Genomic DNA, 71,375 nt, shown 5'->3' on the forward strand with positions numbered 1-71,375 from the left:
AGCCTGCCTGCCTTCCAAATCCCTTCTCTTGTTCCTCAGCATAGGTTGATAGACATCCATGTAGCACTTGGAACATGGTATACATCTGAAGCAGCTTAATTAAATTCATTAATTTAATTAACATCTAAATTAATGAGAGTTTAAATACCTTCAACACCCATTTAAGGTTATCGTTAGAAGGTGGTCAGTCCAGAGTCTGTCATCATAAATTTGACAATTTCAGTGGGAACCGGGATCTTCTTTTTGCCATCAGAAGTTTTAGGGCTGATCTTACTTAGCTTTGGCCACGAGACTGTAAGTTTTACAAAAGCAAGTTTAGGCAAGTCTTAGAAAGTATTTGATTTCTCAGTTTTGCTTTCATTTAGGCTAGTATTTCTGCTTACTTCCATCATACTTTTGGTAGTCTTGTTTATTTTTCCATGAATTTTCTATAATCGTGTCTTGAGGTTTTTAAAACGTTCTTCTCTGTTTTTTTTTTTTTTTTTTTGTCTTTGTTATTTCTTTAATTCTATTCGTTTTTCAAATTCTGCTGGCTATGTATTCCCAGAATCAGCAGCACATAGAATTACAGAATTTTAAGGAATCTTAGAATGAATTAAAACACGTTCTAGTATTGTCACGTCTGTTGAACATTCTGGTCAAGGGATCGTTTAGATAGAAAACTTGAGTCTCAGAAAGATTAGGATTCAAGAAGACATAGGAATTGGAAGAAATGAGATTTGTACTCATGTTAAATCCCAGTATTCTTCCTACTTTTTATATCCTATTGGCCTGAGTTTTGGTAATACAAACGGGAGTGAGTCTCGTGCACCCAGTGTCTAGAATGAGTGTGGAATTGACTAGTGAAGCCAATGAAAGCGGGTAAGAATGGAATGGGCAGGGCAAGGCCAAGTTTGAAGAGAAACAATGATCGATCGATAAATTCCAAAGATGACCGACACACAGAATGTTGGGAATTATCTACAAAGGCGCCTTAAAATAGAAGGTTCAAGGGAGCTCTAAAAACTTTGCTGCCTTTTTTTTTTTTAATTTATCAAGGACTGACAGATTTTTACTGAAAGATGTTAAAACATTTTGAGACACTGAAGGAGTGGCTACAGCAGAGAGAAATCTTCGTGGCACCATCTACTTCCATCCTGACTTACAGAAGGTGGTTTAGAGCCCCTGGAATACTAAGGGGCTGGAGATTGATGAACTCTACATAGCTCTGTGGCCCAGGACAGGTGGTCTCCTCACCTCTGCCTCTTTTCCTAATTCGCTGATGTTCCTTCCCTTGTTCATGTAGGCTGGGTCAGGGGCATGATTGGATGGCAAGTCAGTCATGGAGTTCAGCTGCGTAGCTGGTAGTGCGTCTGTGCTGGGGGAAGGTGATGGAGAGTCCAGTTAGCTTGTTTTTCAGGAGCAGGGATATAGACGGCTCGTATACTTGGTCATTTGAGGCCATCCTTTCAGGAATCGGTGCTTTCGGAGACTGAAGATTTGAAGGTTGGAGACTTCTGTAGAGTCTTGCAGAAGTGGAATCTGGAAGTTGGAGCCCATAGGAAGAAAGATATTGAGATGGTACTTAGGGAAATAGAGGCACAACTACCAGGACTCTATTTTTCCAGCATTCTCTTTCCTTGGGTATGAGTGCCTACGAACATTTTTGAGGGCTTGCTAGTTTATGTGGACCTGAATAAAGTAAGGGCTTATAGAGTGAAGATAATGGGATTTTATAATTGTTAACGTTTTAATCTTTCTGGCAGGAGTATTCTCAATAAGAACGTACACCTCTGCTCTTTGACTTTTGGACATTTAGCTTTCCTACATTTCAGCTATTGCAGGGGTTTCCCTGTACTGATTTAGGGAAAAGGAAACCAATAGGACCTTCCAGAGTGGTTTCCCTGCTGAGGAATCAAGACTGCCATTTTGAGGCGAAGCAGATTCGTCTTTTAACCATAGATAGATCATGGGCAAGGGACAGTGGATCTCTCTACCTTGTTTTAGGTCATCAGTTTTTTTCCAGATTAGGTAACACAATTGATGTCATCCGTTAAGTGAATTTTAAGCTCAGCTTCAGGTCGGATAATTTGTGAGGGTCAATTATTGTCAGGCTCTGCCAGTATATTGACCGTCACTACTGGCGATAGAGCTCAAGGTCAGTTTTCATTGAATATGTTACAGATTTAGACAGGTGGAGGCAGCGATAGGTAACCAGAATCTTTTACAGCAGGGGACATATTTTAATTATATCAAGAATCATTATTTAATACCTAGATCACTGGCCTTCCCCCAGATTGTTTTCCTTTTCTGAGGGCGAAGCTGGATAGAAACCAGCAGATAAAAACTGTAGAGAAATCAACTTGTTCATTTTCATTGTACATGTTTGCTTTCAAGCCTGTTCCACGAACTGTGTGTGGATTCATTGCCTACATCACATCGGATGAAAAAGACTTGAGTGTAGCTACGAAGTTAAAGTGATCTCTTGTAAAATTAATTTTCTCACTCTGCATCTAGTTTTGCATAGTATTTACTTTTAAAAGGGAGCAGTGGTGTACTGTTTATCATAGTTTGACGGTGGTAATGGAAAGTCAGTCAGAGAAAAACACACATATGGCTAGTTGATTCAAATAATTATTTGTTTACCATTGGTAACGAACAAAGATTGATAAGTACCGTGACAGGATGTGAGCTGAGAAAAATGAACTGGAAAGTTAAGTCGTGACAGGAAAATCCCATTAGGAAATGCTTTCTCCAATGGAGGAACATGAAATTTGGTTAAGGTTTATTTGGATAAATACTAACACTTTGACTTTTCAATCATTTGAGGGTAACTATCATATTTATGCTCGTATAAATCTTCAGGGGATCAAATTATTTGCGCTAATCATGGAATCCCCCGGTACCTTTTAGTTGCAAAAACGTTTAACACATTGCCTATGACCCTTTTTTTTTTTTTTTTCCTTCCTGGAAACTTACAATTTTGGTATCATACAGTTTTTAGGAGAGATTGTTTCTCTAGTTATGTTATTGGTTCTGTTGTGAGACGAATATTACAAGTTGTAGAACAATGGCTGAGTGTGGTGGTGTAGATCTGTGTGATCCCTGCTACTTGGGAGTTTGAGGCAAGAAGATTGCTTGGGCCCAGGAGTTTGAGAGAAGCCTGGGCAACATAACAAGACTGTACCTGACTTAAAAATATAAATCATAGAAATGTGGAAATTTAAATTTTTGCTCTCAAAATTTGTACCGCAAAGGGATTTTTTTTGGTGTGTTTTGTAAGTTGTCCATGAAGAGTTTCCATGAAACACTTCATCTGTTGCTGCAAATAAACAGTTCTCGAAGCAGAGACTCTTAATACCAATATGGTAATACTTCACTGTCATAATTTTGTCATTGTAGTTTATCTAAACTATTGACTTGGCCGGGCCCCGTGGCTCAAGCCTATAATCCCAGCGCCGTGGGAGGCAGAGGTGGGGGATGACCCGAGGTCAGGAGTTTGAGATCAGCCTGGCCAGCATGGTGAAACCTTGCCTCTAAAAGAAGAAAAGACACAAAAATTAGCCGGGCAGGCTGGTGCATGCTTGTATTCCCAGCTGCTCAGGAGGCCGAGGCCGGAGAATCGCTTCAACTCGGGACGCAGAAGCTGCAGTGAGCCAAGATCACACCGTTGCACTCCTGCCAGGGTGACAGAGCAAGACTACATCTTAAAACATAAAATGACCACTCAAAGTCCATCTATCACATTCTGCAATTTTGGGTTTCGGAAGTTTTTAGGTTTCCTTGTTTAAAAAATCATTGAAAGCGCCTGCATACCATGGGCCACTGGAGGTCAGCAAACATATTTGTGTGTATCCTGGAGTACCTAGAACACAGTCTTCCGCGTAAGCAGCATTTTAACGGCTGTTTTTTGAGAGGGGGATTCACTCTGTAACGCAGGCTGGAGTGCGGTGGCGAGACCTTGGCTCACTCCTATCTCCATTTCCTGGGCTCAGGTGATCCTCACACTTCAAGCCATCCAAGTCGTTTTGACCGTTGACCTGTGTCACCATGCTGGGCTGATTTCTGTAGTTTCTGTAGAGACGGGGTTTTGCCTTGTTGCCCAGGCTGGTCTTGAACTGTTGGGCTCAAGTGTTCTGTCGGCCTCAGCCTCTCAAAGTGCTGGGGTTTACAGGCGTGAGACATTCAGCCTTCATCGTTGCTTCATCTGAATAAATAGACAAATGAATTTTTCTCTCATGGAATGTGTCAAGTCATACACCTCATGTATCTAACGATTCAATATTTAAAATATTGCTTACATTTGTATTACATTTTAAAATTTAAGGATGTGTAAGTTTTGAGGTGTTATGTTGAGAAATTATGCCATCCATAAAAAGGAAATAAATTAGAAATAGGTCATCAGCAGCAAAGAGGATTGCAACGTATTCCCTAGTATCATTCAGCTAGAATCATGACGTTGTGATTGCAGATGAACATTTCTTATACTTTTTATTAGCTCCAACACATGACACGTTCTATGAAATATACCTTTTCAAGCCATACATTACTCTTTAGAATTCTGGTGACCAATTATTTTTCTAGGTGGAAAGTTGAAAGTTCCAGGTTTCTCTCTCTCTTATAATAGTGTTCTTTCAGGTAGTGGTAGAGTACCATGTTTAAGTAACTGAATGTCTTATAGTAATAAACTCTATCACAGCACTACTTACAACATCTAATTGTAGCATAAATATTAAGTAGCATCATTAGGGACAGGAAAGACCAAAATGCTCTGTTAGGGATCTATTTCTCCACGTCCTTGATTGTACTTCATGGGGTTTCCTTTCTTTCTTGGCTTAAGCTCGCATTTCGTTCAATGGTTCTTTTTCCACATTTCTCTAAAGGAAGGCTATTCCCTTGCTCTTCAGAGCTGTGTCTAAGGACCAGCACCACCACCATCACCTGAGTACTCATGAGAAATGCAGAATCGATCAGAGTGTGCATTTTCCAGAAGCTCCTCAACTCATTCAGGAAAATTTGAATGCCCTGTTCTACACCGATGTGCTTCCGTATTTGATTACCCTAGTTGCCCTTTTTGGTTTAGCCTCAGTTTCTTCCCTATTGTATCCCTGAATTTAATAGTACATTATAAGCCATAGTGTTCCTCATGAACTTGTCATCAGGCAGGACCTTCTCTAATTTGTTTCTTCTCCATCAGTCACCCAACACTATTCCTTTCAATTATGTTAATTTGACCTATATGATACTATCCCGTGAGGTTACAACGTTTTCTACAAAACTAAGTTCTAGCCATACGTGGCTGACCGTTTTTGGTGATACTCATCTACGGTAGATAAAACACAGGTCTGTGTGGTAAAGTACCTCAATCCTTAATGCCTCCCCAGGAGTGAGGATGACAGCAAGAGGAGGAACATGTCACTCTCGTTCTCTGACACATTTTGCTATTGGAAGCTCCCTTTATCTTCCTATTTCTGACACCCTGTTCTTCCTTCTTCTACAGAACAGTTTGACTTTACTACCCTCCATTACATACACCCACATTTTTTTTTTTTATTATTCCATGTACACTCCGCCCTCCTCATGCCTTCTTTCTGTTTTATTCATTTCCTCTCCCCTCTTTATTGACTTGCCTCAGGTCTTAGAGTATCTTAAAATGGAACTCATAACTCAGCTCCTTTAGTGGTACTCACAATAGCATCAACTGCGGACCCTTAGTTAGAGACACAACTTATTACCATTTGACTTCTCCTTTACTTATTATACAGTTAAGAGGACATTTTATTTAGCTATTAGACTATCTTGGTACTCCTATTTGAAAAGAGGTGTTCCGTCCAATGACTTTTTCAATAAAATACGGTTCTCACCTTCTCCTTTCCCGTTGACTATTCTGTTCCCTTTTTCACGGGAAGGTCGAGGTAAAGGCTCCGACACTTTCTCGGGGACATGCTGCTAAGGTAATATCAAGAATGAGTTTCCACTTTACAAATTATAATGAGTCGCATCAAGAGTGTCTTATGAATCTCTTTTTATGAAACTGGTCTCACTCTGTCAACCCAGAGCTAGAATGCAGTGGCATGGTTATGGCTCACTACCGCCTCAAGATCCTGACCTCAAGCAATATTCCCTCCTCAACTTCCTGAACAGCTGGAACTACAAGGTGCATACCATCAACATGCCGGGCTAACGTCTTGATGGTTACTTTTGTAGAGACAGAGTCTCATTCAATTGCCCGGGCTGATCTCAACCTCCTGGGCTGAAGGAAACCTTCCCCTTCTGCCTCCCAAAGTGTTGAGATAACCCGTGTGAAACACCACAGCCAGCACTCATCAATTCCTTTCAATAAACCTCAATGTTGCCCAGGCATGGTGGCTCACACCTGTAATCACAGCCCTTTGCCAGGCCAAGGTGGGTGGATTGCTTGACTTCGGGAATTTGAGACCAGCCTGGGCAGCATAATGAGAACACGTCTCTGCACAGAAATACAGGAAGGAGTCAGGCACGCTGGTGTGTGCCTGTATCCCACCTGCTCGGGAGGCTGATGGGGGAGGATCACTTGAGCTTTGGAGGTGGAGACTGTAGTGAGCCGAGATCATGCCACTGTACTCCAGCCTGGGCAACAGAGCAAGACCCTGACTCCACAAAACTTTCCATTTACAACGTGAGAACGGAGGGAAATACAAAAAACAAGCCTAATCGGTCAACGAAATGCGAGCTTAAGCCAAGAAAGAAAGGAAACCCCATGAAGTACAATCAAGGATGTGGAGAAATAGATCCCTAACAGAGCATTTTGGTCTTTCCTGTCCCTAATGATACCACTTAATATTTACACTACAATTAGATGTTGTAAGTAGTGCTGTGACAGAGTTTATTACTCTAAGACATTCCATTACTTAAACATGGTCATCTACCACTACCTGAAAGAACACTATTATAAGAGAGAGAGAAAAACCTGGAACTTTCAACTTTCCACCTAGAAAAACATTAGTTTATTTATTGGTCACCAGAATTCTAAAGAGTAATGTATGGCTTGAAAAGGTGTATTTCATAGAACCTGAGTTGGAGCTAATAAAAAGTATAAGAAACGTTCACCTGCAATCACAACGTCATGATTCCAGCTGAATGATACTAGGGAATACGTTGCAATCCTCTTTGCTGCTGATGACCTATTTCTAATTTATTTCCTTTTTATGGATGGCATAATTTCTCAACATAACACCTCAAAACTTACACATCCTTAAATATTAAAATGTAATACAAAGGTAAGCAATATTTTAAATATTGAATCGTTAAGATACATGAGGCATATGACTTGGCACATTCCATGAGATAAAACTTCATTTGTCTATTTATTCAGATGAAGCAACGATGAAGGCTGAGTGTCTCACGCCTGTAACCCCAGCACTTTGAGAGGCTGAGGCAGACAGAACACTTGCACCCAACAGTTCAAGACCAGCCTGGGCAACAAGGCAAAACCCCGTCTCTGCAGAAACTACAAAAATCAGCCCAGCATGGTGACACAGGTCTACGGTGGTCCCAACTACTTGGATGGCTGAGGTGTGAGGATCACCTGAGCCCAGGAAATGGAGATGGGAGTGAGCCAAGGTCTCGCCACCGCACTCCAGCCTGCGTTACAGAGTGAATCCCCCTCTCAAAAAACAGCCGTTAAAATGCTGCTTACGCGGAAGACTGTGTTCTAGGTACTCCAGGATACGCACAAATATGTTCGCTGACCTCCAGTGGCCCATGGTATGCAGGAGCTTCCAATGATTTTTTAAACAAGGAAACCTAAAAACTTCCAAAACCCAAAATTGCAGAATGTGATAGATGGACTTTGAGTGGTCATTTTATTTTTTAAGATGTGGTCTTGCACTGTCACCCTGGCAGGAGTGCAACGGTGTGATCTTGGCTCACTGCAACTTCCGCGTCCCGGGTTCAAGCGATTCTCCGGCCTCGGCCTCCTGAGCAGCTGGGAATACAAGCATGCGCCATCATGCCTGGCTAATTTTTCTGTTTCTTCTTCTTTTAGAGGCAAGGTTTCACCATGCTGGCCAGGCTGATCTCGAACTCCTGACCTCAGGTCATCCCCCACCTCGGCCTCCCACGGCGCTGGGATTATAGGCTTGAGCCACAGGGCCCGGCCAAGTCAATAGTTTAGATAAACTACAATGACAAAATTATGACGTTGAAGTCTTACCATATCGGTATTAAGAGTCTCTGCTTCGAGAACTGTTTATTTGCAGCAAACTATGAAGTGTTTCATGGAAACTCTTCATGGACAACTTATAAAACACACAAAAAAATCCCTTTGCGGTACAAATTTTGAGAGCAAAAATTTAAATTTCCACATTTCCACAATTTGTATTTTTAAGTCAGATACAGTCTTGTTATGTTGTCCAGGCTTCTCTCAAACGCCTGGGCCCAAGCAATCTTCTTGCCTCAAACTCCCAAGTAGCAGGGATCACAGGTCTACACCATCACACTCAGCGATTTTTCTACAACTTGTAATATTCCTCTCACGAAAGAACCAATAACATAACTAGAGAAACAATCCCTCCTAAAAACTATATGATACCAAAATTGTAAGTTTCCAGGAAAGAAAAAAAAAAAGTCATAGGCAATGTGTTCAACGTTTTTGCAACTAAAAGGTACCGGGGGATTCCATGATTACTGCAAGTAATTTGATCCCCTGAAGATTTATACGAACATAAATATGATAGTTACCCTCGAATGATTGAAAAGTCAAAGTGTTAGTATTTATCCAAATAAACCTTAACCAAATTTCATGTTTCCTCTATTGAGGAAAGCATTTCCTAATGGGATTTTCCTGTCACGACTTACTTTCCAGTTCATTTTTCTCAGCTCACATCCTGTCACGGTACTTATCAATCTTTGTTCGTTACCAATGTTAAACAAATAACAAACAGCTAGTTTCACACACTTTACCGTTTAACATATGCCTGTCAGTGTAGGCATAGTAACTATTTGCGTGGACTAGCTAGCTTGGGTCTATAAGCATCTAGGGTGCTCAAGCGTTCATCTTTGAAATGATCACCAAGGCCAAAAGGAAGGGACCACAAGGAATCCTCTTGTCCCACTGGAGTATGACATAATACAAGATGCTAAGTTAGAGTCCTTTGATGGCCCAGAAACTGTGCTGAGGTCGCTTATCTAAAGTAGACAAAGATTTAGATGAAGATTTCACCATTGCTTTTCTAGTCTGTTATACTATAATTCAAATCAGCTGGGGGTCAGATAAGAGAAATCTGCAAGCTGAGAATGACAACAACAACAACAATCATAATGACAGTATTAGTAGTCATAAACTAAAAGCCCACACTTTAAAAATTAATAAAACTGGCCAACTGCAGTGGCTTATGCCTGTAGTCCCAGCACCTTGGGAAGGCAAGGAGACCAGATCACGAGCTCAAGAAATTGAGACCTCCCTGGCCAACACGTTGAAATCCCATCTCTACTAAAAATATACAAATAAGCTCGCCGTGGTGGTACACACCTGTAGTCCCAGCTACGTGGGAGGTTGAGGCAGGAGAATCGCTCGAACCTGGGACGTGGAGGATGCAGTGAGCCGAGATCACACCAACGCACTCCAGGCTGGCAACGGAGTGAGACTCCGTCTCAAGAAAGGAAAAACAAACAATTTATAAAACTCATACAAAACCCTTTACCTAATAAAAGCTTACAGTACCAAAAACATAAGATTGTAAGTTAGAAACATTCTATATTGCAGAAAAAGATGTATCCTACTACATGCTCTTCTTTATGTTACTCAGTCCAAATATTTTCTGGTCTACCTGATCGTTCGTGGTGATATTTTTCACTATATGCCAATAATTACGTGCATCTTATAAAGACTTCTGACTTGACTGTTACAACTCGAGAATACGTAGGTTTTGACTTTAAAAAAGAAATGCTGTACCATCTCAGCCTATCAACGGCATGTGTATTGGCTTCTTCAATAAAAATTCCACCATTTTCTCTTTCTTGCAAGTCACAGCGAATAAAAGTGGGGTGGTATTGTCCATTAAAAAGTAGAAAAAAAGTAATAATTCACAAAATTACATATTGCTCAACTGAACAGAAAATCTTATGTGAGGTGCTTTGAATTCATATACATAAATGTATATTATAGATTAATTATATACTAAAAATGTTAATATTAAATATATATTAAATATAAAAAATAACATTGTATACTGTATACTATATATAACAATTCCAATTAACAGACAAGACAAAATAATGCATATTAACATATACAGTATTAATATATAAAATGATAATATATTTCATACTATAACATTTGTTATAACTGTAAGAATTATATTACATATAATTATATGTAATATTTATTGTATATTACATTATTTTCTATTATACATATACTACAGAGTAATACATTACATTAATATTTGCTAATACATAAATAATACATTAATACCTAAATATGATATATTAATATTCATATTTGTGTATATTTATATATTAAATATATAAGTATAAAATCTGATTAAAATAGATTACCAAATTGTTTCCTATCACTGAGCTCATCAATCACACCAAAGGGAGAAAACTAACAGGTATCAAAACCTGGCTTGAACAACTACAATTTCTTCTCTAACTCCTCAAACTCTGGGCCAGCAGATCCGTGCTAGGATGCTGGATCTCCATGGTCCTCTCCAACTAACAGACAAGACAAAACCCTGCTTTTCTTGTTTTTCAGTTCCATGAAGGCAAGGCAAGTTCACATTTTCACATTTCCAAGACATGGACCAACAACATGTAACATCCCCTTGTTACTCAGTTCTGCTCTCATTTCAGGGATCACCAGCTTTCTGGCTAAAAGGTAGACTAACTCTCATTGCTATTTCAAACTACCAGAACCAAACTATGAACTCTCACCTGATGTATAAGATGGAGTAGTTGCAATTATTTTCAACTTCAATTTAGTATTAACTGGTCTTTTAACATAAACACTTACTTTGTCAACCCACAAGAGGGAAGTCTTCGGCCTCTCATCCACACATGTCTTGAGTAGAGCTCTTAACATTTTGCTTAAGAAGGATGTTGACAATACCTGGCGGGTCATAGTGCACAGCAAGCATGAGGGCTGTTCTACAATAACAAAGAAATCGCCCCACTCAAGAACTGTAATAAAGACTGTTTAAACAGCTAGTTTGACACACCTTACCGTTTTCACATATGCCTGTCAGTATAGGCGTAATAACTATTTGCACGGACTAGCTAGCTTGGGTCTATAAGCATCTAGGGTGCTCAGGTGTTCATCCTTGTAAATGATCACCAAGGCTAAAAGGAAGAGACCACAAGGAATCCTCTTGTCCCACTGGGGTATGACATGATACAAGATGCTAACTGAGAGTCCTTTGATGGCCCAGAAACTGTGCTGAGGTCGCTTATCTAAAGTTGGCAAAGATTTAGATGAAGATTTCGCCATTGTTTTCCTAGTCTGATATATAATTCAAATCAGCTGGGGGTCAGATAAGAGTCATCTGCAGGCTGAAAACAACAACAACAACAATCATAATGACAATATTAGTAGTCATAAACTAAAAGCCCACACTTTAAAAATTAATAAAACTGGCCAACTGCAGTGGCTTACGCCTATATCTCAGCACCTTGGGAAGCCAAGGAGACCAGATCATGTGGTCAAGAGATTACGACCACCCTGGCCAACACGGTGAAATCCCATCACTGCTAAAAATACACAAATAAGCTGGCCGCGGTGGTACACACCTGTAGTCCCAGCTACGTGGGAGGCTGAGGCAGGAGAATCGCTTGAACCTGGCAGGTGGAGGTTGCAGTGAGCCGAGATCACACCACCGCACTCCAGGCTGGCAACGGAGTGAGACTCCGTCTCAAGAAAGGAAAAAAAAAAAAAAAAAAAAATTTATAAAACTCATACAAAACCCTTAGCTTTTAGCTAATAAAAGCTTACAGTACCAAAAACATCAGATTATAAGTAATAAACACTCTATATTACACGAAAAGATGAATCCTACCATATGTTCTTCTTTGTTAGTCCAAATACTTGCTGGTCTACCTGATTGTTCGTGGTGATATTTTTCACTATATGCCAATAATTACGTGCAGCTTATTAGTACTTCTGACTTGACTCTTACAACTCTAGAATAAACAGCTTTTCGCTTTAAAAAAGAACTGCTGTACCATCTCGGCCTATCAACGGCATGTGTATTTGCTTTTTCAATAAAAATTCCACCATTTTCTCTTTCTTGCAAATCACAGCGAATAAAAGTGGGGTGGTATTGTCCTATAAAACAGCAGAAAAAAATTAGTAATTCACAAAATTACATATTTCTCCACTGAGCCGAGGATCTTACCTAAGATGTTTTGAACTTAAAAATACAATAGAGAAAGGAAGTCAATGGAAAGCAGGCCCTTCCTTCTCACTCCTCCATGCTTTCTGACGTGCTGGTCTCTGCCTTGCAAACAACCCTCGTCTGTCTCCCCGGATTAACTGTGCTCATTGCCAAAACTCACTTTAAACATTTACCAGACCCAAGAATCCTTGCTTTGATCACAGCACTTAGCATGGTACATTGTAATCATTTCACTGTTTCCCTCTGAAACCAAGAGCTTCTTGAGGGCAAGGGCTGTATCTTTTGTCTCTATGGCCCCAAAACCCTAAGACATAGTAGCAAGTACTTTAAGTTTTTTACATAAATTAATGATCTGAATTATTCTCTCTAAAGCAGTGTTTCTTAAACTGTATTCCAAAGAATATTTGCTTTACCAGAAGTATTATACCCCAAGAGAAAGACACCATGACCATCTGCATTTGAGGAATATTACAAAACTGTATTTTATGTCCAAGAATCAGGAAATCTCTTGAATTTTACCTGATCCCCATTTTGTGCCATACTCTTTGTGGCAAACATTAACGTTTGAGGAATGAAGAGTTTCAGAGAAACAGTTGCCAGCACTTCCCAATATAGGTGGAGGTTTCCTCTGGGTAGTATATACTTGCTTGATTCGGTTCTATCAATCGTGTCAGGATCCCAGATGCCGATGTCGGGCACTGCTGCTCCAAACGGGTGATTATAGAAATGACCTCTGAAGTAAGAGAGATTGGCTTCAAATGCACTTATTTTCCTTATTATTAAAGAGTCCATGGGTTATTTTTTCCTAATACAAGAGAGTAGATTTTTATCTTTACTGCTAGAAAGCTCAGTTTGCTCTGTGTAAGAGAGCTAGGTTTAAAAAACTTAAAAACCAGCATTTTAAAAAACCAAAGCTCACTAAGAAATACTACTCTCAATATTGTAATTGAAATTACCATGATAGGTAATCCCAGGACCCTAATGCAGCTCTATCTTTTAAATCCATTTTTATTGGCTTCCAAACTTACATGGCTATTTAAAATTACTTTTTGTTTTAGGTAAAATATAAATCAGAAATAAAAACATAATGGCTTATCAATAAAAGCTCTCATGCTGATCCATGCGGATTATTTCTAGCATGATAAAAGCCAGTAAGTCACCTGCAATTTTAAGGAAGGGTGCTGAGGAGAAAGATGTAATGTCTGCAATATTCATAAATTTTCCAACTATAACCAGGAATAACCTAAAAAGGCTTCTAGGCATTTTGATGGGCAGATGATTACTTGTGGTATATGTGAAGAAAAGAGTTTTAAAAACTTCTAAATTCTAAAATTCAACTCCATAACGGAGGGATTTATAGGCCCTCTAGACTACATGTTGTAAGCAAATACATGCTGACTTTAAAAACTTGAAATCTTTATCAACATATACTACAACATAAAAGTTGTAAACTCAAATACTTATAAGGACAAAGGAAGGTTACCTGAGTAAGGGAAGTACTGAGGTGGGCACAGTAGCAAACTGGAGAATGCATGCCTTCCATAAAGGGGCGACCTCTGCACAGCAGACCAAACAGTGATAGAAACTCAGGGGACACCAGGTTTGATTTTTTTTAGGATAAGCCTGAAGTCCCGATTTCCACACGAGTCTTCTAAATTGCACATGTCGATTCAACTTATAGAGGCAAACAAATCCGTGTACCACATTAGGATATAGCCCTCGTGTTTTTATATTTGCTATAAATGTGTTACTAAATGGTTGTGTATAATCCAAGTACTGGCATGTCAAATATTTTCTTTCTCTAGTGTCATATGTTTTACCAAAAACTCAGACTCTCGTATACAGTAAAAATGGCTAAAAAGACTCATAATAATACTTGCTTCAAGCATTTTCCCAACATTTATTCATTTAAAATGTATTTGTATATAATTTTCCCAGATCGTTAACCAAATAGGTCATTGGTTCACAGGACGGCTAAAACTAAACTATTGTAAGAATCCCTATCTGTATTCTTAATAGCTTCATGGATTTCAGTGTTTAAAACTGACATTTTGGTTATGCTAAAGCTCTATAAACTTAACAAATATACTGAGATAGTTCATTATACACCTTCAACCAAAAAGAAATAGTTTAGGATTTGCTACTATTCTAATTGAGAAAGTCCAACTTGTAATGAGCATCTGTTGAGACACAATCACCTGCATGGTGACAAAAGGACACCAAATCCTGAAAGGGTCAGCCTCTACCTATTGAAAGATTACCCATAAGCAAATTTCTAAGGACTCTCTGAATGGTAGTGAATGACTAATGGTGGGAAGGAAAAGGTGTTATTCTGTAAGCTGAGAGATGTTGCCAATACTATTTCCTTTCACGTCCCAGTCGCAGATGTAGAGAAAGAGAAGTCTTGAAAAGCAGATTGAAAAGGAGAACTTTGAAGGAAGTAGCACCTATCAAATGCCAACTCTTCTAACATTTTTGAGATACAGAAATTTGTATATTGCACTTACCTATTCTGGGTTTCTTAATCAGGAGTATATCCGAAACTTGAGGGTTTTGCTATTGCTTGTTTGTTTGTTTTGGCTGTTGTTGTTAAGAGACAGGTGTCCCACTATGTTGCTCGAGCTGGACTCAAAATCATTTGTAGCATTTTAAAAATTATCTTACTGATAACATAAAATAATGGGGCATCACACAATCCATGTCTCTTACTCGTGTCGGGGTGAGTTTCTGCCTCTGGAGACCCAGCTGCAGTCGCTCCATGCACCAAGCCAATCCCTGGGCCAACTGCTTGTACCTGTGACGGATTTGGGGGCAGCGGCTGTGAGAGGGCGCCGGGACACAACACAACGCCCGGCCCCACTCCATCCCCCTCCCAGCCTTAACTCAGCGGACCCGTGGATCACACGTGCCCGTGGATTCGCACCGGGGGATTCCACCCTTCCCGACTGACACCCGCCCTTGCCTGAGCCTCAGCGCTTACGGGAACTTCCTCTGGGGCGGGCTTCTCTGAGGCCTTCTCGCCTCCATTTGCCACCGAGGCCCTGTTCCGGGTTTTCTTCCTCTTCTTTTGTGCCTTCATCGCCTAACGGGTGCGCTCTGGGGTCGGCGTTACTGCGCAGGGGTTGCCCTGGGCAGAGACAGACAGTGGAAGGATTCCCGGCGCTGGAAACCGGGCCGGGAAGCCGGCGTCTGCGGGAGGCGCAGAGTACCGGGGCCTAGGGCCCACGCTGCCTCCCCGGCATGAGGTCCTAGGGCCTGGAGGAAGGGGGGCAGCACAAGGGTGCCGGAGGGCCGCCGCAGTGCAAGGCCCCGCCACCCGCGCGTCTTCTCCACACTGCTCGCCGCCATGCGTCGCAGTCGCCTCCGGAACTACGCGGGGCTCCGAGTCCGACGCCGAATTCCGTCCTCCGGAAACGCGTCTGCGACTCTAGGTTCCGCAGGGACGCAGGCGGGGCGGGGCGCGGGGTCCGCGAGGGGAAGGGGCGAGGCTGGGGCGGGGTCAAGCTGGGGCGGGGCGGGGAGAGGCAGGGCAAAACCCAGATACACTGTATCAAAATCTAAACTTCAAAGCCTTAAAGGTGATTCACACGCACGTTAACAATTGTTAGGTGGCAGTGATTCTGTATTTGAAAGGGAAATGGATATATGGCTGTATTGATTTGTCAGAAAGGCAAAGACTGTATGTTTCAATGCATATACATCTTATCTTACAGAAAATGAACACAACAATAAAGTGGGTGTGGGGAAGGAGCTGAACCAGAAATTAAACAGAAATGAGACAGAATTAGTAGATGTTGAGGCTGAGCATCAGCCTATTACACTATTTTGGACATTGTGTGTAAGAATTTAAAACATGCTCCAATAAAACACTAGCATAAAAAAGAAAAGCCATCTAGAACACTAGCTCTTAGGCTTGTGCTTACATTTGGGGAGGAGGAAGAGGAAATAGTTGGTGGACAAAAACAAAGGTATTTCCATTCTATAGTTACACTAATGTATTAGCTTTGTTATAATTTTTTGAGCATTACATTAATACTTTATTGTGGTTGTACGTCTGTATGCATGCTATACATCAATAAAAATTTAAATCTTACATACTTAATCCTAACTTAATAGTTCAGAATACTAGCAACGTTATTATGTTTGAATAGTTTCTTGAAACAGTCTTACTCTGTCGCCAGGCTGGAGTGCAGTGGCGCGAGTTGGGCTCACTGCCACCTCCGCCTCCCGGGTTCACGCGATTCTCCTGCCTCAGGCCCCACCAGTAGCTGGGACTGCAGGTGCCCCCCACCACGCCCAGCTAGTTTTTTGTATTTTTAGTAGAGACGGGGTTTCACTATGTAAGCCAGGATGGTCTTCGTCTCCTGTCCTCGATTCACCCGCCTTGGCCTCCCAAAGTGTTGCGATTACAGGCGTGACAGTCCTCCATTTTTTACCTTAGTTGAGTAAGCAGCATGGTTTTAGTTTTGGGGAATGCAATTTCGTACAGCAAAGTCATTCCTCCATAATAATATAAGAGAGTGTGTGTGTGTGTGTGTGTATAAAATATATATTAAATCTACGTTTAATATACATTAACATATAAACATATTAAATATATATAAATTGTGTATTAAATAATAAATATTTATTAATATTAAATAATAAATATATTAATTACATATTGTATATTATATATTATATAGTATACATTATATTATATATTACTACATATTAATATATAGTATTAATATAGTAATACATAAATATATAACATATTAATATATATTTTTATATAGATATATATTTTAAATATACATATATATATATAATCTCCTTAAAATAGATTACCTAATTGTCTCCTATCACTGAGCACATCAATCACACCAAAGGGAGAAAACTAACGGGTATCAAAACCTGGCTTGAACAACTACAATTTCTTCTCTAACTTCTCAAACTCTGGGCCAGCAGATCCGTGCTAGGATGCTGGATCTCCATGGTCCTCTCCAACTAACAGACAAGACAAAACCCTGCTTTTCTTGTTTTTCAGTTCCATGAAGGCAAGGCAAGTTCACATTTTCACATTTCCAAGACATGGACCAACAACATGTAACATCCCCTTGTTACTCAGTTCTGCTCTCATTTCAGGGATCACCAGCTTTCTGGCTAAAAGGTAGACTAACTCTCATTGCTATTTCAAACTACCAGAACCAAACTATGAACTCTCACCTGATGTATAAGATGGAGTAGTTGCAATTATTTTCAACTTCAATTTAGTATTAACTGGTCTTTTAACATAAACACTTACTTTGTCAACCCACAAGAGGGAAGTCTTCGGCCTCTCATCCACACATGTCTTGAGTAGAGCTCTTAACATTTTGCTTAAGAAGGATGTTGACAATACCTGGCGGGTCATAGTGCACAGCAAGCATGAGGGCTGTTCTACAATAACAAAGAAATCGCCCCACTCAAGAACTGTAATAAAGACTGTTTAAACAGCTAGTTTGACACACCTTACCGTTTTCACATATGCCTGTCAGTGTAGGCGTAATAACTATTTGCACGGACTAGCTAGCTTGGGTCTATAAGCATCTAGGGTGCTCAGGTGTTCATCCTTGTAAATGATCACCAAGGCTAAAAGGAAGGGACCACAAGAAATCCTCTTGTCCCACTGGGGTATGACATAATACAAGATGCTAACTGAGAGTCCTTTGATGGCCCAGAAACTGTGCTGAGGTCGCTTATCTAAAGTTGGCAAAGATTTAGATGAAGATTTTGCCATTGCTTTCCTAGTCTGATATATAATTCAAATCAGCTGGGGGTCAGATAAGAGTTATCTGCAGGCTGAAAACAACAACAACAACAACAATCATAATGACAATATTAGTAGTCATAAACTAAAAGCCCACACTTTAAAAATTAATAAAACTGGCCAACTGCAGTGGCTTACACCTATAATCTCAGCACCTTGGGAAGCCAAGGAGACCAGATCATGTGGTCAAGAGATTGCGACCACCCTGGCCAACACGGTGAAATCCCATCACTGCTAAAAATACACAAATAAGCTGGCCGCAGTGGTACACACCTGTAGTCCCAGCTACGTGGGAGGCTGAGGCAGGAGAATCGCTTGAACCTGGCAGGTGGAGGTTGCAGTGAGCCGAGATCACACCACTGCACTCCAGGCTGGCAACGGAGTGAGACTCCGTCTCAAGAAAGGAAAAAAAAAAAAAAAAATTTATAAAACTCATACAAAACCCTTTAGCTAATAAAAGCTTACAGTACCAAAAACATCAGATTATGAGTAACAAACACTCTATATTACACGAAAAGATGAATCCTACCATATGCTCTTCTTTATGTTACTCAGTCCAAATACTTGCTGGTCTACCTGATTGTTCGTGGTGATATTTTTCACTATATGCCAATAATTACGTGCAGCTTATTAGTACTTCTGACTTGACTCTTACAACTCTAGAATAAACAGCTTTTCGCTTTAAAAAAGAACTGCTGTACCATCTCGGCCTATCAACGGCATGTGTATTTGCTTTTTCAATAAAAATTCCACCATTTTCTCTTTCTTGCAAATCACAGCGAATAAAAGTGGGGTGGTATTGTCCTATAAAACAGCAGAAAAAAATTAGTAATTCACAAAATTACATATTTCTCCACTGAGCCGAGGATCTTACCTAAGATGTTTTGAACTTAAAAATACAATAGAGAAAGGAAGTCAATGGAAAGCAGGCCCTTCCTTCTCACTCCTCCATGCTTTCTGACGTGCTGGTTGCTGCCTTGCAAACAACCCTCGTCTGTCTCCCCGGATTAACTGTGCTCATTGCCAAAACTCACTTTAAACATTTACCAGACCCAAGAATCCTTGCTTTGATCACAGCACTTAGCATGGTACATTGTAATCATTTCATTGTTTCCCTCTGAAACCAAGAGCTTCTTGAGGGCAAGGGCTGTATCTTTTGTCTCTATGGCCCCAAAACCCTAAGACATAGTAGCAAGTATTTTAAGTTTTTTACATAAATTAATGATCTGAATTATTCTCTCTAAAGCAGTGTTTCTTAAACTGTATTCCAAAGAATATTTGCTTTACCAGAAGTATTATACCCCAAGAGAAAGACCCCATGACCATCTGCATTTGAGGAATATTACAAAACTGTATTTTATGTCCAAGAATCAGGAAATCTCTTGAATTTTACCTGATCCCCATTTTGTGCCATACTCTTTGTGGCAAACATTAACGTTTGAGGAATGAAGAGTTTCAGAGAAACAGTTGCCAGCGCTTCCCAATATAGGTGGAGGTTTCCTCTGGGTAGTACATACTTGCTTGATTCGGTTCTATCAATCGTGTCAGGATCCCAGATGCCGATGTCGGGCACTGCTGCTCCAAACGGGTGATTATAGAAATGACCTCTGAAGTAAGAGAGACTGGCTTCAAATGCACTTATTTTCCTTATTATTAAAGAGTCCATGGGTTATTTTTTCCTAATACAAGAGAGTAGATTTTTATCTTTACTGCTAGAAAGCTCAGTTTGCTCTGTGTAAGAGAGCTAGGTTTAAAAAACTTAAAAACCAGTATTTTAAAAAACCAAAGCTCACTAAGAAATACTACTCTCAATATTGTAATTGAGATTACCATGATAGGTAATCCCAGGACCCTAATGCAGCTCTACCTTTTAAATCCATTTTTATTGGCTTCCAAACTTACATGGCTATTTAAAATTACTTTTTGTTTTAGGTAAAATATAAATCAGAAATAAAAACATAATGGCTTATCAATAAAAGCTCTCATGCTGATCCATGCGGATTATTTCTAGCATGATAAAAGCCAGTAAGTCACCTGCAATTTTAAGGAAGGGTGCTGAGGAGAAAGATGTAATGTCTGCAATATTCATAAATTTTCCAACTATAACCAGGAATAACCTAAAAAGGCTTCTAGGCATTTTGATGGGCAGATGATTACTTGTGGTATATGTGAAGAAAAGAGTTTTAAAAACTTCTAAATTCTAAAATTCAACTCCATAACGGAGGGATTTATAGGCCCTCTAGACTACATGTTATAAGCAAATACATGCTGACTTTAAAAACTTGAAATCTTTATCAACATATACTACAACATAAAAGTTGTAAACTCAAATACTTATAAGGACAAAGGAAGGTTACCTGAGTAAGGGAAGTACTGAGGTGGGCACAGTAGCAAACTGGAGAATGCATGCCTTCCATAAAGGGGCGACCTCTGCACAGCAGACCAAACAGTGATAGAAACTCAGGGGACACCAGGTTTGATTTTTTTTAGGATAAGCCTGAAGTCCCGATTTCCACACGAGTCTTCTAAATTGCACATGTCGATTCAACTTATAGAGGCAAACAAATCCGTGTACCACATTAGGATATAGCCCTCGTGTTTTTATATTTGCTATAAATGTGTTACTAAATGGTTGTGTATAATCCAAGTATTGGCATGTCAAATATTTTCTTTCTCTAGTGTCATATGTTTTACCAAAAACTCAGACTCTCGTATACAGTAAAAATGGCTAAAAAGACTCATAATAATACTTGCTTCAAGCATTTTCCCAACATTTATTCATTTAAAATGTATTTGTATATAATTTTCCCAGATCATTAACCAAATAGGTCATTGGTTCACAGGACGGCCAAAACTAAATTATTGTAAGAATCCCTTTTTTTCCTTTCTTGAGACGAAGTTTCACTCCGTTTCCAGCCTGGAGTGCGGTGGTGTGATGTCGACTCACTGCAACCACCACCCCCGAGGTTCATGTGATTCTCCTGCCTCAGCCTCCCACGTAGCTGGGACTAGAGGTGTGTACCACCGTGGCCAGCTAATTTGTCTATTTTTGGTAGTGATGGGATTTCACCGTGTTGGCCAGGGTGGCCTCAATCTCTTGACCTCATGATCTGGTCTCCTTGGCTTCCCAAGGTGCTGGGAGTACAGGCATAAGCCACTGCACTTGGCCAGTTTTGTTGATTTTTAAAGTGTGGGCTTTTAGTTTATGACTACTAATATTGTCATTATGATTGTTTTTCTGTTGTTGTTGTTTTCAGCCTGCAGGTAACTCTTATCTGACCCCCGGCTGATTTGAATTATAATATATCAGACTAGGATGGTGAAATCTTCATCTAAATCTTTGCCTACTTTAGATAAGCGACCTCAGCACAGTTTCTGGGCCATCAAAGAACTCTCAGTTAGTATTTTGTATTATGCCATAACCCCAGTGGGACAAGAGGATTCCTAGTGGTCCCTTCCTTTTAGCCTCGGTGATCATTTACAGAGATGAACACCTGAGCACCCTAGATGTTTATAGACCCAAGCCAGCTAGTCCATGCAAATGGTTATTACGCCTACACTGACAGGCATATGTGAAAACGGTCAAGTGTGTCAAACTAGCTGTTTAAACAGTCTTTATTACAGTTCTTGAGTGGGGGTGATTTCTTTGTTATTGTAGAACAGCCCTCATGCTTGCTGTGCACTATGGTCATAGTATTGTCAACATCCTTCTTAAGCGAAATGTTAGCAGCTCTACTCAAGACATGTGTGGATGAGAGGCCGAAGATTACACTCTTGTGGGTTGACAAAGTAAGTGTTTATGTTAAAAGACCAGTTAATACTAAATTGAAGTTTAAAATAATTGCAACTATTCCATCTTATACATTAGGTGGGAGTTCATAGTTTGGTTCTGGTAGTTTGAAATAGCAATGAGTCGGTCTACCTCATAGCCAGAAATCTGGTGAGCTCTGGAATGAGAGCAGAGCTGAGTAACAAGGGGAGGTTACATGTTGTTGATCCATGTCTTGGAAATGTGAAAATGTGAACTTGCCTTGCCTTCATGGAACTGAAAAACAAAAAAAGCAGGGTTTTGTCTTGTCTGTTAGTTGGAGAGGGCCATGGAGATCGGGCATCCTAGCACAGATCTGCTGGCCCAGAGTTTGAGGAGGTGGAAAAGTAGTCGTAGTTGTTCAAGCCAGGTTTTGATACCTGTTAGTGTTCTGCCCTTAGTGTGATTGATGTGCTCAGTGATAGGAAACAATTAGGTAATCTATTTTAATGAGATTTTACATATATACACAAAATATTTACATTTATATATAAAATTATGTACTTTATGTTAATATATGCATTGTAAAGTATATTAATATGTTATTTATATATTAATATATAAATGTATATTTATGTATAATATATAATATAATACATAATATATAATATATAATAATATACACTAATATATATTATTATATACTTGATATATAGTTAATATTAAACATTAATTGATATTTAATATATGTATATATTTAATATCTATTATATATACACACACACATATATATATTATTACGGAGGAAGGAGAGAAGTGGGGGAGATGCTATAGGTGATGAGGAATCCTGCGAATAGACTGCCGGTTGTGAGGCGTTTGATTGGGTTTAGTAGCATGGGAATGTTTTCGTTGACATTAGTTAGGGTTGAGAAGCGGGGTTCTCCTGCTAGGCTGAGGAGGCTGGATCCAGCTCTGTAGGCGCTTGTTAGGGAGGTGGCAAATGAGAGTGATAGGGCTCAGGCGTTGGTATACGACGTGTTTGCGGTTTCGAAAAGAAGGTCTTTGGAGTAGAAGCCTGTAAGGAAAGGCATACCTGTGAGTGCCTGACTACCGATGGTTAGGGAAGTTGAGGTAAGGGGTATTATTTTAAATAATCCTCCTATTTTTCAAATGTCTTGTTCACTATTAAGGCTGTGGATGATAGATCCAGAGCATATAAATAATATGGCTTTAAAGAAGGCGTGGGTGCAGATATGTAGGAATGCTAGGTGTGGTTGGTTAATGCCGATAGTGACTATTATCAGGCCTAATTGGCTTGAGGTAGAGAAGGCTACAATCTTTTGGATATCGTTTTGTGTTAGGGCACAGATTGCTGTGAACAGGGTGGTAATGGCCCCCAAGCATAGTGCGAAGCTTTGAATCAGTATGTTATTTTCCATCAGGGGATGGAAGCGGATAAGCAGGAATACTCCGGCTACGACTATGGTGCTGGAGTGGAGTAGGGCTGAAACTGGGGTTTGGGCCTTCTATAGCGGAGGGAAGTCAGGGGGTGGAGGCCAAGTTGAGCTGTTTTTCCTGTTGCCGCCAGAAGGAGGCCTATTAGTGGGAGAGAGTTTGAATTGGAATCTAGGATAAGTATTTGTTGGAAGCCTCGTGAGTTATAGTGTAGGAGGAACCATGTTAGGGTTAGAGTAAAGCCGATATGGCCAATACAGTTGTATGAGATTGCTTGGATTGCTGTTGTGTTAACATCTGTTCGGGCATGCTATCAACTGATTAGCAGCAATGATAGCATCCCTACGCCCTCTCATCCGATAAAAAGTTGGAAGAGGTTGTTGGCGGTGACTAAGATTAATATAGTGGTGAGAAAGATAAGTAGGCATTTGAAAAATTGGTTGATATTTGGACCTGAGCTTATATCTCATAGTGAGAATTCTATGATAGATCAAGTGATAAATAGTGCAATTGGAGTAAATATCATGGAGAAGTAGTCTAGCTTGAACCTTAGTGACAGCTCTGGTGTTTGGATTGTTGTTCAATGTCAGCTTGAGATAATTGCCTCTTGGTCTAGGAAAATAAATAGGGTTATGCAGAGGAGGCTAGTGATAAAGGTGAATAGAATTATTGTTTTTACATCATCTGGATATAGGTGTATTTTGTTAGGGTTGATAAAGGTCATGGTGATTGGGGAAATTAAAGAGGTTAGGGTTATTATGGTGATGGAGATATTACATTGTTGTTACTTTTATTTGGAATTGCACCAACGTATTCGTTTCCTAAAACTGAACGTTACCTATGTCAGTGTTAAACAAGTATTTTGGAAAAATAGATCTATACGTTGTCAGTTGCTTCAATATTTGCACAATAAGAGAGTAGTTTTTTCTGCTGTCACCTATACACAGCATGATGGAGAGCAGTGTTACCATAAATATCCTTAAGGTTTAGATTGGCACGACGTTCCAGCAGAATAACGGCAAAAGGCTTTTTCTGGCAGTGGACAGCCTGTCCGCTTTAGACGAAGAAATAGATTGTAAATTTTTTAAGAATTCAATATACATTATTCCCATTGTTCCAGTAACTAGTTATATTTAAATGAGATCAATTTATTTCAGTTCTATGTAAGTATATGAAAACCCAGTCATGCTGAAAGAGTTGGCTCTAAATAGCCCCGTATCAAAGGCATTCTGTTTTCTTTGTCACAAATATCAATCTAGCATTTTCTGTTACCCAGGAGAGTGACCTCTTTCACATGGCCACTGACACAGTGCAAAGAGGACATTTAAGGAAAAGGAAACTGTGGCGCTATATCTCAAAACTTATTCATGTAATTGTAAAAACTGAATTAGTGTTTTTTTTTCCGCTGCCTTCATGCAAATAATATTTTTAGAAGATAGTACAAAACTTACTAGTTCTTATTGCTACTGCCTTAAATGAAGACAGCAGACTATTGGAATAGAAATAGCTCAGTCTCTGGATTCAGCTCAACTAAGGCTTGAGTCATACTTCAAACCCTGTCACCAAATATTGCTTAACTTTTCTGTACCTCGACTTCCTCATTAATAAAAATGACCATAGTAGCGATCTCACAGGACAGCATTGTTGTGCCTAAATGAGAAACTAGGCAAAATATTTACAATAGTTTCTCCAACAACTCAATAATTGTAAGATTTTTTTATTTTTTGGGACGAAGTAACCATTTGGGTCAGGCTGGAGGGCAGTGGTGTAACTATACCTAAGTGTAGCCTGAACTCCTGGGCTCAAGTGATCCTCCAATCCCAGCCTCCTGAGTAGCTAGGACTACAGATATGCACCAGCATGCCCAGCTATTAGTTTAAAAATTTCTGTAGTGTAAAAGTCTCACTTTGTTGCACAGGCTGATCTCAAAGTCTTGGCGTCAAGCAATCTTTGCACCTAAGCCTCCCTAAGTTTTGGGATTACAGGTGTGAGCCACAGCACCCAGACAGAGTATAATTCTTAGTGTTACTACTAAACAAGAACATTTTATTTAAAACGGTACAATTATACCTACTTTGCAGGCTTTCTTAAAGAGTAGGCCACATTTTCACACTTCTGACGTTGGAATGACACTTATAATTCATGATTTATTGTAACTATCATTTGTAGCATTTTTAAAAATTATTTTATTGATTCATAAAATAATGGGCATCACACAATCCATGAGAGCTTACTTGAAGTAGAATATGGCAACTCAGACGGTCTAGGGCAGTTCTAGTCATAGGACTGTATTTTAAATGCATTTTAGTTCTTAAAGGTACTATGGGGAAAAAAACCACTGAGATAACAATAATGCATTTTTTTAACAATTCTTTGATTTTTTCAAACAACTTGAAACCAAACGAAACTCATGATTCACTTGAATATGTCTGACTCATTTTATTCAACACTTAGAGAATATATGCAAATAAGTAATTTCCAAAGATCAACATTAGTGTTTAAGACTGATAAAGCTTTTGAAAGGGCAGTTAAAGGTTATCTTCTACAATTTTCTAACTTCAGAAATGCTTTTTTTTAACAAGGTGGGTGGTAAAGTTTCAAGGAGATGAAGTTCCCAAATATTCCTACTTCAAATCTCTCAGCTTGTGAAGGCAGGGCAGGTAATTATGATTTTTTTTTTTTTTTTTTTTTTTTTAGAGAGAAGAGTGCTGAAAAAAAAATAGGATGTCTGCTGCATAACAGGTGATTAGGTTATGTTTGAAAAATAAAAGGAAAGAAAAAATGGCTACAGTTGGGAGTTCAATTAAAAAAAAAATACCTATAAAGGCAATGTTTTTGCAATAGTAATTGTTTGTGTAACGTTTATTTTTAAAGAATACAAGTAAAATGAAATGTTTAGTCTACCATTGTTCACATAAATGGAATAAGTATACAAGGAAAACATGTACATAACAGAATATACATTACAAAATCTGGAATCAGACGAAAAAACCTTCCTGTGTTACGTCTGAAGAGGATAAAATTTCAAAGCAGATAATAATACATAAAATAATAGAAAATAGAAATTGAGAAATTGTTTTCATCAGTGCATGTTTCATGTTCCTCTCTTCCCAAGGATTTATAATAAAACTTTTACCAGAAGTTTTCTACGTGATCACTTCAGCAATCACAGATAAGGAAAAGAAAGAAAACTTACAATCAAATGGTCAGAAATTGCAAATTTTATGTTCTGTACATATTTTTTGCTGAAACAAAAACCATTATAATTTTGTGTGTATGTATAATTGAACCGATTTTTTTCTCACTAGTTATAACAAAAACTACATCTTTTAATATGACATACTTTGCATCTATTGCCCCTTTCAGTGGTCACCTATTATTCCATCAATGCAGGAAACATAAATTTATAGTATCCATTCTATGTGTTCGTTTTAAAATAATTACTGTGAAAAAATAAAGTGAATATACTTTATTACTTTATCTATATTACTTTTCAATCTAATGTTATGTAATTTATATGACTTACATAATATAGCTGTTCTATATGGTATACCTAAGCTGTAATATATCATATGATATGTAATAAACAATATAGGCCAGGCACGGTGGTGCCCACCTGTGATCCCAGCACTTTGGGACGACAAAGAAGGCAGATCACTTGAGGTCAGCAGTTTGAGACCAGCCTGGCCAACGTGGTGAAACCCCTCTCTACGAAAAATGCAAAAATGGAGACGGGCATGCTGGCAACTTCCTGTAATCCCAGCTACTTGTGAGACTGAGGGAGGGGAATTGTTGAACCTGGGAGATGGAATTTGCAGGGATCCAAGACTGTGTCACTGGACACCAACCTTGTTGATAAAGAAGCGAGATTCTGGCTCATAAAAGGAATATAACGAATTCCCTAAAAAAAGACACTGTCTTTTAATCTGAATAGATATATAAATATAGTTACTAGTTTTCAAGTAATCTTTTTTATTTTGTTTGTTTTCCTGGAAAAAAAACTTGTTTTAATTTTAATTGGCTAAATCAGCTTTCACATGTCTGCTTATGTGGTCATTCTTAGGATGGCCTAAGTCAACATAAAGTGTAACTGGAAAATAAGCATTTGTATTTTCTTCTGGTATATTACTCACTTGCATCTGTAAAAATTACAATCTGTAGTCCATCAGGAACGCATGTGTGGAAAATAAAATTTCATTACCCCTTTTTCAAATGGCATGCATGTTTTTCATTAATAATTCATGCTTTCCTTCTCATCAATCCTTCTAACATAATTTCAACGTTTCTGGGTTTCCTACTAATGTTCCATCCGTTTGTGTTGTAAGCAATTAATTTGTAGACATCAATAGCACATCTTGCTAGATAGAGGAGCAAGCGATTTTTTCAGTGCAGTATGAGAGTTTTTAAAAAATGTCATCACAATAGTGAAAGAGAGCAGGTGTCATACAAAAAAAAATGTTAAAAACCTTGATATTTTCATTTGGTCTATGGAAAACATTGATAAACACAGAAAGAGCTCACATTTTTGAGAAAATGTGCCTTCCCATTCAAAAAACACAGAACCCCCCAACGTCCTACTTACACAGGTGGATACGGATGTAAAACGGACAGTTTTTCTCTGAGAAGTTTAAATAACTCAGGCTATTTTTGATAGGGGAATGAGTTTTCACACTAGGCACCTCCTACAATGTATATAAACCTTGAATCTCACTTGACATATTTGCACTGGCACCGTGTGCCAGTTTGGGGCCCAGGTTTAAAAGGCCTAGATGCTTCTGTTATCTTATTCAGAATTCTTCCATGACTATGAGAACAAGCCCATTTTAGCTTTCCGGAGGATAAAAATAGCATGCTGAGAAAAGCTAAAGAGCCTCAGTCTACAGAAAGCTCGTCCCAGAAGCATGGCCACCTAATTCAGAAACAACTGACCACTTACACCTACAGGCGCCAAACTCAGCCCAGAAGAATGTTTCCGCTGAACACAGTCTAAAAACTTCCAACTCCAATCCTGAGCTAGCATGATTTGGGATTGTTTGGTATCCAGTTACAAACAATATACACACGCATTTTATAGAGGCCTGGAAATCCCAGCTGTATGGCAGCTGAGGCACACGAATCTACAGAGGTCAAATGTTTGAGACCAGCTTCGCCAACATGCTGAAAAAACCCTTCTATTGCCAATACAAATGTTAGCCAGGCGTTCACTTACAGACAGTGAATTCTCCCTAGAGGTAAAAAATAGGTTAGACACGCAACCACCAAGGCGCCGGATCTCTAAAGCAGAGCAGAACCCAAAAATCTCACCGGACTGCCCACCCACGTCTTACAGGAGACAGCAACGAACTGGCAATCTGCCCCACTGATTGGAGGAGAGGTCAGAAAAAAACAACCAAATGGAACCCACGTTAATCCAATCTTCCACGAGCAGGGTCAACAAATCAACACCATGGCCATGTGTTCTGTTCCCGAAGTTGCATGCTTACACTTGTTATCCAATTTTTATCAAAAATAGATAATTAGGGCAATAATGTTATAACAGCATTTAAGCACTAAAAAACCATTGAAGGGGGTTTCCTTTCCAAAGTGAAAAACCAGTGTACGCTTATGCGGCTTCTCCACGAATCTTTGTTAGCAACAGCAGTTAATCTATCCTTCTTTCTACAATACCTTGAACACTCCAATTTCTTGTGTATTTTCCTGAATGTAACTCTCTCTTTTGAATGACAGAATATTTCACCAGAAAACAAATGGGTCTTGGGCCTGATGTCTCACACCTTCACAACAGCTCAAATCCTTGGAACAGAGAGGACAGATCTACCCATTGCCCTCTGCCAAGAGACGCAGGAAAGGCTCTGTAACTCAAAAATAAACCCCTACACACCCCAAGGGAGAAACTGTCCCTGGTTGGGAAGATGCTAAAAAGAACTGAACTTTAACCCTTCAATCAGTTGTGTCCAAGTGGCTTTGGTCTCTCCACAAAAAGCGACACTTGCAGAGCCTTCAGATCTTGTTTAATCGTGGCTCCAGCTACCAGGCTGCATCTGGCTCATTAAGTAGCTTCAGGACACCTGAGTGGGTTTGCCTGTGGCTGGCTGGGAAAGCCTGTTTTTATTCCTTATCTGGGCACACGCCTATCCTGCTGATTGGCCATTTTTAACAGACAGCTGACTTGTCACCTACATTCATCTAAAAGAAAAAAAATTCTTTTGATAGAGGAGATTGAAAACCACACTTTATGTTACCAGAGACGGGAATATTGGGGAGGTAGTGACCCTTATGGCAAAGTTCCTTCAGATGGAAATTTGAAATATGCTGGGCGGTGACAAAAGTTAGGAACCTTAGCTTCAGGATCTCCTCGGAGTGCACGCCCACTCTGGAGGCGCTTGAGGAGACCATTAGCTCGCCACACAAACGAGCACATCCTGGGCTGGCCAAGACTGGAGAATCCACCTCTGCTTGTCACGAGTTTGGAGCAGAGACACAGGCAAGAACTAGGATGGCAGGCACGGGCTAGTGCAAATTCTGGCGGGCATGGTTGCCGGTCCCACTCAAGCAGCAGGCGGCTCGCACTGAAAGCCCAGGAAATGATGAGCTTAGCTGAAGGGCCACTAAATGCGGAGGTTGCTCCGGTTATACCAAGAAAGCTGGCCAACTTTCGCCACACTCTAGTTCTCACCATGCCATAGCTGGCACATGGCAGGAAACCACTCAGGACATGCCGCCTCATGTCTGAGCTCCTCTCAATGTGGTACACAAAATTTTTATATTTATTAACAGAAAGTTTTATTCTGAGAGATATCCAAAAATGATAATACAGTTTCTAATAACGTTTCTCTCTAGTTTTTATTTAAAGATATTTCTTTTCTCACCATTGGCCCGTTTACCAATAATATCCTTTCATGCAATCAACAGAGGATACAAACTGGTTTTAATGCAAATAAACATGTAACACTGTGAGCATAATGAAAGCATCAGAGAGAAATTTTTTTCCTAGAAAAGGTTCTCACTAGACTGCCTTTTTCAAGCCCTCTGAACTATACCATGGTAGAATTTACAAAAGCAGGATTTCAACACAGCTAAGAGAAAACAGTGATTTAAACCTGTGAATGGAATGCACAAATCACAAAGTAATTTATTGACAACTTCTCAGTTTCAGCTGAGGCTATATCTCAGTCCACCAAAGGCTTCAGTTGTCTCCAAAATATGGCTTTGTATACTTTCCATACTTCTCAATGAAATGAGCCTTTGAAATCAGTAAGTGGAATACATAAAGCACTTTCTCAGAAAACTGATTTCCGATTTTTCATCTGACAGTATTTCCTTTTTCTCTGTAGGCCTGAGAGCGCCCCAAAGAATTCCTTCCTGTACCCTAACACTGTTTCCCAACTGCCCCATGCAAAGAGAAGTTTACATCTGTGAGATGAATACACAACTAATGAATACACAACTAACCCTAACCCTAACCCTGACCCTGACCCTGACCCTAACCCTAACCCCTAACCCTAACCCTGACCCTGACCCTGACCCTAACCCTAACCCTAAACCCTGGCCCTGACCCTAACCCTAGACCCTGACCCTGACCCTGACCCTGGCCCTGGCCCTGACCTCTGACCTCTGACCCCTGACCCTGACCCTGACCCCTGGCCCTGAGCCTGACCCTAATCCTGAGAGCCAGCAGACCCCAGGATAAATACACATGTGGCTTCCTGGGGCATGGTTGTGTCTTTGCACAGCAGGACTCAACATGTTTGACCATGCTTCACATTCTCCCATCTGCAGATCGTGTGTCTCTGTTTGCCAGTTTTTGTGTCTGTGTGTAATTTTCATAAAAAATTAATTTTAGTGAAAACATGAGTGAATTGAAATATATTCATAAACAGTAAAATTCACGGTAAGTAAATCAAATAGAGTAATAAAATAAATCGTAGTAATGATGGCAGCATCGAGGATGCTGTTTCTGAGAAGTGCCGACGTGCGGGAGATCACAACGGGAGGCCCCATCCGGGAGGGCTCCAGGCCCCATGGGCTCTGGCTAAATCAAGCCCACCAGGACCAGGGAAAAGAGCTGAGGGCAGAGCAGGGCTGCTGGGGGACAAGGTGTGCTGACTCACGTCCACCCTCATCTTCCACCACAGCTCCTGAGATCTTGACCTAGAAATACAGGCTGTCTGCCTTCCTCTGTTTGAGAAGCCTTTGTTCTTGTTACTACTGATGCTAAAAGGCAGAGACAGGAAACCCGCTAAGGACCAAGCAGATCAGCATGTGAGAGGCCCGGGCTCTCTGTGCTTCCCCAGGGTGCAGGCAGAAGAGCACAGTGAAGCCAGTGGCAGAAGAGGTGGTCACTGAGCCCACTCAATCCTGTCCTTATGGCTCCTAGGGGTCCCTTGTCTGCTGGTTTATTTGGTCAACGGTGACAGAGTCTGCCTCTGGAGAGTTCAGTGAAGAATATTATTTGGAGGATGTGGGCAGCTCACGGAATTGCAGGACAAGCTGGCCATTGAGGTTGAGACAGACAGGAGTGCAGGGGCCTGGAGAACACAGCTCAGGGTCACTCCCTGGAGGCTCCCACCTCCTCTCATGCAAGTTCTTAGAGAGAGTATCTGACGAGTCTGGCTCAGGTAATGAGTGCAGCCTTTGAACCTTCTTAACTGGGAGGAACAGGGAGCAGGGATGTCTTCCTTGAAAAAGCACGTGGTGTGACCCAGAGAAGGAAGGAGGCTGGGCAGGCAGAAACACAGATTCTTGCAGAAATGCCAAGGGTGTCTTTTTCACAGATACTGGAAAGTGTGTCCCTCCAGGACAGCCTTGGTGCTTCTCAGAAGGCCCTGATTTTGTATTACATCATTTGTCCTGGACCACAGAAGGGCCGTTCAGCAACTCTGCATCTGTCTGCCTGCCTGTTTATCCGAGGAGAGCTATGGGAATACACACATGGGAGTTCTTCCAAACCTGGGGAGAGAGGCTTGGTGAACAGAGGGTAGAACGTGCAGCCAAGGTTTTAACCACAGATGTTTTACAGGTAATCACTCTCTCGACACATTTCAAAAATAAGTTCCACACATCTCTGCCCGAAAGCGAAAAGACTGACCCCCAGTCAGTGTTTTATTTTCCCTGACGACTGCAGGGCGTGAACTTACTGAACAAAAAGGTAATTAGGCTCTTGGACCCAGGCAAGTAGCTCCATGGCACCTGCCCTCATTTGTTGAGCATTTTGGTTTCTCAGATCTGCTGCTCAGTTTCCAGTCTCTTCCTCCCTGCCAATGCCACCAACGTGCCTCTCCTTCCAGCACCAACTGCCTTCCACCTTCCATTCTCTAGTCTTTAGCCACGATCTGCCCGGACTTTTCGGAATGGACTGCAAAGGAGAATAAACTGGCTGAGTCTGAGGGTGACTCATGTGCAAAGCTGCAAGCTTTGCTGTACCCGTCTTGGCAGCTTTGGGCTCCATAGAGTTCCTTCTCATTTGGGGATCTGACGAGGTGGGCTCGCTGCCTGTCTGCACTGGTGGCATCTGGTAGCACCTTGTCACGTGCACATAGGTAAGCACCGTGGCTGCACCTGACGCTTAGCCAAACAGGGAGCCTGCATTTCTGTGTGTCAGGTGATACATAACCTCCAGAGGTTAATGAACGTGAGGGAAAGATAATATCTGGGCCTGTCCACATATTGCGTCTGAGTCAGTGAAAGAAAAGAATGTGGGGTCTGTTTGCTGAGACTGGACACCTCCATAATCTCATGCTCCATGAAAGGCAGGCAGGAGGTCTCGCTTTCTACCTCTGGGACATGCAGAATAAGACTAGCCCACACAACTGACCCTTTATTTGGGAAAGAGAAATGAAATCAGATGCAGCAATTTAATATCCACTAAGATGATATCTTAATCACAAACACTCTTCTGTTTTTCAGAAATGTGAATGTTATTTATACTAGGTTAAAAAACCCGAATATCCAACAGCATGACACCGACTAAAGAAACACTCTGGAACCTTGCAGACCACTCATTGGCATGGGAACAATGGGAACGTGCCTATGCAAAGATGTGCGTGGAAATTAGAAGAATGCAACACTGTAGGACGGACGTGACTAAAACACACAGGACCGCGTCTGCCTCTGCACCCCGTGACGGACCGTTGTGGAACAAGTTAGAACACACAAGACTCTGTCTGCCTCTACTCCCCGTGATGGACCGTTGTGGAACAAGCCCAGGGGATTCTGGCGAGGGCAGCAGTGGCGTCACTTAGGGACCAGGCTCCTGTGGGAATCCCCATCTCCTTCCAACCTAGATGCACTTCATGGGAAAGGTGAGCAGGTGAAGGTCATGTAGGAGACGGAAGAACTCACTCCCCAAGCCCATAGGCCTTTGTCCTCCACCCATGGACAGAAGCATCTTGTTAGATGAGGGCTGCCCACAGCCAGGGCTGCAGGAGAACCTGCCACGGAGCGAGTGTCAGTAAAGAACCGCTGACTGTCACCGTCCCTACTTGGGGGCCGCTGAGAGATCTGACACGTCTCACTGCCCTTCGTAAAGTAATTATTGGAAAAGTCAGTCCTCCAACAAGGCATAGGTTGGTTAGTTACAGGATTTGACGTTTGTATTTTAAAAGGCAGCATTGAAGAGTGTCTTTATAAAGGATGTACAAAACCTGTCACACTCTGCCACACAGATGGACTCATGTGCAATGTAGCCATTTAATGAAACACTGGCATTTACCAGATGCAAACTTACTAGAGACGACAACTAGAAATGATGTGCTGGATGCGCAGGTTTACTTATATGAATATAACCATCTATCTGGATGCATCAAAAGATACACAACATGAGATGCCGATCTATTTCTACTAGTTCATGATCAGGAGGTCAGGACAGGGAAGGAAGAGGAAACACTTTGACTCATGGTCCTTTATTCTTAGATGCCGTCATCCTGCATATGCAAAGGACATGCATGGCTGAAATAATGGAAACAAAGTGGATAAAAGTGAAAGTAACTTAAACTGAGTCACCCAGGAATGCCCAATTCAGGTGCTGCAGAGAAGGGCATGAGACCAGGTGTCTTCAGGACAGGTGCACATCTAGGAGCGGAGTGGGCGTTCTTCAGCAGGGAGGAGCAAGGCCTGGGTCCGGGAACACTGGGGCTGCTGTCCCAGAGGCCGGCAGTGGAGCCCTGAACCCCCAAGACTTCACTGAGACTCCCCTCAGCCACCTAAACTGGGATAAACCAATGTAGCCAGACTCCTCGAACACCGTACAGGGTCTCCAGGTCCTCAAGGGCCCCTGACGAGCCACAGTCCCCTCAGATCCTGGTGAAAGAGCTGGTGCTGCCTCCTGCCTTTCCCTGCATGGGATCCCACAGCTCATCCCCCACAGCCTCAGATTCCCTCTGCAGAACCTGCCCACAGATGTCTTCTGAGGCTGGCAACACTGGGAGGCCTGTGGCCCGGACCCAGGAGGAACCGGCTGAAAGGCTGCGTGAAGGCATCGCTGATGCCTCCCCAGAGTGAAAATGCCCACTTCTGTTCTGCCGCCGAGAACAACGGTCAAGCCAGCTTGAGTTTCTGGTTGGAACTTTCCCTTCCTCCCCATGTTTGTCGCTGTTTTAATGGACATTGCCTGGCTATTAAATCTCCTGATGAACTCACTTTGAAAATTATCTATTGCACTGGGCACTCTTTCAGGAATCACTGACTGTTAATTTCCTCAGTCTGAGTGATAATCTATGAGTCAAGCAAGGACAGATCTGAGGCCAGAGGCTGCTCCTCTTGGGAAATCCCTGAGGATGATGCTCCGGGGAGGCCTCCAGCCTTGGGAGTCCCCTGGAACTGAGCCAGCCCAGCTGGTGCCAGACACTGACTGGGGACCTGCAGGCCTCAGGGCAGACTGCTCTGTCCCTGCACCTGGCCTGCCAGGTATCCCTGTGCGGTCATACCAAGCCCTGCGCTCAGAAGGGCCCCGGAATAGTGTAACGTTCTGCTGCTGCCACCTGGAAGATCATGATGTTGAGCAAAATTTCCACTCGGCCCCACACATTACGTGGCCTGCCCAGCTGTCAGGCTGGGGCCATGGTGCTGGCGTCTCTCACCCAGTGAAGGTTGCTTCAGTCCTGGCTGACTTGTTTTGACTATTTTGTGAGGCCCACACCTGAGCTAAACACTCACGTGCCACCCACGCTGACTCCCCCCACTCTACAGCACGAACCTGCCCCTTCAGCTGGGGGAGGGTCTCCATGTCATCAGGTTTTGGGAGAGAAGATCAAGGGAGCCTGGGTTCTAGTTCTTCAGTCATCCAGAGTGAGGGTCCCTCTGTCCATTCTCCTGCAGGCAGGGTGGACACTGTGACTGGAGGAAGGTTCCTGATCCACTGCTTTGGGGGGAATCTCTGATTTAGACTCTACAGGGAACCCAACAGAGATCCAAAGCCAGTACTGATTCAGAGAAAGAACATTTCTGCTAAGCTTAGTGCCTCAGGGAGGACAGATAATTACCTAAAGTTGACAGAACAATCAATTTTCCGGGTCTGAAGTTTACAAACAAAATCCCTCTCCTTTGAAGGCAGATTAGCGTGGAAACACCTTCTGCATTGCCTGCGTCAATGGTCTGTCTCTTCAATCAATCTCTCTATTCTTTAAAACAGAATTAGGATAATTTGCATAATTGTTTCTTGTCTCAGAGAAATCTTACGGGGAGGCTGTCTTCAGATAACCAGCAGCCTGGGCTCCAGGCTGGGTTGTTTCGCAGGCAGCCTTGCAGCGAGGCTCCAGGCTCTAGAGCCAAAGGCCTTAGGTCAGAGGCTCCACCTGGGGCTCCTGGGCCCTCCCTGCCAGGGCCACAGTGGGAGCCACATCCATGAAAGCCTCTGGTTTAGGGACCTCAGAATTCCCCCCTCTGATAAGTTAATGAAATGAGCCGAAGTTGGTAAAACTCTGTGAACAAACTGGCCTACAGTGGCTAAAACTGGAGGGAGAAAACTAATGTGATAACCCCCAAAACCAGCCACCCTGGGAAGTTTCAGGGGGCTGCTGCACTCCTGGCTCCTCCCCCGCCTCCTGCAGCTGCCCAGGTGAGCAAATGGAGCTTTGAGATCTGGTGCTGAGACTCTGTGCCTGGAGACAGACACTGGACGGGAACCCTCAACTTTCCTGTCCTTTTTGCCAGAGTTGGAAACATGCTGGGGAACAGCGGGCAAGCAGAGGATTGTCTGTCTCAGACGCAGGAGCCCCGAGGAGGGCCAGGTGGGGAGATCTCAGCCTGGGCCACCCCCAGGGAGGCTCTCAGCAGGGGCTCGGGGGTGGAGTAGAGACCAGGGATTCCATGACTCCCCACTGCTCCCCATTCCCTAAGGCGCAGCAAAATATCTCAGCTTCTGTGAGGAGAGTCTGGACATCCCAGCCTCCCCTAGAGCAGACAGAACACCTGAGGCCCTGGGAAACCACGTGCCCGCTGGAAGTGGGGAGCAAAAAGACAGAAGGGAACCATCTGGAAACAAAACCAGTCCAGAACCAGACTCACCACTGCTTCAGAAAACACGGGAAACCGTGAGTGTGAGTTTCATAAAGCACAGTCAGCAAGCCACGAGGAGGGACAGTTTCTGAGGGACAGGGAGACGGCAGACCCAAGGAGGCAGCGGGAGAACAAGGATTCCCTCCATGATTTCACACGGCTGATGCTCCCGACCTGGTTTCCCTTCGCCGGGGCTCCTCCTGTGTTCCACACTGGACACCATCCTGCCAAGCCACGCCCTCCGCCGGCCTTCAGTGAGGTGGGACTCTCCACACTCCGGTCTTTTTCTCCACCCCTCTTGCTACTGTCCATTGGCAAAGATCTCCGATGGCTGCACCATGTGTTCTGACCAGAGAGAGAGATTGCAGCCACCTCTGCAAAGCTTAGGACTTCAAGGGAAGTGACTCCTCCATGGGTGACTGACTCCACCTTGCCTGTAGCCTCACAGGTGGGCTGTCGTGCTCATGCCTGGGCAGAGGCTAAGCTAATCTGGGGAGAAATTTAGTTTATAGTTTAACTTGGAAGCAAGAACAATGATAGCCCCTCCCTAACACTAAAGCGCTCCTTGCTTGGGCCCCAGATGCCTGCACTGGGAATGGTGGGGCCAGTGTCCTGTCCATCTCATGCCCAGGCACAAGGAAGTGGGGCATGAAGCTGGTCCTCGCCACCAAAGCCAGGGAGACTCAATGGTCCTGAGGCTAAGCTTGGAGAAGTCAGCACATGGCAGAAGTGGAAGCACTTCCCACAGGCTTCCCTTGGATGCAGTCCTCTCTCCCTGAGGGCATTCCAGGTAAACTGTTGTAAAGGAACAGACACGGAGACCAGAGCCTCATGTGGCGGGATGGGTGCTAGGGCGGGGGGTCCCCAGCCTGAGCGAGGGAGGCCAGACGGATTCCGGGGTCTGCTCTGCTGGGGAGAGGCGGCCCCTCAGCCCCTTGCTTGAACTCCTTTTGACGAGGTCAGCTGCCTCCAAGAACAGGCTTTGGCAGCCTGAAAAAGCATCCAGCACAGCCCTCAGACCACCCTCAGCCTTTCCCCAGACCCTGGGCTGCAGTAGCTGAGATAAATGCAGATTATCGTTCATTAAACCTACAGAGCGAACTGTCTGAGGCGGTTGCAAGAAGAGGATTTCACAGGGTGCTGATTTGGGGAGGTAAGGGACTTACCTGAGCTTTCAGTGGGAAAAATGAGTCTCATTGAATCTGAAATGGCACAATCAGAAGCCCTGAGGTCCGGTGCTGGCCAGCCCACGCCATGGACAACATAAGGACTATTGGAGAAGAGGAAGAGATGTGAACAGCATGCAGCTTCCCGCTCATTCCTCAGACAGCCTCCAAAGCAGGCTCTGCCATTCCTGTTCCCATTTCACAGCTGAGGAAGTGAAGTAAAGGGGCTGCGGTTCAAGCTGGGCTGTCCAGTGATGACGTGCAGCCACCAAGGACTTCATAAAAGTCACCCACTGTGGGAAGAGGGGCCACAGGGCGTCATCTGTAGCATCTGGAAGGACCACCAGTGGCCCCACAGTCCCACAGCCACTTCCCTGAGATCTTAGGCCTCAGATGCCTGCAAAATTCATTTCACACGCTGTCTCCTCCGTTATATTTCAATCCCCAAGGCATGCTACATGTGCTAGTTGCCATTTCTAGCCTCAGCCTACTTTATGTAGGCGCAGAGTAAACGTTGAATGAATCACTACACATGTTCACTGAGCTTTATTTGAGAACTCTAACTGGTTGAAGTATTTACTACTCACTCGAGGAACTTGAAACAAAAAGCAACTACATGACAGAGGTTCAAGCTGACAGCACCGTCTGCACCACGCTGGGCGAGCTCCCGTGTGCGGACACCGTCACTCCTCCGCTAGCTCACTCCTTCTTCCGTGCACTGGATTCTGTCAGCCGGGGTTCCCACGTGCCAGGCTCCGTGCAAGGTGCTGGGTACACAGAAGTGAATGCCGACAATGGTCATGATAACAGCGCTTACCATGTGCGATGCTCTAAGACTAACACACTTCACATCTAGACACTCACAAACATGCAGCTGTGCTCATTCAATCCCATCACAGCCCCAAAGGCAGGCACCACATTACTCATCTGACTGATGGTGGCAACTTGCTCGAGGTCACACACTAGTCAATGTCTCATGAGCTGAGGTTTCCTTCCTCACAGGGCTCACACGTCTACAGGGAAAATAAACAAAAAACATGAGAAATAAAAACTGGATATGAAGAGGACGGGCAGTTGCAGAAAGGGAGGTGGGGGGTGACATGCAAACCAGGAACTGAGTCACGGAAATGACCCTACAGTCCTGTGGGAGAGTGCCCCTGAGCCCAGGCTGGAGGACAAGGAGCGGGAAGGAGTGAGGTGTGTCAAAGCAGGGAGAGGTCAGCCCCTGAGCCCAGGCTGGAGGACAAGGAGCAAGAAGGAGCGGGGTGTGTCAAAGCAGGGAGTGGTCAGTCCCTGAGCCCAAACTGGAAGACAAGGAGTGAGGTGTGTCAAAGCAGGGAGAGGTCAGTCCCTGAGCCCAGGCTGGAGGACAAGGAACGGGAAGGAGTGAGGGGTGTAGGGGTGTCAAAGCAGGGAGTGGTCAGTCCCTGAGCCCAGGCTGGAGGACAAGGAGCGGGGTGTGTCAAAGCAGGGAGTGGTCAGTCCCACAGACGTGATGAGGAGCAGGGATGGCAGCACTTGAGACAGGAGACCAGCAAGGGAAAGAACAGGCCACACAGGAAGGCCCACGTGTGACTGGTGTCTTCTACCAGGCTTCCTTGACCACCTCACAAGCCTCCCTGAGGCCAGGGCCACATCCAGAAACTTCACAGAGAACTTCACCCTTCACACTGCTGTTTTAACTTAACAAGCTGTGGTGTGAAAGGGAACTCAGCAAAGCATTCGTGTAATTTCATTAACTTTCTCTCATCTTCTCAGCTGGGCATCTGCAGTTAATAATGTGCATTTGAGGAAAGAAAAATAAAAGGCATCAAAGGCCAAGTTAGAGACAGGGCAGGGACGGGAGCTCTAGGCCAGTGGATTGTGTTTCTCTGACGTGTGCTCCAGCTAATGTCGGCTGACTCCAGCCAGTCCCCAGGCCCCTACTCAGGGGCCACCTGGTTGAGGACCTCCAGGGAGTCCTACTGTGAATGGAAACTCATCGGGATGGGGGCCTGCATCCCCTTTGCTGCCCGCTCCTCACACACCTGCTTTGGGTTGGGAGCATGACAGTCTCCTGCTGAGCCCCAGCGCTGCCCCATTTTGGGTGGGACAAGTTCCTTCCCGGCTTGGAGGAATAGTCCACACACCAAGGTGTTTGGCAGCTACGTATAAACAGAACTTTCAGTGAAAGGCTGGAACGCTCATCCTGTCCCACTCCGTGTGTGACAATGTCTGGAGCCCTTTCCAGCAGCCTGGCCTCACCCGGGGCGGCGGCACCTCTGGGATGCTCAGAGGTGGGCAGGCAGGTGTCATCTCACAGGTGCAGACGTCGAGGCTCTGGGGACAGTGACCAGCCAGCCCACACACGACGGTGGAGGGAAGATCCCAGCCATTTGTGGCCCACCTAGTTTTCTACCTGCCTCTGTTTCCCTGCATCCCCCCTTCCTCTGCTCCTCTGCAGGGCATGGAGCCCCTTCCACGTGCACAAGAGGTGCTGAGCAGGGCCGCGGCTGAGAGAAGGCTGCCAGGCTGCTCCCTGTAGTGCAGTGGGCCTGGACTGCGGGGAGGACTGCAGCGTCTGCAGGTAGGGCACTTGCCACCAGCGCATCCTCTCCCCTCTGACCCTCCTCCCCCACATCTAGTTCTTCTCCTGCTGCCAGGGTCTACACGTTGGTAAGGTCTGCCCCTGGCTGGAAGCCCTTCCTCGACCCCTATCTTCCTAGAAGCATGACCCTAGAGGGTCACTCCTGAGGGTGGCATTCAAGAACTTCCCAGCACCACAGATGCTCAACCTGTTTCCTCTCAGCGTCAAACCACGATGCTGATATATCACCTCACCCCAGTTATGATGGCTTCATCAGAAAGATATAAAATAACCAAAGGCACTCTTTACACTGTTCATGGGAATGTAAACCAGTACAGCTACTGTGGAAAGCAGTGTGGAGGTTCCTCAAAAAACTACAAACAGAACGGAGGTAGGAGGTGGGACTGACTCCAGAGGTGGGGCTCGAGCACCGGACCAGACTGGGGACTAGCTAAAACAGGGCTGGGGCAGAGGCAGCTTTCATTCAGACATACCCCCAGTGCCGTGTGAGTTTACCATTGCCGTGGCAACACTGGGAGTTCCCACTCCTTTCCAGGGCAATGACTCAGTGACCCCAAAGTTACCATCCCTTCCTTAGAGATTTCTGCATAAACTGTCCTTAATCTGCAGGAAATTAAATGTGGGTTTAAATATGACTACAAAACTGCCCTGAGCTGCTCTCCTCTTCCTACAGGGCAGAGAGGGTAGCTCTGCTCTGCGGAGGCAGTCTCAGAACTGTAACACTGCCTTTTCAATAAAGCTGTTTTCGGCCGGGCACAGTGCCTCACGCCTGCAATCCCAGCACTTTGGGAGGCTGAAGTGGGTGGATCACAAAGTCAGGAGTTCGAAACCATCCTGGCCAACATGCTGAAACCCTGTCTCCACTAAAAATACAAAAATCAGCTGGGCGTGGTGGTGTGTGCCTGTAATCCCAGCTACTTGGGAGGCTGGGGCAGGAGAATTGCTTCAATCCAGAAGGCAGAGATTGCAGTGAGCCAAGATCGCTCCACTGCACTCCAGCCTGGGTGACAGAGCAAGACTCCGTCTCTAAATAAATAAATAAATAAAGCTGTTTTCTTCCTCCTTTGGCTTGCCCTTGAATTCTTTCCTGGGCAAAGGCAAGAACCTTTGCGGACTAAGCTCCACTTTGGGGCTCACCTGCCCCACCTCAGAACTACCATAAGATCCAGCAATCCCATTCCTAGGCATTTATCCAAAGGAAAGGAATCGGTATATCAAACCGGTATCTGCAGCCCCATGTCTATTCACAATAGTCAAGATATGGAATCAACGTAGGTGTCCAACAGCAGATGGCTGGATAAAGAATGTGGTGTATACACACAGTGGAGTACCAGTCATCTGTTAAAAAAAAAATGAAGTCCTGTCATTCATGGCAAAACGGATGGAACTGGAGGACATTATGATAGGTGAAATAAGCCAGGAACAGAAAGTTAAATACCGAATGTTCTCACTGATATGTGGAAACTTTAAAAAATGTTGATCTCATAGAAGTAAAAAGTAGAACAGAGAATATTAGAGGCTGGGAAGGGGAGGGAGAGGGGACGGATAGGGAAAGATTTGTTAAGGGACATGGAATTACAGCTGGATGGGAAAATAAGTTCTGTGGTTCTTTGGCACTGTAGGGTGACTGTAGCTAACGATAATTTATAGTTTCAAATAGCTAGGAGGAGAAATGATCGCGTTTGAGATGATGAATGTGTTTGTCACCTTGTTCTAATCCTCGATTCATTCTGTGTACTGCAGCACCCCTGTGAACTCCACGAATATGTGCCATTATGTGTCAATGAAAAAAAGTGATTGAGAACCCTGATGAGCATTATCTGCTGACATTTACCACGTTACAAATGAAAATGGAGAACAATTTAAAATCCTAAGTGTGTTAGTCTCTAGAGGGACAGGACTAATGGGACAGATATATACGTGGAAGGGAGTTTATGAAGGAGTGTTGACTCACAGGATCACAACGTGAAGTCCCACAGCAGGCTGCAAGCTGAGGAACAAGGACGCCAGTCTGAGTCCCAAAACCTCAGAAGCAGGGAAGCCGACAGTGCAGCCCTCAGGCTGTGGCCGAAGGCCCAAGAGCCCCCAGCAAACCACTGGTGTAAATCCAAGAGTCCAAAAGCTGAAGAACTCAGAGTCTGATATCCAGGGGAAGGAGCATCCAGCATGGGAGAAAGATGAAGGCCGGAACACTCAGCCAGTCTAGTCCTTCTAAGGAAGGAGACCGCTACTACTCCTGCTGCCCTCCTCCCCCCACCTTGCCTAGTTCACAAGACAGGAGGAAAGAGAGAGAGAAACAAAAGTAAGATAAATAGCCAGACAACCTTGGCACCACCACCCGGCCCTAGGAGTTAAACAAAGTAATAATAATAACATCAACCCCTGGCCTAAACTACTTGTGTTATCTGTAAATTCCAGACACTGTATAAAAAAAGCATTGTAAAACTTTTTGTTAGCTGATGCATGTAGCCCCCAGTCACGTTTCCCACACTTGCTTGATTTATCACGACCCTTTCACGTGGACCCCTTAAAGTTGTAAGCCTTTAAAAAGGCCAAGTATTTCTTTCTCAGGGAGCTCGGCTCTTAAGACGCGAGTCTGCCGACGCTCCCGGCTGAATAAAAAACCTCTTCCTTCTTTAATCTGGTGTCTGAGGAGTTTTGTCTGTGGCTCGTCCTGCTACATTTCTTGGCTCCCTGACCCGGAATCAAGGTGATTAGCAGACGATCGAGGCAGCCCCTTAGGCAGCTTAGGCCTGCCCTGTAGAGCATCCCTTCGGGGGACTCTGGCCAGCTTGAGCAATGCAGATCCTGAGAGCACTCCCGGGTAGGCATTTGCCCCAGTGGAATGCCTCCTCAGAGCAGTGCACAGCAGGCCCCCGTGGAGGATCAACACAGTGGCTGAACACTGGGAAGGAACTGGCACTTTAAGTCTGGACATCTGAAACTTGGTAAGACTAGTCTTTGGAACTTGCCCACTCCATTTGAGTGGAAGCGTGGCCCGATCACCCACCACGTGCCTGTACCGGCACTTTGGTTTTTGTTTCGGACTTGAATTAATTGCTTGATACTTTGGTTTTTGTTTTTGACTTGACTTGAATTGTTTGATACTTTGGTTTTGGTTTTGACCTGGCTTGGATTTCTGGATACTCTGATTTTGGTTTTGAATCTGGTTTGGTATAAACTGAAAGGGTGTGTGTGCGCCCTTTCTACCCGTTATACTCCCATCCTGCCGGTTCCCAAGCCAGGGACCAAGGACTACAGGCCAGTACAGGATTTGCGCTTGGTTAATCAAGCTACAGTGACTTTACATCCAACAGTACCTAACCCGTACACATTGTTGGGGTTGCTGCCAGCTGAGGACACCTGGTTCACCTGCTTGGACCTGAAAGACACTTTCTTTAGCATCAGATTAGCCTCTGAGAGCCAGAAGCTGTTTGCCTTTCAGTGGGAAGATCCGGAGTCAGGTGTCACTACTCAGTACACTTGGACCTGGCTTCCCCAAGGGTTCAAGAACTCCCCCACCATCTTCGGGGAGGCATTGGCTCGAGACCTCCAGAAGTTTCCCACCAGAGACCTAGGCTGTGTGTTGCTCCAGTACGTTGATGACCTTCTGCTGGGATACCCCACGGCAGTCGGGTGCGCCAAAGGAACAGATGCCCTACTCCGGCACCTGGAGGACTGTGAGTATAAACTGTCCAAGAAAAAAGCTAAGATCTGCTGACAGCAGGTATGTCACCTGGGATTTACTATCCGACAGGGGGAGCGCAGCCTGGGATCAGAAAGAAAGCAGGTCATTTACAATCTACCGGAGCCTAAGAGCAGAAGGCAGGTGAGAAAATTCTTAGGAGCTGTGGGATTTTGCAGACTATGGATCCCAAACTTTGCAATATTAGCCAAGCCTTTGTATGAGGTCACAAAGGGGCGGACTGGGAACTTTTGAATGGTGATCCCAACAACAGCAAGCCTTTCATAAATTAAAGGAAAAACTTCTGTCAGCCCCAGCCTTGGGGCTACCCGATCTGACAAAGCCTTTTACATTGTATGTGTCAGAGAGAGAAAAGATGGCAGTTGGAGTTTTAACCCAAACTGTGGGGCCCTGGCCGAGGCCGGTGGCCTACCTCTCTAAACACCTAGACGGGGTTCCTAAAGGATGGCCCCCATGTTTGAGGGCCTTGGCAGCAACTGCCCTGCTAGTACAAGAAGCAGATAAGCTGACTCTTGGGCAAAACTTGAACACAAAGGCCCCCCATGCTGTGGTGACTTTAATGAATACTAAAGGACATCATTGGTTAATGAATGCTAGACTCACCAAGTACCAAAGTTTGCTCTGTGAAAATCCCCATATAACTATTGAAGTTTGTAACACCCTGAACCCACCACCTTGCTCCCAGTATCAGAGAGCCCTGTCAAGCATAATTGTGTAGAAGTGTTGGACTCAGTTTACTCTGGCAGACCTGACCTCCGGGACCAGCCTTGGGCATCAGTAAACTGGGAAAGAGCAAAAAGAAAAAGAAAGACTAAGAGTAAATGTAAAAAAAAAGAGAAATTAGTCATGTGAGAAGACGTGGACGTGGATGTAAATGTAAAAGAAGTCAAGTTAGGCAAGGATTCAAGAGCTGGACAAGGCTAGAGAGATTAATGTACAAGATGCAAAAAGAAAGGACACTAGAAGAGTAAATGTTCAAAAAGGCAATAAAGGAAATGGCCAAGGCCGCAAGACAAAGAGGCCATTGGCCAAGGGCTGCCGCACCTTGAAGGAACCAAATACTGCTCTGATCAGACTGACAGGAGCTGAAAAATGTAAAGACTGGGGCAGACTAAGTACCTTCTCATTAGGCTCCCAGGAGCCCATGGTCACATTAGAAGTCAAAAGCAGCAAGATTCTGCCATATCTGGATTCCAATTTCTCACTGAAGGCTAAGCCACTAAATAGAGTTACGGAGGGGGGGGGGGAGAAAAACCCCTCCTCTAAGCAACTTAAACAGTAAAAAGAGCCATACCTTGTGAAAACTTGCTTATAGACTTTATAGAACTACCCTATGCTGGAGACTATTGTACATGCTAGTGTTTGTTTGCTCGTTTAAGATAAAAATCAGGTTTTTGCCTATGGTCCTCCTCCGAGTCAGGTGCACCCCCACCAAACAAACTAGGTATTTGCCCTATAAAATTTTGTTTGGTCGGCCACCCCCAAATCATAGGTCAAATTAAAGGTGACCTCCAGAAACTAAAGAAATTAACCTTAAGAAAGTAAATGCAGGTTTAAAAAATAGCCATACAAAGTGTTCATAATTAAATAAATAGAAATGCCTATAAGCCTGACACCCCTTTAAATCTAGTGACTGTGTTTAAAGTAAAATCTAATTTTTCTAAGACCCACAGAGGATGGGCTCTATACTGTAACCTTGTCCACTCCCACTGCTGTTAAAGTTGCAGGTGTTGTGTCTTGGATCCCCCACAGTCAGGTAACACTGGCAGCTCAGGACAAGTGGACCAGCCAGCAGGACACAGATCATCCAACCCGACTGATCCTGAGACGAGACCAAGCTGCTGCTGAGGACAACAGCCCTGCTCTAGTCACACACTGGAGGCTGACCAGTCTATGCACGGCTGAAGCTCGAGGAGACAACAAGCCCTGCTCTAGTCACACACTGGCAGCTGACTAGTCTACGCACAGCCGAAGCTTGAGGACTCATGAAGCAAGTAAATGTAGTTAAAAATCTTAATAGTTTTCCCAAAATACTAACTGTTTTCCTATTGTTCTGTCACTGTGTTCAACCTTTTCCTCAAGTAAGGACCTCTTTTACCCTTGCTGGATATGAATATGCTGTACATTGTTTTGTTGTTACTACCCCCCATAACCATGCTAGAAGAAACACCTATATAAGGTGTCCCCACTCTACACATACTACTTAGGAAACCCAGACCTGTCCAGCCCAGCAACAATTCCGGGTCTTACAGTCATTCTTTAAACATATAAACCAGAAGTTACCAGAACCTCTTTCTTTAGTAAAAACAGAAAAAGCCTATTTGCTCAGTTGGCTGAAAACATTGCTGGCAGCCTAGATGTTTCTTCATGTTATGTTTATTAAAAGGCTAACATAAGAGACCAATGGCCTTCAGAAGCAAAAGAGTTAATGCCTCAAGATAACTTTAACTCTTTCCCCAAACAGATGCCTCAAGTTCAAGTATCTGGCTCTTAAAAACTTCTGTTATTAAAAAAAACTGTGTTACTCACTAAGAAAAAGCTTTTAAGACACAGTGACAAAACTAACCTGCTTAGGACATGACAAAGTTGATACATGTGCCTGTACAAGTTTAACACAGGTTTGATTCTAGGTCTTCATTTAGAAAATAGTTTCCAGCTATAAAAATTTAACGCCCTCATTATAAGTATATTACTGGTAATAGAAAGTTACTTGCTGCTCCCCTGTGTATTACACTTGTTCCTTCAAATGATAAAAGGTTTTGTAGCTACCATGGTTCATCAGAAAACTTCAGCACAAGTATATGACATAAAACACTACCGTTCTATCTTGCAAAGAGACTCAGAAAATAAAAATAAAAGTGAGAACTCCCACTAATTAGTGAAAATTCTCAAAGGGGGGGATAAGGAGGGAGAGCACTACTACTCCTGCTGCCCTCCTCCCCCCACCTTGCCTAGTTCACAAGACAGGAGGAAAGTGAGAAAGAAACAAAAGTAAGATAAATAGCCAGACAACCTTGGCACCACCACCCGGCCCTAGGAGTTAAACAAAATAATAATAACAACATCAACCCCTGGCCTAAATTACTTGTGTTATCTTTAAATTCCAGAGACTGTATGAAAAAAGCATTATAAAACTTTTTGTTCTGTTAACTGATGCATGTAACCCCCAGTCACGTTTCCCACACTTGCTTGATTTATCACGACCCTTTCACATAGACCCCTTAAAGTTATAAGCCTTTAAAAAGGCCAAGTATTTCTTTTTCGGGGAGCTCGGCTCTTAAGACGCGAGTCTGTCAACGCTCCCGGCCGAATAAAAAACCTCTTCCTTCTTTAATCCAGTGTCTGAGGAGTTTTGTCTGTGGCTCGTCCTGCTATACTTCCACACTCAGTCAGTCTAGTCCTTCCACATTTCTCTGCCTGCTTTTATCCCAGCCACACTGGCAGCTGATTAGCAGGTGCCCACCAGGTGGAGGGGGTTTGGCCTCTCCTGATTCTGACTCTAATGTGAATCTCCCTTGGCAACACCCTCACAGACACACCCAGGAACAATGCTCTGCATCCTTCCATCCTATCAAGTTGACACTCAGTATTAACCATTACATTAAGTAATTAACTAGTGAAAACAAATTAATAATGAATCCATTAAGCTAACTAACATAATGGATTGTGTCATGTTCATAACACAGCACGTTCTGAAGATAACCATCTTTTCTTGGGAAGCTGGTGACGGGAGTAGCATCGTTGAAGTGTGTGGATGCTCCTGCTGCCTGGCTCATGGGAGACACGTCCCCGTGTGGAATTCTGCACTCAGTCTGAGTGACAGCACACGTCAGCTGCCTCTGCACACTTGTGAGGGTGGAGTGGAAAGGCAGTCGATGCTTCAGCCGTACAGGGAAACCAGTTTGACCTAAGAGTCGAGCAGACTCAAGAGGGGGCCAGCACCACCTAAAAACCTTTAAGTCCTCTCAGCAGAAATCTTCATTCACAAGATGTTCTACAAATACCTTATCCTAGTCTCCATATCATTTGTGGAAGGGAAAGTTTAGATTTTATTATTATTTTTTAAAATTTATTATAGACACATTTATTATTAAATTTTAGTCAACTTTATTAATCTTTTGATCATGTGATTTTTCTCTGTATTTTGTGAAATCCACAAAATGTATTCAGAATATATTTTCTTATATTTTCATCTAAAAAATCTTGCAATATTTATAAAGTTTCTTGGTACACCTGAAAATAACCTTTGTGTATGACTTGAGGTAGAGCTCTAAAGGTATCTTTTTTCCAAATGAAGAGCCAGCTGCCCAAACATTTATTTATTTTCTAACAGGCGAAGTGTTGGCACATGGGAGGTCTTCTTTGGTGCTCTGTATTCTTTTCCATTGGTCTATTTGTCTCTTCTACAAAGATATCATGTGGCTGTGATTGCAATGGGTTTATCTGATGTGCTCATATGTGGGATAATGTATCCTGAACTTACTTTTTCTCCTTTCAAATTATCTTTGTTATTCTTGTCCTGTATTGCTTTTGGAGTCAGCCAGTCAAGTTTTAAAAAGCACGTAAACAAAGATGCATGTGAAGGTGCCCCCAGGGCTGTGGCTTGTGGGAACGGCATTGACTTCATGACCTCACTTGGGAAGACCTGATCGCTTTACCCCGCAGGTCTCCCCACACCTCCCCTTTTATCGAGATCTTTAAAAGTATTCTGCACCAATCTTTTTATTTTTCCATAAAGCTGTTACACTTCTCTTACTTGGTGTATTCCTAGGTAACTGAGAACTTTGTTGATGTCAAATGAAATTGTTTGTTTTTTATAATTATGAATTGGGTACTGCTGACAGTTTTGTTTACTGGTCTTGTGTCCAGTTGAACTCTCTTATTTGTTATGACCGTTTAAAATGTAGATTTTCATAGTGTCAGTAAAGAATGATGGTTTCGTCTTATTCCTGACCCACTGTTCCACAGTTAGTTCATTTTCTTGCATTATTGCACAAGCTAGGAACTCTACCAGAGGTTGCATAGAAAGGGTAGAGGGCATATCTTTGCCTTGCTCCCACCTCCAAAAGAGAGTTTCTGAAGCTTCACTCTCACATGTGATGGCTGCTTTTTCTAGTCTATGATTTAGGTGCTGCTCTTGCATCAAGTTAGCCATGGGCTTTTTTTAATGAAGTCTCACTCTGTTGCCCAGGCTGGAGTGAAGCGGTGCAATCGTAGCTACTGCAGGCCTAAGTGCTCTTTATAACCCCCAAGTGCAGCAGCGGGGAGGAGACTGTGGTAATGCGCAGTTTGCTGGTGGCAGGAGGGAGCCAGGAGCTCTGTGTGTGTCAGTAAGATGTTGGGGTGACAGTCACTGGGGGCAAAGCCATCACAGAGGCACTGACATGAGCTGTGTGCACTGGGCAGTCTCTCCACCTCCATGGGCCTCAGGATCCTCTCAGGTGTGAGGGTCGGTGGTCCCCGTGGCCTTCTGCCACATTCATTGGAATGCTACATGTCCAGAATATGCTATTTCCTGGGTGGGATAAAGGGAAGGAAATATACTTTGTGCGTATTTCACAAGGAAGACAATAGCGATAATGCTTCAGTTAGTGCATTGGAGACGCCAGGTTGATTGTAAATGAAATTGTGCTGGGATCTCAGCTCTGCACCATAATTGCACTACGTCTTTTGAATGGAAATCACTTTATCAAAGTTGTGATTTAGTGAGGAGAGATTGCTAATGTTTTTTGCAATGGAGTCTGTGGCTTTATTACTTCATAGATTTCGTTACAAATGATGCCAGCTGACCTGTCAAGTCATAAGGCCGCAGTCACTCACCTGGCTGGTGTAGGGGAGTGTAGTTCTAACACTGCCATCCCTGAGGTAAGGAGAAAGGGAAACCAGGAAAAGTTGCTTCTCTGTGAACAGCATGGCTGTGTCCAGGTTGCTGACCCCAAGGACGGTGGTTCCAGCGGACACAGTGAGCCAGGCTGTTGGGTTGCACAGCACGCACCATGATAATGGGAGTTTCTTCCTCCTAGGACTCAATGGGCCCAGGGCCCTCTGGAAGGACTCTCTGGACGCTGTCTTTCTGCTCTGTTGAGGGATATGGAGTTGGTGAACCACCCCCTATCCCTCTAGTCCTTACTCAATTTCCATCCAACACTATAGATGCAGCCTCATTATACAGATGGGGAAACAGAGACCTGGAGAGAGGTCTGGCCAGGCTGAGGCCCACAGTAAGTTCATGATAAGGTAGGACCAGAGCCTGGGTCTCAGGCTCATGGTGCTCTCTGTGACCCCACTAGGTCAATCCTCTATACCCTACTTTAAGGGAAACAGGGTGGGGCTGTGCTCCCTGCCGCTCGGCCTGACCCTGTGAATGTGTGGCCTGAGAGCAGGACATGTGCACCAGAAGAGGTGATCCGGAGCTTGTGGTCCACTCTGAGCCTGTGTCCCCCAACCCGCAGGCAGGGCCACTGCTTCCTGATTAAAGGAAAGGTAAGTTACTTAGCACTCATTAATTCATGAAGTCAAAGGTAATCACGACCAGGTTGAACTTCCATCCAATCGACTCAAACACTCTCATGTTTAAAAATCCACATGGAAAAATAATGCAAGAACATAATTTTTTAAAAAGAAAGTGCAAACGTGGTCTAAAACTGTGAATTGTTCTTAATGTGAGCTGCGACTTCGGCCTCACTGTGGCTGCTCCCTGACCGACGCTGAACGGCGGTGCGGCTCCCCGGCGCTCACTGAGGTTTCCTGCCTGTATCTCCTTTCCCTCCAGTCACGTCATTTTAGGAAGGGAAACTGCCCCCCATTCTCTGCCTCCCTGCTTCCTTTGTGGTCCTCGGAAAAAAGAAATTCCACAAAGAAACCAGTCCGTGCTGCTGAGATAAGGACAGAGTTTTCCCTGGAGGAGGCCACACTGGAGGGACCACGGAGGCACTGGGGGCGGCGCACACCCTGCTTCAGTGTCCGGGTAACGGCCGCAGGGCGAGCTTGGGTTTTCCAAATCTGCCGAGCACTTTCTGTAAGTACATGACACTTCAATGAAGCATTATGAAATTATACTATCAGAAGCCAAATTTAGTTTGTTTCCATTGGGTTTTCAAGGTCTATTTTATTCCTATCCTTTCCTTTTTCTTGACATTTTCTCCTCTTCTTTAACTCAAAAAACCTCTGTATGTTTGAAGGACTCTTAGGTCTCCAGGATAAAATGGGAATTGGTGCTTTGAGCTTTGTCCCTTCCTGCAGTAGGGCTCACGGTCCCCTTTCAGAGACCCGGTTGGTAGTGTAGCAGGACAAGCCGCAGACAAAACTCCTCAGACACCGGATTAAAGAAGGAAGAGCATTTTTATTCGGCCGGGAGCATCAGCAGACTCGCGTCTTAAGAGCCGAGCTCCCCGAGAAAGAAACACTTGGCCTTTTTAAAGGCTTATAACTTTAAGGGGTCCACGTGAAAGGGTCGTGATAAATCGAGCAAGCGTGGGAAACGTGACTGGGGGCTACGTGCATCAGCTAACAGAACAGAAAGTTTTACAGTGTTTTTTTTCATACAGTGTCTGGAATTTACAGATAACACAAGTAGTTTAGGCCAGGGGTTGATGTTAGTATTGTTACTTTGTTTAACTCCTAGGGCCGGGTGGTGGTGCCAAGGTTGTCCGGCTATTTATCTTACTTTTGTTTCTTTCTCTCTTTCATCCTGTCTTGTGAACTAGGCAAGGTGGGGGCGGAGGGCAGCATGAGTAGGAGTGGCTCTGTCCTTAGTCGAGGGCAGTTCTGGGAGTTCAGCGTCAGCTCGGGCGGCCTTCCCTGCTTCATGAGCTGACCCGCCGGGGAGAGGATCTCACATGAACACACATCCTCGTCTCTGACACCCTGAGACCTTAAGCAGCAAGTGCAAAGGGAGGACGTCCCATGAGGTCTGGGCTGGTGCTGTTCTCAGGTGGGCGGCTGCAGCTGTGCTCAAGCTCCCGCTCCTGGTGCCTGGCAGCTCAGACCACAGCTGCTTCTCTAGGATTTTCGCACCCAACTCACACTCTCTCCATCCAAGACTCAAACAGTGTCTCCCCCTGGCCTTATGCCCGGTCACCCCGTTCTCTTCTGCGTCCAGCCTCCGTTGTTCCCCCTGACCCAGCCCCTGCCTCAGCCCAGGACCACCTGAAGCCTCTCCTCTGGGCGCCAGCACTTCCTTCCGTCATGGTCTGCACTCCTGCTTTTTCTCTCATGATTTCCCCTCCTGGCACTCCTCACCATCTCAGACAGTGTTCACTTTTGTTTTGCTGTGTTTTCTGGCTGCCCCGTATGTGTCTGAGCTCATGAGGGATAGTGCATCCCTGTACCCAGGAGAGTGTCTGGCAGAGAGCAGATGCTGGGCAAATAAGCAATACACGAGTAAGCAAGTGACCCAGAGAGTGCGGTAGCAGCCATGCCACGGCTTCCCATGTGGGTCCACTAGGAATCATTCTGCTCCATGGCCAAGGCCTCCCTTCCCTGTGCTGGTGTCCCCAGCTCCAAGGCCAGGGTGTCCCCTCCCTGTGTTGGTGTCCCCAGCTCCATGGCCAAGGCCTCTTCTCCCTGTGCTGGTGTCCCCAGCTCCATGGCCAAGGTGTCCCCTCCCTGTGCTGGTGTCCCCAGCTCCAAGGCGAAGGCCTCCCCTCCCTGTGCTGGTGTCCCCAGCTCCAAGGCCAAGGTGTCCCCTCCCTGTGCTGGTATCCCCAGCTCCAAGGCCAAGGCCTCCCCTCCCTGTGCTGGTGTCCCCAGCTCCAAGGCCAAGGTGTCCCCTCCCTGTGCTGGTGTCCCCAGCTCCATGGCCAAAGTGTTGCCTCCTGCTGAACGATTCTGAGATGCCTCAACACCATGCGGTTAATCCCAGAGGAAAGTTTCTCTGTTGGAATCAAGGCCCTGGCAGGAACTCAGATGGGGGCCTTTGTCAGCTGCCCTCATCTCCCCTTGGTGAGAGAGCACATTAAAGGTCGAGAGTCCACCATGAGAGAAGCGCTGGGTGACACATGTAACTGCTAAATGAGTCAGTGAGCAATGAACGAACTCTGGATGGAGTATCCTTAGGGGCTGGCCCGGTGTCTGAATCTCCCTGTGCTGTGAGCTCTAGGCCTCCTCTGACCTCCTCAGCCTCAGCAGCACCGGATCATGACATCCCGACTCCTTCCCAGCTCTCCCTGGGATAGTCTCTCAAACAATGAGTGCCAACACTCCTTGACTCCAGCTCTGTTTCTTGTGTAATTCAAAATAAGCACAACCCCTTAAAGTATATCTGATTATTGTCCCCATTTTAACACGAGGAAACAAGCACAGACAGGTTTAGTTACCTGTCCAGGGGCACACAGTGAGCACTGGCAGAGCTAACGTATTTTTCCCCAGTCTGACTCCAGGGCTGGGCCTCTAGCCAGGGTACCACACACACTGTGCAACACGGTGGGGACAAGGGTCTCTTGTGCAATTTTAAGGATGGGTGGCATACCAGGCAAGGCCATGTGGGAAAGCCCCAGTTCAGCCAGGAGGCAGCAGGAGTGAGGGGCCAGCAGGCCCAGAGCCTTTATCGTGGGAAGGAGCTGGGGAGGTGGGGTGAGCAGCTGAGCAGGCCTGGGGCTGGACGTTTCAACAATTTTGGAGGGCTCTGAGCTGCAGGTGTGGCCTCTAGCTGTCTGGTCCCTGGCCCTGGGTGATTTAGGGTAGGAAAATACTGGCCTGGGAGTGCAAGAGCCCATATAGGAGGTGGCTGGAGCCATGGGCTTGGATTGGGTGGTTTGCACATGAAAGGTGCACACACCAGGGAGTCCCCAGGAATTAGCCCCAGGAGGGGCAGTCCCTTCTCTGGTCAGTGAAGCCCCAGGATGTCAGAGCATCATAAAATACAGAAATTTTAAAAATATGATTAATATAACATGGAGGAAGCATATGGGGTTTTGCAGATGCCGTTCAGACCTCACACTGGTCCAAGCCTTCTGCCTTCCTGGAACTTCACCTCCCCACCAGGTGACAACGGGCAGCGGAGACTGGGCCTTGGGGCACGCTTCTTCCCCCGCACCACTGACCCCACCAGAAAACAAGAAAACACCATTTGCTGTGTGACCTCTGGGAAGCGGAGGTTGTACTGTGGGAGCGGCGGCTCTGTTCCTGGGCTCCTTCTACTGGCAGCCCTCAGGCTCAGAGGCCACATGCCTCCCGTCTCCCATCTCCATACCTTCTCCTCTCATTATTTAAATGAGAGTATTATGCAAATGTAATGCAAAAATTGAGTTCAACAAATCTGTTCTTATCCACACAGGCGGAGCTAATTTATGGAGCTCAGACTCAGTCTAGTTTCCTTCTTTGGGTAATGCTGTTTTTGAAATCCCAGACAAAGTAACAGCAACCCCAGGATTTTCACAGACATTTCCTTTGATGACTCCAAGCTCCCCAGACCTGGTGGAAACTTTGAGGACTCCGTGGCTAACGCTGCCATGGGAGTAAAACCCACCAGAAGCCCCCCACACTCCACATGGGGAGAGCTGGGACCCATGCCCTACTGGCTAGAAAGGGGTCCATCCTGAGGGAACTGAGTCAACGAGGATGCCAGGGCTGAGCTGGGCCCTGATGGGCACCTCGGACCTCCTGGGGGAGCATCTGAGCAGGGCTGGGATGAATGAGGAGACACCAGCAAAGAGGATGTTGAGAACAATTCCTGTGGAGAAAATTATGGACTCATTACCGCATTTGAAGTGGCCTGATCTCGAGGAAGCAGGGAGCAGACAGCATCTCTGTGCATCAGTTTTTCGTACTGACAGTGAAGCACCAAGGGGAAGCAAGCCTCATGCTGGGAGGACAAGGCTCTCGGCATTTCCTTGTAGATTTATTTGCTCAGCATGAGTGCCCTGTCAAGCCACCCAAGAGACAGAGCTTCCGGCTCAGGGACCACGGTTGACTCAGCACAGGCAGCCTCTGGAGGTGAGAGGGAACCAGGGGATGCCCTTCTGTCCCTGCTGGCCACGAGGGGTGGCAGTGTCCCAAGTGGGGGTACTTTATAAAGAGGTTGCTGGTTTTATTTTTCTCTAAATTATTTTTCGAGGAGCTTTTCCACAAGCCCAGGCCCTGGGTTCACACCATCACCGGGGCAGAAGCCTTATCCTTGCGTTGTCTGACAGGGTCTTTACACCTTCCTCGGTCACTGATGCCGGGTGCTACTGTTCCTGCTCAGCCCATATCTGGACTGAGTCCCGAGCCTCATTCCATGGGCAGTGGCTCTGTCTCCAGGTAGGGCACGTGGAGGCCAAGTCCCAGGGCAGGGCCCACGGTGGGCCTGGTCTTGCTGGTGGTAAGTCCACTGGGCCGGCTGAGAGAGACGAAAATGAGCGGGACCAGGAGCAAGACAGCGGGAGGACGGGCAGGAGCCAGGGTGGCCTCCTCAGGTGGAGATCTTGAGGGCCAGTTCTCACGCCACATCCCTCCACAAATCCGCCCACGGGTCCCGATGGCAACGCTCTCCAGGACCTGCCCTTTCAAACTCCAGGGCCGGCTCCAGATATCACCACACTGACCATCTAAAGGGAGCTCGGTGAGCAGTGAAGAAGTGCCTGTGACCCTGTGGGCTCAGGAGACCCCCATGTGGCTTTCCTGCTCCCTTCGGTAGAGGAGGCTCACGCCTGTGGCTTGGCACCAATCTGTTTCCTGTGTCCCTCCTCACATCCCAGGCCCCTGGCCCTGGACAGAAGAGGTAGAGGCATGTCCTCTTTTCTGCATTGACCCACTTCACAGAGAAGCACCTCCCTCACCTGCCTGGCCCCACTGCTAACCCGCCAGATGCTGTCCTTGGAGTATGGGGGAATGTGCTTTGCTGCCATTTCTGAACCTGAAAAAGTTTATCTTTCCTCTGAGAGCCCTGATCTAGGTAGGCGAGCTCCTGTATACTTTAGTGCCATTTGTTCAAGCTCTAATTATGGAAGGGACTTTTAGCGAAAAGAGCTTGGTGCTGAGGTGTAATTCTCTGAGCACAGTGGACCTGAGAGCAGCCTTGCAGTTACAGGGTTTTCTGGCTCAAAGGAGCAAGTCCTTTCCAGTCGTCTCGGAAGGGAAGAGTCTGTGTCTCGGTGATGTAGGGTGTCTTTGGGGATAAATGAGGTCCCTTTGTGCACGGCCTGCCCAGCAGAGGCCACAGGCCAGAGACATGCAGATCTTGGACACCTTCCCTCTCTGGGGTCAGGACTGGGACCAGAGGAGATGCCAAGGCCAAGACTAAAGGCCCCCAAAGGTCTTCTGGGTGACTCCCCATCCAGGGCTGAAAGTCTCCCTGTGACCCTCTGGGAGGCTCTGCTTGCACCCCCAGGACCAGGCACAGCCCCACACTCTCCTCCCCACACCAGTTCCTCTGCCACCCTCACGGGGCCCGACCACTCCCTGCAGCTTGGGGACTCCAAAGCACCCCCTTCCCTGAGTGACGGGAGGGGCCCCTGAGCCAGGGCCCTCCAACAGCTGTCCCGGGGCCTGAAGTCTGTGGAGGGGTCACATCCTCACTCCTTCCTTTCTGCATTCCCACTTCTCTGACGGAAGGGGTGGAGACCCTTTCCGGCTCTCCAAGTCTACCTCCCAACAGCCTTGGAGGGGCATCCTCGGGGGAGATTATGAATAGGATGGGGCGCTGCTGTCTTTGTGGAAGCCCAGGCCTCCTCCTCAAAGACCCTATGATCCCGTGTCTGACTTGTAGGTGCCCGTGTCCCCTCCCCACCAGGCTGTGCCCTCCTTGAGGGTAGGGGTCCCCTCCAGTTCCTTTCTGGGACCCGGAGCTCACTTCAGGACTCAGCACGAAGTAGATGGCCTGAGATAAGCAGACAAGTAGATGTAACTGCTGCCAGGCCCACGGGGATCACAGGGCCGCCCACGTGCTCCGCGAAGCACACAGGCACTGATGTGATGGCACAGCACCACCAGGGTCTTTCAGGAGGGGACTCAGAGTGCTGAGCTGCCTGTGGTCAGCCTGGGAGAAGGGGCCTGTCCTTGATGACAGTGGTTCATGTGCACTGGCTGTTTCTGGAGTTAGCAGAAATAAATCCATTCTTTATGTAACAAACAGAGGCTCCCTGCACTGGCCCAGGCTCGGGCCAGGGCTCTGAATGCCAGGAGGGTGTAGAGAAGGCAGGTGGCCCTTTGACCCCGCAGTCAGGCAGCACCTGCCCACCCTGGCTGCTGCCACCAGCTGGTTCCAGCGTCTGCTGCTCAGCTAGTGTGTTAGCCAGTGCTCTTCAGTGTCAGCTTCGTGGCAGCCTCTGTCATTGAGAACAGTTTAACAGAGGAGAAGGAAGTTGCAGAGGCCCTGCCCCAGTACAGGTCTGCCTTCCCCGCCAGCGTTACCCAGCGTGGCCGTGGGAACTGCAGGAACCAGGTTCCCGGGAGGACGCAGATGACCAACCTCTGCTGGGGCTTAAATGGGCTCCCCGGGGAAGGGCAGCTTTCTAGCACTTCCTTCCTTCTCCTGCAGCCTTCTCTTACCTTCCTGGGGCAGGGAACGGGTGCTGATGTGCTGAGATGGGGTTTTCTGCCTGTTAGAGTTGCTGGGGAAAACAACTTAATGTTTTAGCAAGGAAACAACATGCTTCATGGCACTAAACTGTGTTTCAGGGGCTCCAGAAAGGTATCAGTTGTTACAAAATCATCAGGCCAATGCTCAGGACCCACCACTAAGGAATAAGCCAGCAGCTCTCCACAAGGGGGCACAGCTAGCTTTCCTTTTCACCTCCAGAGGCTGAGGCATCTTGCCGGCTTGAGGCAGCCAGGCACCAGCTGGGGGCTGCAGTGCAGGGGCAGGCCTGGGGTCTGATTATCGTGGGAGGAGAAGTGCATAGTATATTGGTCCCCCCAGAGTGACGTTGGAGAGAAGCCCCAGTCTCTCCCTTGCCCCTCTATTCCCCACCAACCCAGCTGCCCTGGCAGAGGGACAAAGGCCTGGTGATGCCTCTGTCCTGGGGACAGTGAGATGGGCAGAGGGCCCAGTGGGTTTGTCACCACTGGGATCGGACACCTGCAGACTCCCAGGTATCCAATAATAAGTATCATGACCAGCAGGGGCTAAGGGGTGTTGGGTGTGTTTTTCTGTCCTTGTGTGTGTGGATTCCAAGGATCTTTCTTAAATTCTGGACACCTGCGGGGCCAGGGCTGTCACTTTCCACTTTTTCTGAGAGCAGAGACATGTGCACTCCTCCCTCCTCTCAGCCCCCCTCCCTTCTTCTTGCTCAGTGCTCCATGCTCCCGGTCCCTTCGGTTCGCCCCTCCTGGAGCTGCTGAAGGGTGGGGAGGCAGCTCTCGGGACAGAGGAGCAGGCAGGGAGGGTGCTCTCCCCTGCAGGCTGTTCTGAGGGGTGGATTCTTCTTGCTACTTCCTGGGAGACTGCATGCCCAAGGGAGCACAGCCGTGCCAGCCTCGCATGACCCGTCTGAAGTCACAGCCAGCTCTGTAACCTGCCCCATTGCCGTGAGGCTCTGTCCTTGCTTTGCTCCAACCACTCTGAGCCTGCCTGTCCTGCATGGTGCACACAGCAGAGAAGCCAGGTGCAGATATTTCTCTCGGAGCTCTCAGTGACCGGCGGGGCAGGGCCCTTTAATCACACCATGAAAGACAGCAAGAACGTGAGTCTCTGCTTAGTCATTATCTGGGTCTCTGTGGTCTAGCCGGGGCAGGAGTGGAGGCGGCATGTTCCTTGCTGCGGCCAAGCAAGGCTGCTGGGCCCCAGGTGCTGGCCTGCCAGGTGCTGTGGGGTCTGCCCCGTGCATCCCCTGCAGAGGTGCTCCCCAGGCCCCACTAGACCACGGCTAAGGCTGAGCTTTAATTCGTTTGTATACAAGCAGATTTCAGGTGTACTAACTGAACAAGATGCATGCTTTTAAAAATCAAGAGTGGCAACAGAAGAGCAAGGGGCCACGCCCCAAGGCCCGACCTGGACACCTCCCAGTAAGTGACAGTAACGCAGGAGACTTAAGGGTAGGAATTCAATGGACACATCCTTTAGCCAAGATGTGGCATTTCTGTCTGTAATATGAACACACCCTTATATGACAGGGGTTAGTAAACATCCCTGATTCCTCAGGTGGGGACAGTCACACGCTTGCAGGAGGATTTTGCAATGGGGCTGAGCCCAGTGAGGCAACGACCTTGGAAGCTGCTATTAGTCACCATCTGGGCAGGCAGCTACTACAACGTACTGTGTTACCCCTCAGCTCTGGGGTCCTTTGAGCCCCGCAGGCGTGACCTTGCTGACCCTCTCTGGCCCCAGGCTGTGGGTGTTCCAGGCCGTCAGAGCTGCCGGGGGACCCTGGAGACAGAGCAGCTTTCCCAGCTGTGTCATCACAGAGACAAGGAAGCTGAGGCCACTGTCCGCAGCTGGGGGCACAGTCAGGTGAGAATTCTAATTCCTTGAGCTTTTCCCCGCACTCTGGTCCTGAGCCAACCCTGCTGACTTGCTGGTGAGGTCCCCCCACCCCGACCACCTCAGTTTTTCTCCCGGTGCCCTGAGACCAGTCGCTGCTGCAGTGAGTCATAAGTGCCTCTGAGCACAGAGAGGACTTCCAAGCACAGTGAAGGGTCACCAGCAACTTTCAGGAAACAGAAAAATTGCTGGGGAATCAGTACCATTCATGCCCTGTGGTTGAGAGGGAGGCTAGGGGCCACCCAAGGGACTGGGGAGACTTGGGGGGTCCAGGCCCAGACAGAGCCTGTTCCCAGCCAAGAACCAGGGGTGGCACCCTTCTCCCCCCTCCCATGGAAACTGCATCCAAAGCAAGAAACTCCATCTGAGACCACACTGAACAAGAAAGGGCCGTTACATTCTATTTCGAAATAGCCCCTGGAGAAAGAAGGGAAGTAAATTGCACAAGTGGGCGTCCATTTCCTTCTACGCGGCCATGGTCACTGTGGTGCTCAGCCAGGCTCCTGGTGACGTGAGGCACATCTCTCAGTTGGCAAAGCAGCCCACACACTCCCTCCATTGCACAGTCACCCAGGGCTGGGAGGAGCACTAGGCCCCTGAGCCCAGCCTCTCCAGGCACAGTGAGAATCATTTAACATCTCTGACCACGTCTCGTCTTCTCTCCAAGAGGCACTCTAACAGCAGCACATGACCTGGTCAGATTCACAGTAAACAGTGTCTTCCGAGCTGAAAACAAACAAACCTCACTTGACATTCCACATCAGGACCATCCCTCGCCACGGCTGGGTGGAGGCTGGACGCCAGACAGCCGTGCCGCTCTGAGGCAGCGAAGGCAGTGGCCAGCCCCTCTCCTGCCTGTGCACTCAGGGAATCTGCCGGTTGTGAACTGGCCTGGCCACAGAGGATGCCTTCCTCGGCTCTGACCATGGTGGAATGCATGATCTCCTGGGATGGGTATTTCTCATGCCCTGGGAGGTCATGGGGCATGAGCTGCACTAAGCAGCGGAGGGCCAGTGGGTTGAAGCCCTGCTCTTGATTTCACACACCTCTTCCAAGACTTTCAAAGTGCTCCTTTCTTTTCTTGTTTTAGTTTTTTGGGGGGACAGGGTCTCAGTATGTTGCCCAGGCCTCAAGCAGTCCTCGGCCTCAGTGTCCCGGGTAGCTGGGATTACAGGCTCAGGTCATGTGCTCCAGCTCAAAGCACCCACTTTCTATCCCTGCCATGTTTCCAATGACAAACCAGGCAACTGGAGCAGATTCCGACAGGTGCCAGGCGTGAGCCCCGTGCTGTGCCCCAACCAGTGGATGGTGCCCCTGGCCCCGAGCCATTTGCCTGCCAGCAGACAAGCACCCAACAGCATGGGTCAGTTCCGGGGTTCAAAGAGTCCATTTGTGTCCTGGACATAGCTCCTCCCCAAAGGAGAACTCAAGTCAATTTTGGGGGTGCCAGGAGTTTATTCAGGGGTTGCTCTGTGAGTGGGTGCAGAGAGTGGGGAGGGAGGAAATCTGACCGGCAGAGCACTAAGAGCACATCTCTGCTGAGGGAAGCTGGGCTCCAGCCCCGGGACCCCTGAGGAGCCGTGGGGTCACTCTCACTAGTGTTGTGTGACCGGCAGCAGGGGGAACTTGAGGACTTGTCCACCAGCCTCGCCCTACACTGTTTGAGGCCTCCTCCTGGGATCAACTCCCCAGCATGTCCAGTACATCTGGCCCGTCCCACTGAGACACCAGCAAGCTCCCTCCTGTGAGGTAGGAGAGGGTGCCTGTGTCTGGGCAGGGACGGGGACAGGGACACTGTCAGCACCTGCCGGCAGATGTACCCATCATGCACCACTGTCCCAGGCCAGCAGAGGTATTTGTCACACATCACGGCCCCAGGCCTGGGCTTGCTAACTACTTCTCTGGTGCGAGGCCGAATGGTGCCCCGTTGGAAGGAAAAATGCCAGGCACACTTTGCCGAGAGCTGGCGCCCCACAACTGTGTGGGTACAGAGTGGGGAAAGAGCAGTACCCGCTCACGAGGGGACCTCTAGGGTTGTCCTGACTGTGTGCAGCTTTTCCTTCCCCACCCGTTTTAGAGCCTCCCCACACATGAGAACCCACCACCTTCCCTTTCCAATTGCGCCTGTGGGAGGGAGGAAAGGAGGTGCCACATCAGGACCACCTCTCAGAATGGGACACACATGGTGGTCCCTTTGCGGGGTTCTCCCTCACGACTGGCCCATCAGTCGACCGACCGTTGGATTCCTCTGCAGGGGCGCTTGGAGACCTGGTGCCGGGGCAGGCATCGTGTGTGCAATGAAGGCAGCACAGGGGCTGGCTCTTGGCTCTCCCTCCTCAGTGGGTGAAGGTCCACGCGGATGGAGTGGGGCTGCGATGGCATAAGCCTCTCGCTGTGTCATCGCTCTTGAAATCCACACCCACTTGTCACTCAGCAGCTGGGGCTGGGATGGACAGGCCTGGCAGAAAGGCTCAGCATTGGGAAAAATGAGCCCCAGAGGTGCACGGAGAGGGCGGGAGAGACGCGCTCAGAGGTCTCTGAGGGAGGCGGAGGGGGAGACACGCTCAGAGATGCAGGGAGGCGGAGGGGGAGAGGCACTCAGAGGTGCAGGGAGGCGGAGGGGGAGACGCACTCAGAGGTGCAGGGAGGCAGAGGGGGAGACGCTCTCAGAGGTGCAGGGAGGCGGAGGGAGAGACTCGCTCAGAGGTGCAGTGTCCTCCCAGCGGAAGGGAGAGGATGAGCAGCCACAGAGCACCTACCAATTCCTAGCTCTGTTGAGACGGCCACAACATTTACAAAGATTTACCTGATCTAATTGCCATCTGGTTTCCAGTTGAGGTGTCGGTAAAGTTCTTTTAGGCAGGTCACTTGGGGCAAAGTGGCTAAGTGAGCACTAAAGTAGTATTAGAACTTTTGTTCTGATTTTTTCGTGCGTTTTTTTGGACAGCACTGATCATTTCATTCATTTATATTTTCAGCAAAGGGCAGCTATTATTCAGCTTGTTCAGTACCCACCTTGTCCCATCTTTTCTGGAGCCAACGACACCTTTCTCTTTAAGGGAGGATCCTCTGAGCCCCGCACTGGCCTCAACCGGAGAAAGTGCTCTGCTACCCTCTCCAAGGACAATTGGTTCTTGGGAGGGTCTGCCCCACACGAGGCCAGCCATGAACCTTCCTTGGGAATTTTTGAATTAGAACCAACAGCCAAGGCTCATGCATGCCTGGGGTGACCAAGGCCCGTTACAGACCCGGAGCCAGAGGACTGGCTGATTTACAACAGCAACAAAACTGCATCTGCACCAGCAGCTGCAACTGGAGTGACTCCCAGTTAAGTTTATGACAATTCTCAGTCCTGCTCCAAGAGCTGTGTCCCTTCTGTGCAGGCCGAGTAGGTGAGCTGTGTGGGGATGTGGTGGGACTCCCACCCCTGCCTCCTCAAGTCTGTGATGAGGGCCCTCATCTCTGCAATCCTCCAGGGATATGGTATTATGTTTAGTTCGCTATTTTCAGAGGAAGACGCAGTTCCAGGGCCCTCTGCTTGGCCTTTCTGACCATAACACCCTCGCTCTGTGGCCCAGAGAGCTAATGTGAGGATTCTGCCCGTTGCTGAATATGTCAATTCAAGTAATGAATCCGGGAACTGGGGAAATAGCCACAGGGTGGACCCAGTGGGCCCCGCTATGCATCAAACCTGAGCCGAAACTCTGCTGACCCCCAAGGCCCCACCCCGACTGTGGACCAGTGACATCTGGGATTTCCAGGAGTTGGGGTCCGTTGAGAGCCAGTGTCCAGTAATGCTTGGAGAGTCTGATCAGTTCCCTTCCACAGTGGAGACAGCAGCCACAGCGTCTTCAGGGAAGGCTGGGAGGAAGATGAAGCCTCTGTGGTTTCACCAGGTGGCAGCGTGGTGAATGCTTCCTCCAGGGCTCTGGGTCTGTGACCCGGCTGAAGTCTGAGAATTGAGATGCTGTGACTTTCTATTGTGGTGACAGGAGTCGGACTTTCACCTGTCAGGCTACAGCGTGGAGCACGAGTCAGACTTCCGCCCCGTCGGGCCCGCGGCGCGGAGCGCGAGTCGGACTTCCGCCCCGTCGGGCCCGCGGCTGGGGGCGCGAGTCGGACTTCCGCCCCGTCGGGCCCGCGGGGGGGGGGGGGGCGCGAGTCGGACTTCCGCCCCGTCGGGCCGCGGCGGGGGGCGCGAGTCGGACTTCCGCCCCGTCGGGTCCGCGGCCGGGGGCGCGAGTCGGACTTCCGCCCCGTCAGGCCCGTGCGGCGGGGAGCGCTAGTCGGACTTCCGCCCGTCAGGCCCGCGACCTGGGGCACGAGTCGGACTTCCGCTCCTCAGGCCTAGGGCGTGGGGCACGAGTCGGACTTCCGCTCGTCAGGCCTATGGCGTGGACCTGTGGCCAATACATTGGCCAAAATGTTCCTGTTAAAACAGGTGGGGGAATGCCAGCTTTCTGCTGCGAACATCCAGGAACTTCTCCGTGCCTCGAAGTGGCGTGCAAGGCCCCGCCGGCCCTGCCCCATTCCCTCTCAACTCCATCTTCCACAGCTCATGGCTCTCACTCACCTCCCTGCTCCTGGAATGATCCAGGTGTGCTCCCACTTCAGGCTTCCCTGCTTGGCTGCTCTCCCAGGCCCAGCTCGACTGGCCCTCGCCTGTCTCAGTGTCTGTGCAGGTGACAACCTCTTGGGACGCCTTTCCCGGCCATACTTTGAACTTGCTTCCTGCTTTCACATTCTCTACACCTTTTCTGCTTTACTTTTCTTCAAAGCCCTTAGCATTGCCTTGCACACCACATGTTTTATTTAGTTGTTTATTGCCTGTCTCCTCCCTCTAAAATTTTAGTCTCCATTGTGGAGGACATTTCCTGGCACACCCTCATGATTTTTGTGTTATGATTGAATGAATGACGTCAGCAATGCCGTTCTTTCCCTCAGTTACTTTGTTTTGAGCTTGTGGCAATCTATAGAAGTTAGTTAATGGGCCTTACAATCTTGACTTGGAGAAAAGGATGCACAAGGTGTCATATGTCAACACAGCCAAACGCCAACACGGCCTCCTCCTTCCCCAGGTTACCAGGAAGAAGTCAGAGGACGCTGCTGCTCCTTGACTCACGTGCTTCCTTGGGAGCTTGAGAAGCTGCTCCCCCTGGTGCTGCGGCGGGTGCTGCTTACCGGGAAACCCGCGGCATCCGAGAAGCTCCACTGTGCTGGGTCTGTCCTGGGTTCTCCCTGCAGGTCAGATCCATGGTAAGAAATGCTGGTGGGCACTGCAGTCTGGCAGGAGCTCACTGTGGGGAAGGAGAGGCTGGGCTGGATCCCAAGGCTGAGCTGTCAGGCTCTGCAGCCCTCCCGGTGCTCAGTTATCAGGCTCACTACCTCTCAAAGGCCTCTCTTCTCTACGTGGACGTTTGTCTGTCACAGCCGCAAGATTCTGACAATAACTTGCTTTCCAAATTCCTAAAATAATTGGTTGCTCCAGTTTAGCCAGCTAAGACTTCCTTGGATAATGACATAACCTAGAAAGATATTTAACAAATTCGTTTAAACTGGAAATTATTGACTCTACAGTTGAGTCAGAAAAACCCATTCAATACACATTCGCAATTTTCAGCAGCAGCTCAATACACATTGGCAATATTCAACAGCAGCGCTGGGTCCTGAGGCTCCAGGGCAGTGCAGGAGCAGGGATTAGAGGTCTGAGCGGTTTCATGGCACTTCTCAGGGGAATACACGGGTTCTGGGTTCTTCCAAGGAACCTCCCTCCGTGCCAGCCACCACCTGGTCCCTGCTGGGGAAATAGTTGTCCAGGGAGCCCTCAACTGTAGGGAAATTACTGACCCTCCCGATGTCACCGCATCTCCACTGGGTCTTCTTTTATTCCTTCTTTCCCCTAGAAAACACCTTCTGACACACTCCTGCTCTGCCTGTCTGTCCCCTGCTGCAGCCAGACAGTGAGCACGAAAGAAGTCCAGTGTCTGGACTGTTTGCTGATTTGCAGAACCTGTTCTCTCGCAGTATCTGTTTTCCAATGCAGATTTTCACGGTCCCCTAAAGAAACTTAAAATTCCATTCCCAGAATGACTTCATTTCCTGATACCCAGCCCAAATTCACTTGTGTTTGGAGCCAATGTGGCAACACAGCCACTTGGGTGGGGTGAACATCACAGCCCACAATTCTGCACTTCAGATTTGGGTTTATCTTAAGACTTAGTGTAACTTTGCATTTGGCAGAGGCCTTTCTCTTTTGTAGCCCTTGCCACCAACCTCATCGTGTAATTACTTGTGAAAGTCTGCTTCATGCCTGTCTGCTCAGCAGATGAGAGACCTTGATGCCTGGGAAGATCCCGCCCTCCCTGGCTCTGTATTCTGAGGTAGTGCATTGCCTAGTAGATGGTTAATTTTAGGTGTCAACTTGACTAAGCTGAGGGAAACCCAGAGAGCTGATACAACATGCTTTGTAAGTATGTCTGAGAGGGAGGATCCAGAAGAGATCAGTACTTGAATCAAGGGACTGAGCAGGGAAAATCCACGCTCCCCAAAGTGCTGAGGGCCCAGATAGAAAAAAAGGCAGAGGAAGGGTCAATTCTTTCCTTATTCTGGATCTGAGACGTCCATCTTCTCCTGCCCCCAAACCTCAGAACTCCAGGTTCTCAGGCCTTCGGACTCTGGGACGTACACCAGGAACTTCCCCGGTTCTCCAGCTTGTAGACGGCAGCAGGACTTCTCATCCTCTGTAACCACAGAAGCCAAGTCACATGAAACCCCCCCTCACCCCTCTTTCTGTGTACATCCTATGGGTTCTGTTTCTATGGAGAACTCTAATACAACTGGCAAAGACTAGCGTTCAGCAAGCGTTTTATTTCTGAATGACTGAGATGTTTGAGTGGCTTCCAAGCTGACATACCTGTGTTTCCATTAAAGCCATTGTTTCGAAGGTCGATGGCAACAAAAGGTTGAAACATGGCATAATCCGGGGTTGTTGATTTGAATTGTACCATGATGTGTTTAAATTTGTACTATGATAGGGATTTGTTGCAAGAAGTTAGGAATGCCGGCATCTAAAAGCTGGAAAAGCGTATTTTGTTGGGGAGGTCTGGAGCTCCCATCTCACACGCAGGAGGGAAGACACAACTGGAAGCAATCAAGCCGACGAACGAGATGTTGTTCCTGCCAGACGCAGGTCCTTGCCTTGTGTGTGCCTAACCTCACTTCGTTCGACAGCAACACAGGAGGAGGAAATCACCATTAACCGTGCTCTTTTATGTGCAGAAGCTGAGGCTTGGAAACTGAAAATGACACAGCTGTGAACGGTCTTGCTGGCATTGGAGCCAGGAGAGAAAATGCCCTTGGTAAAATCTCCCAGCTGAATGGGGAAATGGGAATACACACTGCAGGGCCCACAGAGACAATGGCTGGAAACGTCACAGTCCTCGAGGGGGAGCTGTGCGGTGGCCGGGCTGTGGCCGTGAAGACACAGTGGTGTGGGAGGCTGGGGGCCGCTGGGGATCTGGCTGGAAGGTTTCCGTTAATAGCTGGAGCTCCAGAGCCTGTCCTGGAAGAGGGAAGCGGGCCTGGTCCTGGGAGGGTTTGTAAACCGGCAAGAGCACGTCAGTGTGGAGCTCTGACGTCAGGACCCTGGATGCCTACAACAGAGATCACACGAATGGGGCAAGAAGACCAAGCCCCCCCCATGGTGCAGCTGCTCCACTGTGTCGGGGGAGCTGTGGTGAAACACAGGACTCACTTAGAAAGATCCCGAGAGAGAATCCACCCGCAGAAAACCTGGAGAGTATTCTGAAACTTCCTACAGGAAATCCAGGAGAAAGAGTCCTATTCTGTGATGGGAGGGGGTACTGGTCAGGGGCTGCGTCGGAAAGGCAGTCGTTGGAAAGGATGTACGGATTCTCGCTGGAGGTGCTGAGGCAGCCACAGGAGGTGGTGGGTGGGGGCCTTGGGGATTGGGTGGGGAATCTAGAGCTGGGACCCCTGGATTTGATGGAAGGAGCGTTGCCTTGGGAGGTAAAAGATACAGATTCGAGTCCAGGCCTGTAGCATCCTTCAGTCACCCTTAAGTCCTCTGAGTTTCTGTGTCTGTGAAATGAGCATAACGGTTCCCACCACACAGGGGCAGGGGCAGGGGCAGGACGCTGTGAGATTGTGAGGGCTGGAGTCCCTCATTGCATGGAGTCAGCAGCCAGCTGGGCTGAGGGAGGTGTTTCTGTCCTTTGGTGTCACAGGCTGACTCTCGTGCATCCTTCCTTCCGCTTCTCCCCACCTGCATCCACACAGAGAATACACGACCTCTATTGAATGCTTGCAAGGGGCCACTGTTCCCAGCATTTCACCTGTCAACGTCACTTAAGCCTTCAACAGCCTATGATGAGGTTCTGATAGTATCTTCCTTGGCCTGCTAGAAGGCCCAGTGCCGAAGGACGACCGGGCACCCCAGCTCTTGGGATGGTCACAGGCTGTCACCTGGCCAGGGCAGACCCCTTCCTCTCACTGGGCCTTCTGGTGCCCTGAGTCCCTACTGCTTTCTGCCACAGACTTGGGAGGGAATGTGAGCTGCATCCAACAGGCTGCAGGAGGTCCTGACCTCTGAGCACCCAAGACCAGACAGAGGCAGTGCCTCGGCTGCAGTAAAGGCCTAGCGACCCGGGTGGGCATGGGGCACATGTTCCTACTTTGGCATTAGAGGTCATGCCACTGCTTGTCTTTGCCGTTCTACCCAGTGTCCTGGGAGGACTCGCTCCTCACATGGGTCACGTGTCTCCAGTCCATTAATAGCCGGTCGGAAGTGAGTCCTGGTCCATCCCTGTGAGAAGCCAGGGGACTGGCCCCTCATTTCCTCGTGAACTCAGGGGCCCTCATTTCCTCGTGGACTCAGGGCCCCTCGTTTCCTCATGGACTCATGACACCTCATCCTCGTGGACTCAGGGCCCCACACAATGACACGCCTGGCCTTCCTGGACCCATGCACTCACTCCAAAAGAAAGTTTGCTTTGAGCTCGCCTGGTGGACGGGATGCCCCTGAACATCTAACCATCTGTTGACATTTCCACCACCGGAAAGTTCCTCCAGGCAGCACCCAGCCAGTGCTCCAAAGAGGTGCAGAATCTCTGAGAAATTATGTGGCCCACAGTCATCAGCTAACAACATTTTTAGGACCTTGTTTTAGCCACCAGCTTGGAGAAGGCCGGGGTCCAGAATAAATCAAATCCTCAGAATTGTCAGACGGTGGTGGCTCGGTCAAACCTCGGTCAAAAGACACTTTGGCCAAAGTCAACAGAGAGCAGCAGGGACTTGCTTTTGCTGGGCCCTCAGCAAGACCACACAGGGAGTAAACAATGTTGCCTCCAATTTTCCCGTGAGGTGAGAAATCTTCTTATCCAGATGAGAAGGTGCAGGCCCAGGGCAGGTGTGGGTGGCCAGGCTGGGGATGGAGCCCTCACGCGGCCTCAAGATTAGCACCCAGGCGTCTCTCCACGACACGCAGAAACGGCTCCACGCCTGTGCTGGTGTTTTCATAGGAACCCTTGTGTGTTTGTTTCCCTGCTCAGACTTAGGTCAAATGGTCTATTAATTACAGGAGATTTAGTCACTCCTGACACCAGCGTGTGTGGTTCAAGCAGCCCAAGGGGAAGAGACAAGGCCTCCTTTATGCAGACTCCGAAGTCTTCAGAGGACTGGACACAGCCCTGGCCTGCTGCTATCTGCCGTGCCTTTTGCTCCCTGGGTTTTATTCCTTGCTCTGTACCTTGAATATAATAAGATCCGTTTGCACATTTTGCTCTTATGCCTGACACCAAAGGAAGAGAAGATAGTAGTTTAAAGCTCCCAACATTTTTCATGTTCTGAGCCTTAGGTCTCCCACATGGTAGAGAATCAACAAATATCAGAGGACCCCAAACCTGGCCCGAGATGAAACAGCTTTGAGGCTTCCAGGGATCCCTCAGAAGGCTGCACCCAGGCTGGCCACATGTGAAAACATGGTGGCTCTTTTCTTCTCTGCTCACTGTGGTTTTATCAGAGCTCTAAAATGGTTTATTCCATGACATGGAGGGGTTCTCTCCTATGTCTCTGCTTGTCCAGTGTGTGACAAGAGTTGAGAAGTGGGGAGACACAGGGGGCACACTGAATGCAGGTGGTCTCACCCGCCTCACTCTGGATATACATCTTGCCTGGCTAGGCTTGGCCTCCTGTGAACTGTGTGCCCCTCTAAATGAAGCATGACCCTTGTTCCCCCACCTAATTGGTGGTTCTCTGCCCCCATGAGCTCAGCCAGCTGCTTCCTTGACACGTGCAGGTGTCAGCCTGGAGGAGACGGAGCAACAAGGCCTAGTAGGGATGAACACTGGCTTTCTGGTCCACCTTTGCCTCATGCCAATGCTTCTCTATCCTTTATGACTGAGATCCTGGAGCAGGGAATCACTTAGTCTTAATGACCATAAAGTGGAGAAGGAGCAGGGAGAGGTTGGGACCATTGCTGCAAGCTCTTGGTGTCCCTGACAGAGTGAGAGAGGCGGAACACTCGCCTGGGCTGGGCCTGAGGATGCTGCTTGCTCCTCTGCCTGCCTGGGGCCCAGCGGGGGTCACGGGACCCAGGACTGTCTCTGCGACTCTAGTTGTAAACATCCAGGAGCAGTTGTGACCTGGAAGTCATTCGGAACTCAGCACAGAGGCCTCCAGAAGTCCCTGCCTTCAGCTAAGGACAGGTGCTTGCTCTCCCAGTGGCTGGCACTGTTAAAACAGACTTTTTTTTCTATAGCCAATGTCATAACAAATGAGGAAATACTCAATAACTCCCCCTAAAATGGGGAGAAACAGAAGGGTTTCTGGATTTGTTTTCATCTTTTCCAGTCACATTGGGCTGGGCGGTTCCAGTCAGTGCAAAGAGACGAGGAAAAGAAAAGTACAAATATTGGAAAGAAATCAGTAAAATTACCCTCATTTACAGGTGAAATGAGATGGCAAATCCTAAGGGATCCACAAAAAATCAGCTTGAACCAATAAGTGAATTTTCCGACATCACAGGACACCAAGTCAATATACAAAGATCGTTGTATTTCTATATACTACTGATGACTAATTTAAAATGATGTTAAAAATACTATCTATAATAGTAAAATCAAATACTTAAGGATAAATTTCACTATATATGTGCAAAACCTCTACACCAAAAATTATCTGAGAGATACATCTCTAAATATACCATGTCTACTTCTTCACAAGTTGATCTAATCATTCCATGAAATCTCAGTTGGAGTCCCTGTGGACTTTTCCTGTAAATTAACAAGATGATTTAGAAGTTCATAGAGAAGTGAAGGTCTAAGGGCAGCCACAGCCATCTGGGAAGGACCAGCACCATCCGAAGAGTTGGCAAGATTGGTGACGGAGCTGCTGTGTTCATGGCAGATCTTGCAGCAGTAAGGCCATAAAGAAATAGGTCACTGGAATAGAGCAGAGAGTCCAGAAGTAGGCTGACGGGCACTATCCTATGGTTTTCAACACGTGGGCCAAAGCCGCAGGGGGGAAAAATGGATCCGAAATAACTGGATATCAGGCCAGGCACAGTGGGGCTCATGCCTGTAGTCCCAGCAGTTCAAGTGGGAGGATTGCTTGGGCCCAAAAGTTTGGGACCAGTGTGGGCAACGTCATAAGACTCT

The 71,375-nt window shown here is 46.5% G+C and overlaps 1 protein-coding gene and 4 long non-coding RNA genes across 42 annotated transcripts in view; 2 read left to right on the forward strand and 3 right to left on the reverse strand.

Annotated features, from left to right (window-relative positions):
• The window catches only part of LOC100429133 (uncharacterized), a 17,029-nt gene extending 1,303 nt beyond the window's left edge, over positions 1–15,726 (reverse strand). Inside the window, exons 1-11 of one of the 38 annotated variants that reach the window (XR_013414973.1) lie at positions 15,334–15,726; positions 14,861–15,147; positions 13,837–14,027; positions 12,997–13,086; positions 12,015–12,283; positions 11,749–11,869; positions 10,976–11,109; positions 9,491–9,611; positions 5,844–5,925; positions 3,986–4,186; positions 1,007–1,521 (exon numbers count right to left, since the gene is read on the reverse strand). Coding sequence is in view for 2 of the 38 variants with exons in the window: in XM_077995899.1 (XP_077852025.1) it covers positions 12,935–13,086; positions 15,063–15,147; positions 15,334–15,432 (336 nt within the window). In the remaining 36 variants the exon portion in view is untranslated. Of the gene's footprint in view, positions 1,522–3,795; positions 4,187–5,843; positions 5,929–9,490; positions 9,612–10,975; positions 11,110–11,748; positions 11,870–12,014; positions 13,159–13,836; positions 14,028–14,860; positions 15,148–15,333 lie in introns of all 38 variants that reach the window. The other 37 variants (XR_013414966.1, XR_013414971.1, XR_013414968.1 and 34 more) reach the window with 37 other exon arrangements.
• Positions 15,727–18,899: 3,173 nt separating this feature from the next.
• On the reverse strand, positions 18,900–19,744 carry LOC144339679 (uncharacterized). Its single transcript, XR_013414991.1, has 2 exons — positions 19,538–19,744; positions 18,900–18,948 (listed from the first exon to the last, which is right to left on the reverse strand). It is a non-coding gene; the product is annotated as an uncharacterized LOC144339679 (long non-coding RNA).
• Positions 19,745–38,540: 18,796 nt separating this feature from the next.
• Positions 38,541–42,832, reverse strand: LOC114676849 (uncharacterized). Its single transcript, XR_003727966.2, has 3 exons — positions 42,549–42,832; positions 38,872–39,020; positions 38,541–38,774 (listed from the first exon to the last, which is right to left on the reverse strand). It is a non-coding gene; the product is annotated as an uncharacterized LOC114676849 (long non-coding RNA).
• A 3,189-nt stretch (positions 42,833–46,021) lies between these two features.
• Positions 46,022–48,406, forward strand: LOC144339680 (uncharacterized). The gene is made up of 2 exons (XR_013414992.1): positions 46,022–46,294; positions 47,987–48,406. It is a non-coding gene; the product is annotated as an uncharacterized LOC144339680 (long non-coding RNA).
• A 15,639-nt stretch (positions 48,407–64,045) lies between these two features.
• LOC144339678 (uncharacterized) lies at positions 64,046–66,556 on the forward strand. The gene is made up of 3 exons (XR_013414990.1): positions 64,046–64,297; positions 64,779–64,956; positions 66,348–66,556. It is a non-coding gene; the product is annotated as an uncharacterized LOC144339678 (long non-coding RNA).
• The last annotated feature ends 4,819 nt before the right edge of the window (positions 66,557–71,375 follow it).

Source organism: Macaca mulatta, chromosome 3 (genome assembly GCF_049350105.2).
Source record: "Macaca mulatta isolate MMU2019108-1 chromosome 3, T2T-MMU8v2.0, whole genome shotgun sequence".
NCBI classification, from domain to species: Eukaryota; Metazoa; Chordata; class Mammalia; order Primates; family Cercopithecidae; genus Macaca; species Macaca mulatta.